The sequence below is a fragment of the Heteronotia binoei genome, chromosome 6 (assembly GCF_032191835.1).
Source record: "Heteronotia binoei isolate CCM8104 ecotype False Entrance Well chromosome 6, APGP_CSIRO_Hbin_v1, whole genome shotgun sequence".
NCBI classification, from domain to species: domain Eukaryota; kingdom Metazoa; phylum Chordata; class Lepidosauria; order Squamata; family Gekkonidae; genus Heteronotia; species Heteronotia binoei.
In genome coordinates this window covers 78,705,341-78,777,429 of record NC_083228.1, presented here as the reverse complement: position 1 = coordinate 78,777,429, position 72,089 = coordinate 78,705,341, and the positions used below count along the sequence as shown (strand labels likewise).

Below are 72,089 nucleotides of genomic sequence, written 5' to 3'. Positions count from 1 at the left end.
AGTTGTTATTTTTATTACTTCTGCTGGCACTATCCATAGCAGCTTTCTTTCATCACCATATTTCTTATAATTTATCCATGTATTTAGTAAGTTATTTCTGATATAGTGGTGAGAAAAAAGACCATCCATCTTATTTTTCCCATAGTACATATAAGCATGCCAGCCGAATTTGTTCCCATGAGCTTCTAACAATAAAAGTTTTTTATTTAACAGCATCATCCAATCCTTTATCCATGTCAAACAAACTGTATCATGGTACAGTCTTAAATCTGGAAGTTGAAAACCTCCCCTCTCCTTAGCATCTGTTAAAATTTTCATCTTAATCCTCGGTTTCTTCCCAGCCCATACAAATTCAGAAATCTTCCTTTGCCATTTGTTAAATTGTTTGCTATCTTTCACAATCGGAATAGTTTGGAACAAATACATTATTCTTGGCAGAATATTCATCTTAATTGCAGCAATCCTACCCAACAAGGACAAATTGAGTCTATTCCATTTCATCATATCTTTATCCATCTTACACCATAACTTTTCATAATTGTTTTTATACAAATCGATATTCTTCATAGTTATTTCTAGGCCTAAATATTTAACTTTAGAAGTAACTTCGCATCCCGTCAAACTGCAATTCTGTCTATTTAGTTGCATATTTTTACATAAAAATTTCGACTTCTCTTTATTTATATATAGTCCTGCCATTTCTCCATATTCTTTTATCTTAGCTATCAACAAAGGTACCATTTGTATCAGATTCTCAGTTATGAACACAATATCGTCTGCAAATGCTTTATATTTATAAGAAAATCCTCTCGTTTTCAATCCTTCTATCTCTTTGTCGTCTTGTATTTGCATTAACAGAATTTCAAGAATCATTATAAACAGCAATGGTGAAAGCGGACATCCTTGTCTTGTACTTTTGCTCACCTTCATTTCTTTTGTAAGGTCTGCATTTATACACAATTTTGCGTATTGATCCGTATATATTGCTTTCGTCATTCTTATAAAATATTCTCCCAAATTTATTTTTTTCATTACTGCAAACATAAAGTCCCAGTTCAAATTGTCAAAGGCTTTTTCTGCATCTACAAAAAATAACGCCACCTCTTTTTCTGGATGCTTCTCATAATATTCTACAATATTTACAACAGTTCTTACATTATCTCTTATTTGCCTTTTTAGGGAGAAATCCTGCTTGATCTTTCTTTATAAAATTGATCAAATATTGCTTAAGTTGTTCTGCCAAGATTCTTGTATATATCTTATAATCATTGTTTAATAATGAAATTGGTCTATGGTTCTTTACATTTGTGACATCTCTATCTTCCTTGGGAATCAACGAAATTACAGTATTTGGAATTTCCCCTTTTATTCTTATCGTATTCATCATTTTTTGCAATTTTGGTACTATCTCATATTTAAGAATTTTATAAAATTTAGTTGTATATCCATCCGACTCAGGAGCCTTACCTACTTTCATTACATTTATTGCTGCTTCAATTTCAATTTTTTCTATTGGGTCATTCAAAATCTTTTTCATATACTCAGTCAGGGGTGCTAGTTTAATATTTCGTAAATACTCTTCCATTTTTTCTTTTTTGATTTTCACACCTTTAAATAAATTTGCATAATATTTAAAAATCCTCTTTTAATTCCTTTTTGATCCACTATCTCTTTTCCGTTTGCCACAATTTTGTTGATAATTTTGTTTTCTTTCTTTTTCTTCAGTTGCCAAGCTAAATACTTCCCAGGTTTATTTGCACCTTCAAACAATTTCTGTTGCAAACTTTTTAAGTTCCATTCTAGTTCTTTATTCAACAAATGTCTTACTTGGGATTGTAATATTGTAATTTCCCTTATTAATTCCTTTTTCCCTGGTCTTTTTCTTAGTTCCTCTTCTTTTTTCTTTATTTCATTTTGTATGTCTAACATCTGCTTTTCTTTAGCCCTCTTATCTTTATTATTCAATGTAATTAATAGCCCTCTCATTACTGCTTTATAAGTATCCCAAACCATCTGGAATTCTATATCATCAGTGTCATTTATTTGAAAGAACCTGTAGTTTCCTTTTCTAGAAAAGTCACAATATCTTTATCTTGTAGCAAGTCCTCATTTATTCTCCATCTTCTTGTTTTCTTTTGCAATTTTGTAATCCAACATATTGGGTTGTGATCTGCACAAACCTTTGGTAGAATCTCCACTTTTCTAGTTATGAGGCCCAAGCTTTTAGAGCCCCATAACATATCTATTCTGGAAAAAGTATTATGTCTTGCTTAAAAGAAAGTATAGTCTCTTACTTCAGGATTAAATTTTCTCCAAATATCTTCCAAGCTTTCTTGTTTAACCAACTCAAAAAATGATTTGGGCAGTCTTCCTTCTTTATTATTCCTCTTTTGGCCAGATCTATCTATATTATTTTGTATTGTTCCATTAAAATCACCCATCATCAGCATCTGGTCATAGGACACTTCATCCAATTGTCGATTAATGTCTTAAAAAAAACATCTTTTGCTCCATTGGGCGCATATAAGCCTAATAACAACGTTTTCTTTGCATCCATCATCACTTCCACTGCTATATATCTTCCATCTTTATCTTTAAATATCAGTTTTGGTTCTAATTGTTTTTTGATGTAAAAGACCACACCCCTTTTCTTTTGATCCGCCAATGAAAAAAATCCCAATCCCAATTGTTTATTTCACAAAAATTTGTACTCCTTTTGTTGTATATGAACTTCCTGTAAAATTATATTACATTTTTGCTTTTTAATCCAATGAAATGTTGCTTTTTGTTTTTGTGGTGAATTTAGTCCATTTATATTCCAAGATAATAACTTGTACTCCATTATGATGCAGAATCTTTATTCTCTTCAAAAAAACTGTACATCTCTTGCTCATTCCTTATTGTAATCCTTCTTCCACATTGTTCAAAGCCCAAACTCTCGGGTAGTATCCATCTGTATCTCGTTCCTTCTGCACGCAGCTTCTCTGTTAATCTCTTGTATTTCTTCCTGTCGTTTATCACTTGTCTTGGCAGCTCTTTCATTATTTTGATTCTACTCCCTTCCACTGTCAGAGCTTTTTGGAAACTTTTATTTAGAATTTTCCCTGCCACATCCTTTGTACTTAGTCTTATAACTATATCTCTTGGTAGGCCCTTGTCTTTTGCATATGATGAATTAACTCTATAGACACTGTCCAACATGTTTCTGAATTTTTCAGGATCTTCCTCTAAATAGTCAGCAATTGTTTTCACCATATAATCCATTAAGTCAATTCCCTCCCCTTCAGGTGTTCCTCTCAGATGCACTTGAGTTTCCATTAATCTGCAGTCATGAATTGTTACCTTCTCTTGAAGTTTTAATAAGGTGGAAGCATGTACATCAACTTTCTCTTCAACCTCCTTGACCCTGTTTTTAACCATACCCAGTTCATCTTTAAAATCTTCAACTTCTTTTTTAAGGTCTCCAATATCCTTCTTAAGCTCTTTTTTGCTAGCTGTTATCATCTTCTCCACACCCTTCATAATCCTGGCTTCCATGGTATCAAACTGGCTTTGCATTTTGTCCAAAGAATGAGATCTTGCACGAGTTAATCTTCCTTCTGACATAACCCCCCCCCCCCCAAAAAAACCTCAAAAGGCTCCAATTCTAAATCCAGCACCAAGTCCAGTAGCTTAGAACTTGCTGTTTAAAATAAGACTAATTTCGTCCTTCTCCTACCTTTCTGGGCTGAGATATTGATTTTTAACAGTTTTGGGTAATTTTCCGTCTTTCAAAATGGCGATCGTAATTTCTCTATGGTTAAAAATCCCTAGCAAAGACCTTCTTCTTGCTCCTCTCACCTTCAGCTTTTACTTCCTGTTTCACTAAGCCCAGATCACGTTCTCCAACTATCGCGGTCTTTACTTGTTATGTTGATTGCCAGTACACCTTCAGCTTTTACTTCCTGGTTCACTGAGCCCAGCTCTTATTCTCCAAATATCGCAGTCTTTAAATACTTGTTATGTTGATTGCAAGTACAGAGCCTTAACACAGAAGCTTATGTCATTGACCACAGGTATTCAAAACAATTTTCTTCTTTCCCAAATTCTATCAATTCCTTTAATTTAACAGAGTCCAAGTTTCAAAATTTCTTCTCCTCCCCTCGCTTTCGTTCTTATTCGAGCTTTCCCACATTCCACTGTTATTTAGATTAGCTTAGAAACGTCCCGGAGTGAAAGTTAATGATCAAAGTACCTTAGCGGCTATGCTTTTTAAACTTCGGTCTTCTTAGTCTTTCAGATGTTTATCAGTCCCAAAAGAGAGTGAGATCCAGACAGGCTTAAGCCAATTGAATGGCTCTTAATCCTTTGTAGATGCTGAACGACGCTCCTTTTCCACGCCGGATCTTCAAAGCTTCAAAAAAATCCCCTTCAGAATCAATCATCAGCTGAGATCAACGGCTCAAAGTATTTGCACGTAATCCTGGGCAAATCTCTAACTGAGAAATGCAGGCAGGGAGTCCATTAAGGCTCCATACTACCCTGAACAAAGGATTAAGTTTTCCCCTTATTCAGGAGATGACAGCTCTGTTAGAAACTCACACCGGAAGTCATATTGGAAGGGGTGTTGAAAGACCTGAGTCAGATTGAGGTGACAAGAGAGGACGTCTATAACAGTGCACCTCACGGTCTCACTGCATCGCTTCTATATGCGGCTTATGCCTACCCCAGCCCCTCTTCAGCCTCAGTTCTTCCTTTAAAATTTTACCTCATGACTATAGAACTCAAGGGGTGGGTGTACTATGGATTTCTCACTACCAGTCTCTTCGGGGGTTTTGTTTTGCTTTCAGATGGATATAAACTCAGTTTGTAGGTAGGGGACCACAGTAGCTTTGATAGCTTTCCCAATATAGTGGCATCAGAGAACTTTATTAAGGGAAAAAAATTGTAGTTTTATTCAACAGTAAACATGAACATAAACAAATCAACATAACATAACAATAAACATAACAAGAAATTCATACATTCCAACAAATCCAACACAACATTACAAAAAGCAACACAAAATTACAAAGGCTAATCCCATTCACACCAAGGAATGGAGAGGATCAAATAAAGTTCTGTTACTCCATATCAAATCCTTTACTTTTCACCCAGCTATAAACGGGGTCCCAGTCCTCCTGACATTTTTGTACATTTCCATCTCTCAATCTTGTGGATAATAAATCTGATTCGGCAGCCTCTAACAATTTGGCTACAAATTCCTCTCTATTAGGTATCTTGTCAATCTTCCAATATTTGGCGTACGATATTCTAGCTACTGTAACTATATGCAACAATAATTTCAATTTTGTTTTAGGAATGTTTTGTCTGCAAATATTTAAGAGGTATAACTCAGGTGTATGACAAATTTTTATTTTCAAGATTTTTTGTGACCATATATTAACTTGGACCCAGAATTTTCTAGCATGTTTACACTGCCACCAAATATGGAACATAGATCCTTTTGCTTCTCGGCATTTCCAGCACTTATTCGAATATTTGGGGTAAATTCTGGCCAATCTGTCTGGAGTGAGATACCATCTGTATACCATTTTGTAAAGGTTCTCTTTAAGGTCTGCGGATCTTGTTAATTTCAAATTCTGTTTCCATAGTTTTTCCCACTCCGCCAAGTCTATGTTAAAGTCGAAATCTTTTAGCCAACGAATCCAACATTCTTTAACAGTTTCATCTTACATCTTAGTTTGAAGGAGCCATTCGTAAGCCTTAGAAATAAGCTTCTGCTTAATCAGCATAAGTAGATCTAAGTCATTGGGTTTATTCGAAAATCCTTTTTCTTTGTCCTTTTGAAATCTTGATTTTAACTGACATTGTACCCACCAATCCAATTTGGTGAGCTCTTCTTCGATCAGGGCATTTTGGTTATCTAATAAACTTCCATAATTCTGTTGATTTTCCCAAAGATACAAATTGGGATGAGTCAAGGCCTCTATCGGGGATAACCACATTGGTATGTGGGGGTAATATACTTTAATTTCCAGCCAAATTCTGTATAGAGATCTCCTTATTTCGTGTCTAAGAAACTGGCTGGATTTGGTAGGGGTGCGGTACCACATGTAGCTATGCCAACCTTCCCCCATACCCGCGCCTTCCAAAACCAACAATGCACAGCAGCCAAGAAGGTCTGAGTGCCTGCTCCAGCTGCAACACCACTGAGGATGTTCTCCGCAGCTGAGAACGAAACGTCTGGAAGGAAAACTTTCTCCAGTAGAACACGGCACTTGATCCCGAAAGATTCTACAAACCCTAATGATATAAACTCAGTTTGTAGGTAGGGGACCACAGCAGCTTTGATAGCTTTCCCAATATACTGGCACCAGAGAACTTTAAAGTAAACCACAGAAATTTATTAACGTACACACACCGTCTCCAACTGGGGAATGGGAAATATATACATGGGCTATATTGTATCTCAAGCAGTTAACAGTTTCTTCGTAGCTCAGGCTTTATAGTATCAAGTTCACTTAGGTCTCTCAGGTTTCACAGATCATATAGATTTCACTCTCCAACACTATTCTAGGTTGGCCTCTTCAGTGTAATGTGGCAAGTCCCTTAAGTCGACTGGTGTCTCTTCTCCCAGCCCTTCAGACTTCTAGACCCACATCTTTCCCTCAACCACCTCTTTAGCTCTTAAGAGAATTGTCTCTGTGTCTGTGACCTATCAGGTCTTTTACTGTGACTCTCCTTTAGTCACACACAGCCCCATGGCTGTCTAAATAGAATGAACAGTGAGCTTTGCTTCTCTCGAAGACTCTCCTCAGCCCCTGTCTCAGCTCCTTCTCAGACCAACTGCTCTCTTCAGCAGTCTCCCTCAGACTCTGTCTGTCCCTAACTGCCCCCAGCCGTTAGCTGTCAATCACCTCTGAGAGTTCCGAGCACTCTGGCCCCCACCCTCAGGTCACCTGGCGCAGGCTCTATGCGTCCTTAGTTTTCTTGTTAACCCGTTCATTACCGTCACATGTCCCTTCCCTTCTGAATCATTACCCAAGGCAAAAGGTCTCAGCCTTTTGCTGAGCAATGGGTACATGGGCACACTTACTTGGGTTACACTCTGTTATTTCACACCTTATGTTATAACCTCAAATTCTGAATTATATACATTCTTCTTCATGTATACGTACTAATATCTTCAATAAAGTTACAATACAAACAAACTCTTCAAAATTTACATTCGTCTCGACAGTGCATCCACAATTACATTTTGCTTTCCAGGGATATGCTGTATGTCAAAATTGTAATCCTGGAGCTGTAAACTCCATCTTATTAGTTTACTGTTTGTATCCTTCACCTGGTTTAACCATTTTAGGGGAGAATGATCTGTACACAGTGTAAACTTTCTTCCCCATAGGTATGGTTTTAACTTTCCTATTGCCCATACAATTGCTAAACATTCCTTTTCAATCACTGAAAGGTGTTGCTCTCGGTCTAACAATTTTCTACTTAAATAAAGAATTGGATGGTATTGTCCTTCCTCTCCCTGTTGACTTAATGTTGCACCTATCCCAACATTAGATGAGTCAGTAAAGAGGGTAAACTCCTTGGAAAAATCTGGAGTTCTTAACACTGGTTCAGTGGTCAGAACCACTTTCAGTTGTTTATAAGCTTGTTGACACTCTGCATTCCAGTTTACTGGATCAGGGTTCTTCTTCTTTGTGCACTCACATAGCAGTGCTGCTATCGCGCTATACTCAGGTATAAATCTTCTGTAGTATCCTACTACGCCCAAAAATGCTCTAATTTGTTTCTTTGTTTGGGGTTTGGGCCACTCGTGTATGGCTTGCATCTTTCCCCAATCTGCTTTTATCTTACCTCCTCCTAGCACATGCCCTAAATACTTAACCTTGGCCATGGCTAGCTGACACTTAGATGCTTTGATGGTGAGACCCGCATCTTGTACTCGTTGTAACTCAATGGCCACATGCTGCAAATTTTCTTTCCATGTAGCACTGTAAACAGCAATGTCATCAATATATGCTAGAGCAAATTCCTTAAGTACCACTAACATTTTATCGATCAATCTTTGGAACGTGGAGGGAGCGTTCCTTAACCCAAATGGTAATACTGTAAACTCAAAGAGTCCTTCTTTGGTTACAAAAGCTGTTTTCTGCTGATCTTTAGGATCCATAGCTACCTGCCAATAACCTTTTGTTAAGTCTAAGGCGGTAATAAAATTGGCAGCTCCAATTGTCTCGACCAACTCATCTATGCGAGGCATTGGATATACATCAGGTACTGTAATCTTATTTAATCTTCTGTAGTCCACGCAAAACCTTATGGTTTTGTCCGGTTTGGGTACTAGGACTACAGGTGAGGCCCACGGACTTTCCGATGGTACAATCAAACCCAATTTCAGCATTTCTTCTACCTTCTGCTGTACACATACTTGGCATTCGGGCCGGTCACTCTATACGGTTGGAGTGCTACAGGCCGCGAATCCCCTGTGTCAATCTTGTGACATGTAAGGTTTGTTTTACCTGGTACATTAGAAAAAATCGTTTGGTACCTTCCCAATATGGCTTGTAATTGGCCTCTCTGTTCTCCAGTAAGAGAAGGGGCGAACTGAACCTCACTGATAGTAACTTCTTGGGATATTTTCCCCCAACCCAACAATTCAGTTCCCACACACATTCCCTTTTTAGCTATTAAAACCAAATTACCTCTATCAAAATAAGGCTTTAACATGTTTACATGGAATACTTTGCATTGTTCACCATTCTTACTTAGATTTACTACATAGTTCACGTTGGAGACCTTATGGGCGATGGCATAAGGTCCCTCCCAGGTCACATCTAACTTGTTCTTCTTCCTGGGTTTCAAAACCAGTACTCTGTCTCCTGGCTTGAACTCTCTGTCTCTGGACTTGGAGTCGTACCACTGTTTCTGCCGTCGTTGCGATCTTCTCATGTTGTCTGCAGCAGCCGTCCTCACCTCCTGCAGATGCTGTTGTAGTTCATATAGGTAAGAGATGACATCTGCCTCCTGGATGTCCTCGTTCCCGGACCACGCCTCTTTCAGAACATCAAGGGGTCCTCTGGCTTGTCTTCCATACAATAGTTCAAATGGGCTAAACCCGGAACTTTCTTGGGGTACCTCCCTGTAGCTGAAAAGCAGGTATTGCAACCGCTGGTCCCAATCGTTGGGATGCTTGTATGCATAGGTTTTCAGCATATGGTTTAGGGTGCCATTAAACCTTTCATTTAGTCCATTTGCTTGTGGATGGTATGCCGTTGTGGTCACATGCCGGATCCCACAAGCTCTCAACAATTCTTGCATCACATTTGACATGAATGTGGTGCCTAAATCAGTCACCATCTCTTTCGGAAAACCCAATCTTGCAAACACATTCAGCAGGGCTTCCGCTACGGTTTTAGCCTCAATATCCTTAAGTGGAACCGCTTCTGGAAACTTAGTGGCATAGTCTACGATGGTAAGGATGTACTTGTTTCCCCTTCTGGTCACTCTGGAGATAGGACCAACGATATCTACTCCTATCTTCCCAAAGGCTTCCGTGACTATAGGGACTGGCTGTAATAGACCTTTGGTTTTATCTAGGGCTTTCCCCACCAATTGGCAGGCCTGACACGATTTACAAAAAGCCCTTATGTCCTTGCCCATAATTGGCCAAAAGAACCGTTTTTGCACTCGGTCCCTTGTCTTATTGATGCCAAGGTGAGAGGCCATGGATGATGCATGAGCCAAATCCAACACTTGCATCCTATACTTTCTTGGCAGGACTAATTGCTTCTTTCTTTCCCATACTACACTATGTTTTCTTTTTAATGCTACTCGGTATAGCTTTTGGTCTATCACTTTAAATTGGCACGGATGTTCAATTGTGATCTCAGTATCACTCACCCCAGCTCTCTGCCATAGTTCTTTCAGGCTGTCATCCTGTTGCTGTTCTCTGAGGAATTCTGCAGCAGGGATGGTCTGCAACACTGTTCCCTCTTCTTCTGGTTGCTGTACCAACACATCAGCTGCTGGTTCTGGCTTGCTTCTCATAACAATGTTTACTGGATTAGTTTGCTGTCTCTTTAATTCAGAAGCTAAATCATTGCCTACTAAAAGCGAGGTTCCTATATCATTTAGGACTCCTACTATCCAATCGCCTTGGAACTCTTTGTACTTGATTGGAACTGCTGCTAGGGCCACTTCAAATGCAGGTCCTCTAATGCCTTTTATGGTGTATGATTCCCCTGGTAAATACTGATGACTTTGTACTAAGCTTGGCTGTATCAGGGAAACCTGCGCCCCTGTGTCTCTATAAGCCTTGACCTCCTGGTCATTTACTGTCACAGTCTCAGTATACTCTTCACTCAAGCCTTCCTGCACCTTCCATACCTTCAGAAAACTAGTGGGTTTTTCTGGTGGTGTGTTCTCTGGAAGTGAGGGTTTTGTATCTGCCTCTTGCTTTAGGTACTGCACCACTTTAACTGTCTTATTTGGTGGTGTCTTTTTCCCTTTGTCCTTCCTTGGACAGGATCTAGCATAATGCCCTATTTCTCCGCATTGAAAACAAGCAGCCTCCGTCTTTTTATATGGAGGTGGACTGTACCGCCTTGCAGGGTTTTCTGGAGAGTTCCAGACTCGGGGTTTTTTATTTGGAGCAGTCCACATGGATTTCCCTAGATCTGATTCAATCTCATCTAGAATCACAGCTGCTTCTTCTACTGTTTTCAATTTCTTATCTCTCAGAACCCACCTATATTGAGAGGGGACTTGGTTATAAAACTGTTCCAAGCCCACTACGTTTTTCAAGTCTCCTAATGTGGAAACTTTACTCCCTTCTACCCATATGTTCAGGGCTCTGTCTAACCGACAACCTAGTTGAGAGTATGTTTCTCCAGGCTTTCTTCTGATTTCTCTGAATTTTTTCGTACTTTGCTCTGCTGTTAAGCCAAAGCGGACTCTGACTCTTTCCTTGTATAATTGGTAATCAGATGTTTCCTCATCCCTCAGTTCAGAGTATATTTCACTCAACTCTCCACAAATCTGAGGTCTCAAATAAATCATTCTGTCCTCATCAGCTACTTTTAAATCTTTACAGGTCCTTTCAAAATTAAACAAAAAAGCTTCTACATCATCCCCTTTTTGGTACTTGGGGAATTTCTTTTGTTCTACTGTGAGGCGCCTTTCACTTCTAGTGTCACGCTGAAACTCTGGCCTCGCCTGAATCTCCTGGAGTTTCAAACTGTACATTTTTCCCTCATGTTCTTTCTCTTTTTCCCTTTCTCTGTGTTCTCTCTAACTTCTCTTTCTACTTCCAGCCTAGCCATTTGTATTTCTTTTTCTCTCTCTGCTTGAATTTTGGCCATTTGTATTTCTCTCTCTCTTTCTGCTTCCCTTTCTCTATGTTCTCTCTCTCTCTCTCCTCTTTCTACTTGAATTTTGGCCATTTGAATTTCTTTTTCTGATTCTATTCTGGCCAATTATAACTGCATTTTCATAGCCTCCATGCTTTGACTAGGATTCTCCTCAGGAATCTCTTCTTGTGTCTGCCCATCCCCAGTGGCTGTGGTAGTTCTCTTAGGAGGAGCCATTTCTGACAGGAATTTTTCAAAAAACTGTCTTAATTCCTTTACTGCAGTGTCTACTTTCTGTGTGTCCTAGTGACACTTATTTTTGGGGTTTTCTTCGAAATCCCACCTCTGCCACCACTTATAACAGCGCGCCTCACGGTCTCACTGCATCGCTTCTATATGTGGCTTATGGCTACTCCAGCCCCTCTTCAGCCTCCGTTCTTCTTTGAAAATTTTACCTCACGACTATAGAACTCGAGGGGTGGGTGTACTATGGATTTCTTACTACCAGTCTCTTCGGGGTTTTTGTTCTGCTTTCAGATGGATATAAACTCAAAGATTTCAGGTTTTCACAGCTGGTAACATCATTAGGGTTTGTAGAATCTTTCGGGATCAAGTGCCGTGTTCTACTGGAGAAAGTTTTCCTTCCAGACGTTTCGTTCTCAGCTGCGGAGAACATCCTCAGTGGCGTTGCAGCCGGAGCAGGCGCTCAGACCTTCTTGGCTGCTGTGCATTGTCCACTCATGGAGTCTATGGCATTGTACCTGCCCCACATCAAACCTACCCTATCCATGCTCCTTCCCTCAAATCTCCAGGTAGGGTTGCCAAGTCCAATTCAATAAATATCTGGGGACTTTGGGGGTGGAGCCAGAAGCAAGGTTGTGACAAGCATAACTGAACTCCAAAGGAAGTTCTGGTCATCACATTTAAAGGGACAGCACACCTTTTAAATGCCTTTCCTCCATTGGAAATAATGGATAGGGGCACTTTCTTTTGGGGTTCATAAAATTCAACCCCCTGGTGTAATCCTTTTGAAACTTGGAGGGTGTTTTGAGGAGAGGCATCAGATGCTATGCTAAAAATTTGGTGCCTCTCTCTCAAAACCCAGCCTTCTCAGAGCCCAAATACCCGCAGATCAATTCTCCATTATTCCCTATAGGAATTGTTCTCCATAGGGAATAATGGAGTGCTCAGCAGACATCCCCTCCCCGCTGATGACCCTGAAGTGGGGGGAGGGTCTCCAAACCAGGGGATCCCCTGCCCCACCTGGGAATTGCCCAACCTGGAGTTGACAACCCCTAAGCCACACTGGCTGTTATGGGGGGTTGCTGCTTAACAGGAGCAAAAAGCCAGGCCTAGTTAAGTCACATCAGTCAGGTAGCATCAAGTCATCCAGAGGGTGCTGCCAGGCCTAGGATAGCCAATCTCCAGGCTGTCTGTGATGGGGTAGCAGAGGCCGCAATGCCTTTCATGAGGCCGCAGTAGAACAGCAGCCCTTTCTGAGGCTGGTTGACAGAGAGGATAGAGAAGCATTGGAGATGTGACTATCTCTGAGATAAGACTGTTTTGGTGGTTTGTTCAACATTCCAAGAACTGCAGTAGTAGGTGGGGACAGGGGAGTCAGCCAATGGGAAGGCAGAGACGCTGATTGAACCGTGATGGGCCAATGTGTTATGGAGTTCATGGAATGCACCCTTAAACCAATGGGAGAGCTCCATTTGGCCACCACCATTAGGGAATTTTATATATATACACACACACACACACACACAGTATGTCACAGGAGTGAGTACACCCCCTCACATTTTGTAAATATTTAAGTATATCTTTTCATGTAACAACACTGAAGAAATGACACTTGGCTACAATGTAAAGTAGTGAGTCTACTGCTCGTATAACAGTGGAAATGTGCTGTCCCCTGAAAATTACGCAACACACAGCCATTAATGTCTAAACTGCTGGCAAAGTGAGTACACCCCTAAGTGATAATGTCCAAATGGGGCCCAAAGTGTCAATATTTTGTGTGGCCACCATTATTTTCCAGTAATGCCTTAACTCTCTTGGGCATACAGTTCACCAGAGCTTCACAGGTTGCCACTGGAGTCCTCTTCCACTCCTCCATGACGACGTCACGTAGCTGGTGGATGTTAGAGTCCTTGTGCACCTCCACCTTCCGTTTCAGGATGCCCCACAGATGCTCAATAGGGTTTAAGTCTGGAGACAAGCATGGCCAGTCCATCACCTTACCCTCAGCTTCTTTAGCAAGGCAGTGGTCGTTTTGGAGGTGTGTTTGGGGTCGTTATCATGTTAGAATACTGCCCTATGGCCCAGTCGCCGAAGGGAGGGGATCATGCTCTGCTTCAGTATGTCACAGTACATGTTGGCATTCATGGTTCCCTCAATGAACTGTAGCTCCCCAGTGCCGGCAGCACTCATGCAGCCCCAGACCATGACATTGCTACAGAGGTTGAAGGGGTGGGTGGGGGGTCAGCCTTTCAGTGCTCAGACCATACACCGCATGCTGCATCAAATTGGTCAGCAGGGCCGTTGTCCCAGAAGGAAGCCTCTTCTAAAGATGATGCACAAAAAAGCCCACAAACGGTTTGCTGCAGACAAGCAGACTAAGGACATGAATTTCTGGATCCATGTCCTGTGGTCCAATGAGACCAAGATAAACTTATTTGGCTCAGATGGTGTCAAGCGTGTGTGGCGACAACCAGGTGAGGAGTACAAAGACAAGTATGTCTTGCCTACAGTCAAGCATGGTGGTGGGAATGCCAAAGCATTCTTGGATTCCCAACCTGACAGTGTGGGGGTAGAAACCTACAAAATCAGGAACAATCTACCAAGAGGAAAAAAAATGTTAATGCCTATTCTGGGCCTATTTAAACCCTCACAGGCCTGTGCTAAGGTGGACTTCCCTGCAATAATTCCTTCTCAGCCTTCAGAGTTCACGCCCTTCACTGCATATCTAACAATCAACAGGTAGTCAAGAGAGAGGGTTTGGAGGTTTTTTAAACAAAACCCCAATTTTCTCATGGGATTCTTTCACTGCTCTCCAAAACCTGTTTAAGAGCATTTGGATACCCCCTGAATACCACTCCCCACCCCCGTATTCTTCTTAAATGCCTGTTTGGTGCCAGGGGAACATCAAACCAGGAAAAAACTGGTAATGCAGCAAGCAGTCTGACCATGAGTAGGAAAACCAGTACAGTCTTAGTTCCTTAAATAAGCAAAAGGCTTTATCTACTAAAATAGATCCACACACCTTGAGTATAAGCATACAGGTTACAAAGTTGGGTTACAGTCTTTAAGAAAATAAAAAGAAACAAAGATTGATTCCTACTCTAAATTAGCAGTTACCTGACATCAGAATCTCTCTCCCCACCTTGGGCAGGGTTGACACGAGTGTCTGTGTGCACACACATGCATATTGAAGCAGGTTTTTCCGAATGACTCCGTACACAGGAGGAGCAGGCTTTTAACTCTCTCCTTTCCAGTTGTGTCAGAGGTGGCTCCCAATCTTATCCCTGGGGTTTTCCTCTCTTTTGTTTGTCAAAACCCTTCTGGCTAACCACCTTGAGTTCCAGATCAGCATGTTTTAATGTTTCACATCAACAATATGAACATAAATCTATCTGGCCTCTGCTGACATCCCCTAGAGTGGTTGTCTCCAAACATTGGGTGTTTCAAGTAATCTGTCTAAAAAGTCCCCACTTTCTTTCTTTCGCAAAACCTGAGGTGGGCTGGTATATGGCTAGGGTTGCCACTTTGAAGGTGCATTTTTCTAAGGTGAAGTGGGCCTTATGCTTTCATTTGTAACACTTGCCACTTCTCCAAGTCCTTCCAGAGAGAGCAAAGGGGCTGCCAGGTGAAATGAGTGGCAGAGTGAGGAGAACCGGGGTGCAAGAACCCCCTTTTAGATTGAGGCCCTGGGGACAACTAAGCAGGTCTCAAAAAACTGCATGGCCCTGAGCAGAATACCCATGATCTTCAACAAAACACAGGTACCAAAACTAGCTTTCCACTTATCATGTTATCATCTTGGATTTGAGTATAAGGAATATCATGACTTTTGAAACCTATGAGAAACCATGCATCAGTATGACCTCAAATGAGATGGAAATGAAGAATATGTAATGTAACAGTCCATGCAGAGAAGCAGCTGCTGCCGTTGCTATAGGTTTGTGCAGAAGATCTTAAAGAGGGACTAGGCCTTTGGAAAAGAGGATGTGGCAAAGCCCAGAAGGACGACAAATCAGCTGGAGCTATGTTTAGCATTGAGAAAACAGCACTACATGTTCTTCACAACTGTAGCCTTTTGGATGATGCAAGGATGGCTCAGATTTGATGGATTCAACATGCATCAGAAGAACCAAATGCAAAGGAACAGAAGAAAGGAAGATGTGGCTAAGGCAAGACAGACCGAAGAGGTTCAAGCTCACATAACAACATGCGGTAACTGTTGATACAGGACTGGATGGCAATTGATTAAACACAAATAAATAGGGGGGCACTGCATTGTGACATCAACCCAGGAAGCTCTCCAATATTTGAGTTCATTTAACAAACATGTTTAGGACAAAGATAATAACAGAGTTGACAGTTCCAAGACTCTGACCAAAGGACCGTATCCAGATACTACACAATGTCCGAAGGCCTCAACTACTCTAGTGCCCATGCTCCAGACCTTCCCTCTCTCATGGTGGAAATCTCTGTAGGGTACCAGCACCTACAAACAGGGTGGGGTATAATTTAGCCACTACACTGCATCTGTATTTAAGAGTATTTACTTGCCCAAAATAGACAGGGTCTGTTTCAGGGAACAGTTGACAGGGCAAGCATGGACCAAGTCTCACCAGGAGGCTACTGGAAATTGCCAGGAAAAGCAGTATGCGCCCATCCGCTCCATCCCAGAAAACTTCCCACATCACAAGCATGCACTCTGCCCCTTCCCAAAAGGAGACACAAGAGGGCTGTTTCAGGCAGGGAGATGCCTGCAAGCTTGACTGGTTAATAAACACATTGCCTGCCAGCACATTCCAGCTTTGAGAGCCGTCCTGGCCCACCTAGACCTGACCCCAAACAGTAATGAAGTCTGGATGCTTCTACATCATTCCCCATATCAAGTGCCCTTCAATTTGGAAAGGAAGACTCCAGTCTTGCTCTTTGACCAGGTAACAGAACGTGTTGTTGAAGACATCCTTGAAGAGCTTTGCTGGAGGATTATATTGACACCCCACCTTTTTATTGTTTCCCTCCACTCCATTACAGCTCACAAGCCTGTAACCATGTCTTGGTTTAGGGATGTTATGCTGTTTCAGCGTTTGGACTTCAGTCGCGTCTGCTTCCTCACAGAATAATCATGTTGGTGTACCTGGATCTTGATTGCTGTGACAGCCAAAGAACTCCTGGCTCAAGCTCAGAGAGTCAAACTGGCCCCAGAGTGTTGACCCCAAACAGTTGGGAGTGTCTGACCACAGGAATCTCCGGCACAGGAGTATTGACTAGGCAGGTTTACAAGGAAGTGGCCAATCTGCCTGCTGCTGAGGCAGTCGAATGAAGCAGCCTGGAACAGAAAGGAGCTTGTTTGCTAGTCCTCGGGGAGCATTCCTGAGGGGTCAATGCCCGTAAAGTGAAATCCAACCTTTCCTGCCAGCTGCCCAGAGGCCACAGCAAGCATGTTTGTGCCACTGCCCTGTTTCTGGCTGTTCTATGCCTGCTATTCACAGGATGGAAGTGACGTGCTTCTGGGGCTGCTGCCAAAGCATTCTTGCCATGAAGAAGGGAATCCCACCGGCATGCATAACCAGGTAGGAGTTGTTCTGTCAGCACAACCCAGGGCCTGTGTTCTGGCAGGCAGCTTGTGTGGCAGAGGCCTCCTATAAACTTCTCATCACCCCACTGGGTAATGGGTGTTGTTTCTATCTCAACATCCACTCAGCCTTTTATCTGCTTTGCATTTAGCTGCATCAGTACGTTACCAGTGTATATGCAGACATTATCCCTGTGTACCATATGCCAACTTCTAGTAAATATCCAGACTCTGAAGCAGGCCTCAGATTTAGTGGGAGCTCACAGGAGCGCAGTTCCTGAACCTTTCTGAGAGTTCCTCCTCCTTCTCCTGAGAGTTCCACTTCCTTGTCCATTGAATAGTATGTGCAGCTGCATAACAATCCCTAGATGAACTCCACCACCTATTTTTCTACAAACTGACCACTGTTCTGAAGAAACCAAGTTTCAGTCCAGTCCCACTACACTGATGGCAGCTCCTGAGTACCATTCACCATTGCTGAATTCACAGTTCATGGAATGATCTAAGAGCAACTTGCAGGTGGAAAACAGCAAGCATAGTATAGTGACTACAGTGTTGGACTCGGACCTGGAAGACCCAGGTCTGAATCCTCACTCTGCCATGGACACTTTCAGGGTAACCTTGAGATAGGTATGCTCTCTCAGTCTTATCTACCACACAGGGCTGTTATGAGGATAAAATGGAGAAGGACTTTGGATCTCAACTGGGGGGAAAGCAGGGTATAAATGAAGCAAATAAATAAATAAAATCCAGCTACCTCCTTGACACACTGCAATACGTAAAATAAAGATACTTTAATAGCAGAATTCAACAGTGAACACTTAGGTATTATTGCTGGTTTGTTTAAAAAACTGCCACAGCTCAGCACAGTCTCCGAAAACTTCATCTGATGACCATAATGTTGGCAGGCACAGCATCCAGGAAGGCTCTAACACCTGCGTATTTGTAATGCATAACCACTTCAGTGAACAGTGCCAGCCACAGGTCTTTGGGCATGATGTCCACATCGAAACTCATGCTGAAACACTGTGGAGCACTCCAACACCACTATCCACAGGCCTCAGAAACAACTTAGAGGGATCTTTGCTTGAGCCCACACATAACACCTTTTGGTTGTAAGCAAGGACCTTCACTTTGCTGCTTATCCCACAGGACATGACAGAAATTCTCCAGCGTTGTAAGGGCCCAGCTCATTTGGAGCTCCAATTCTGCCTCATTGAGTGTAATCTCTGGTCATGGATCTGCACCTCACAATAGTGTTAGCTCACTCATGGCCTTCCCAAGCATCTTCCCTCTGTTTGGCCTCCAGACGCTTCCGCTCTGTAAGGAGAGAGTGACAGGTGATGGGGTGGTCAATGCAGGCAGTCCAGGCCTTAGAAGAGCCATGAGATCACAAACCTTCTCCATGTCTTTGGTATACATTTGCTCCCTTTCCCATTGCCATACCAGGGTGTGCTGTCAACCCTGTTTCTATGGCAAGCCACACTGCTTTCTTAAACAAATTGTGGTCAGCTGCTTTGCTGGCACTCAGAATGGTGTGCCCAGTGCTGAATTTATCACACCAGCAAAGTCCTATGCCCAGCCCAATCCATCCAACATTCCAATGTGCTGCATTTCACCTTTGCTAGGATCAGAGATCTTGCTCAGTGACCCTAAGGAAAGGCCAGTGAGCTGGGAAGAACAAGGACACCAAGAAGCTGGCAGCTGCAATTAAAGTAAATTAGATGTTCCTGACATGACTTATACTGCCTCCAGCAGCTGGACCAGGCTCCCAGTTCTGTAACCTGGAGCAGAAGTTTGGGTTGGAGTACCATCTAGTGTCCAAAGTTGAACACTGCAGTCTCTGACACTATCTTACTCCACCCGCCCCGCAAGTCGCTTTTCTCCCAGAGTAAACTGGTAAACAGGGCCAGTTATACCCATACCTTCCTTCACTTGACCCTGAATAGTGCTGAGGACTGCTCTTGCCATTCCAAGGACACCTTTTCCCAGGACCCCAAAGGAAAGAGGAATGGAGAACAAGAACCTTTTCTCAAATAGCCATGAGAAGAAAAAGCCTACAAAAACAGGGAACTACCTGAGCGCAGTAAAAAAAGAAATGGTAATCCAAACCATCTGCTCAAACATGAGGCTACAGTGACCTAGGCTTCACATGGATGTAGTATGAAAACTGACAGGAATCATTTCAAAAAGCTCAGTTTGTAGAGCACATACTGTTACTGGCAGCGATAATGGCAGTGGAAGCACCTGCGCTGATGACTAGATTCAGATCCTATTCAGAATGCTACAGCTAAGGCTATGGAGGAAAGCAATCTTTATTAACTTCTAATTATGCTGGGAATGTCACAGAGACCTAGAGTAATCAACACTCCTACTCTGGTATGAAAAGAACTGGCCAGTGGGCTGCAGAAGCTTGGGGAGGAGGGGCTTCCTGAGAATATTCCACAGGAAAGGGAAGGTGTTTGCTGAGCTGAAAAGAATTGTCAGGGGAGAAGAAGTGAGATTGGAAGCAGGAAATCAAATCAATCACATGGAAATTTATCAGCTGAACTGACAAACAACTGTCAACACCTTTCTGAAGTGCAAAAAGCTTGTTTTTAAAGTTAGGCACTTAATACAACTGAAATATTTACATCATTAATTACCTACATCACCACTTCTGATGATAATTTCTGCCTGAAGGGTCTTTGAGAATCTGAAATATTTATGGGGCCACTCCAGGTTAGGAAAATGGAGTGGAGGGAGGAGAGATCTCAATTCAAAGCCCTGCCCCAGCTTCACTACCCTTAACAAAGGGGAAATGCTTGGGATCTCTAGCATAATATTGAGTTTGGCCTTAAGGGACTCTGTCTCCCAGGATCAACACATGCGATAAAAGGCCATCCAGCCTCAGTCATTGATCTCTCTATGGATATTTGATGATTCTCAGAGATTCTGCCACTTTAGGATGATTATTCAGTTCTGTTCCCACCCTCTACAGAGAGGCTTTTCAGTGATGCTGTCCCCATCCCTGAAGCATATTCTGCCTTCCACATTGCAAAACACAATTTCTCTAAAAAGCTCAGAGGTGCTCAACAAACAAAAATGGGCCTGAGATGGGTGCTCTAATTTCTAACTGCTCTACCCAGGCTGAGGTGGTGCAGAGGGTATTCACAAAGTGCTCAGCTGACCCATCTGTACTACTGCGTCAACAAATCTACATTCCAATATACGTGTAGACAGTAGAATGCAGACTCCATTTGGGTAACAGTATCAATCCAGGACAGATACTGAGCCAAAGGAATATATTTACCTCTGGTTTTTGTTGTCTACGATGTTTAGTTTGGCCCTGAGTAATTCAATCCACTTGCTCATTTCATTAAGCTCTTCTTTTTGAGCCAAGTCTGATCAGTGAGGCCAAACCAGCTGTGGCAGTAGGAGATCTGCAAATGAACCTCAAGCTACATTTTTAAACTTTACAAAGTAACCACAAAATGATCTTAATGCGGATTAGGGCTAGTATGTACATACAAGGACATGTATGAGCATGTGTGTTTTTTAGATTAGAAGACTGTCCTCCAGCGCTGCTTTCACTGTCTGATTCATCCTCACCCCAGAGCTATTATTTGCCCTTAGGGCATAAAGGTATTTGTTTTTCCTTTATGGGGCAAATGGGACTGAGCTGGAACTGGACAAGCTGCCAGCAGCATTGGGCGGGGGGGCTGTTTAATCTCCCAAAGTCCCTAATCCAAAACCAGGGGTCAGCACAACTGAAATTTAACACTTAAAAAGATTGATGAATTTCCTGCTGCAATGTCTAATTTCACCTCCAGTTAGATATTTGCTACACCTAGAATAAACAGCTGTGGAGAATCAAAAACCCAGATATGATCCATAAGTACACATCTGTGAATTTGGATCCTGGAAATTCCTAGGCAGATTCTTGTGGAGATGGCAAATGTCAGGACATTGTGCAAATATCCATCAAAAAACACAGGGCCTAGGAGGCTTGGAACTTGTCCCAGAGACACCACCAAGCAACTTCCTCCCTGGGGGGGATGCTGAGGATATGGTCTGGGTGCAAGACAAAGAGTCTCCCTAAGCTTCTATGACCTGCTCTCCATTGACTGGGGATGCAGTTCTCAGCTGACTTACTCAGTGGAGTCCTCTCTCCTGCAGTTGCAACAGAGAAAGATGCAGACAAACTGGGAATCTGCAAAGACCTCACTGAGCTCATTACGGTTTCCAGACAAGTAGGGCAAAGCGGTGCATTCTCCAGCCAGGCCAGCACGCTCCATCACTGTTATCTGGCTGGTGCAGCCGAAGGGCAGGCGGTAAGCCAGCTGCCATCACACCAGAAAGGAACAGAGCCATTAATGGGTACAACAAACAAGGAAAAGCAGAGCTCAAGGAGGAGCCACTTGTCAGTAGGCTTCCCGTACCCCAGTGCATGCTGGGAAGGGAGCACAACTTTTCTCAGCAAAGCCATCTGATTCCACTTTGTTGTGCATTAATTTGGCAGCAGTGAATGGGAGAAGACTGGCTGAGGGCAACGAGGGCACCCCCTTACCCATATGCAATCTGACAACAAGGTGATTCCCTCATATTTTACCCCTATTTCAGCATGGTACACCTTAGTGATCCACAAAACAGAACTAATGGTTGCCCAGGAGTTTCTCTGAGGTATGCAGATAGGCAGGGCCAGATGTGTGACAGCAAGAAGCACTCACAGTTGGTTCAGCTGAGTTGTCATCCCACTCTGAAGCAGAGAGCTAGGCCCAGGAGCTCCAGGAAAGTGGGTAGTAAAATGAGAACAAAGCAGCCTCGAGCTGAGACACTGAGAAATTCCCAAACATCTCTACAGCACTGAAGCTTGGATCCACACACAACCTTATACATGCATTCCTCCGTACAACATTAACTCCTGTCTTCCCCGTGCCAACAATGTAGTACATTTCCTTTGGCTTACCTCGGGCTGCCTGTAACTGCTGGCGTTCAGCTTCACGTTCTGTCTTGCTCTGCTTGCTCCGCACACCAAGGGCACCTGTCACCAGTCTCCTGGCCAGAGCAGCTGAAGTCTCAGGACGTTCTTTGGATGGTTGCAGGAATTCTAGAAGAATTGGCAAGGAAAGCCAAAAGTCTCAGCACTGACTCCCAGCACTATTTTTTATTCTACATGCTGAAGAGGGAAGTCAGGAATGTAAGGGAACCAAAATATTCCTTTCACTGAAGCAGGGGCTGCCTGAAAGGATACATGCCACAAGAGAAGGAACCAAAAAAACCCAAAAACAAAACACAGCCACAGCTTTGAATCTCCTTTGCCCCAGATACACCAGGGTAGCAAGTGGCAGGAAGAGAAACTCAGAAAAGCTTCCCACACCAGATTTACTCTATTAACTGATTTTAGGGTAAAAGTAGGCATTAAAGACATCTTACAGTGGACATGGTATCCAAAAACAACAATGACAGAGGGAATCCAACTTGCTCAATGTAATATGCCTAAGCACTGGCAGGATCACAGATTAGCCTGAATGGGGGTATTTGTTTCACCAAAGGCCACATTGCAAAATGTCTAAAATTTTACCCACTTGCACCAACCCACAGTGCCACTTATAAGCAGTAGGGATGCTCCAAGACCAGCCATAGAAGCTCACTTCCCATTCACCAGCAGTGATCAGGCAGCCAATTTCACATCCTTTTCCTGTGCATTTTCAGGAATAGGCTGCTTGCAGCCATCAGAAGACAATACACAGCTGGTGAGAGATCAGCTTAGAGTTTTCCTGCTAGGAAATTTTGCTGTATGCTGAGCAAAGTTTCACTGTCTTTTGTGTGTGTGTGTGTGTGTGTGTGTGTGTGGGAATCAGAAGCCTACTCCCAGCTGATCCCAGTCAGGTTCTTTTAATCTCCCATCTTGGAAATTTTGCTGCCTCCTAGTTTTGCTGAGATGCAGCAAACTGTGTGGGGGGTAGGGATTTGATCAGAAGCCTAGCTGATTTTGCTTCCCTTTTCCTCACCCCCAAGCGATTTGCATGGGGTGCAGAAAGTAAGACAGAAACAAGCTTTTCTCCTCTCCTGTTGGCAACATGTCCCTTTGGGCCTCACCAGCATAGGATTGGGCCTTGGACTTCGCAGCTCTAGTGGCCTGTGATAGTGGTCGGGTTTTCACCATCAAGTGCTTGGTACTGAGAGCATCTTGAGCTGTAGGAAGAGAAACAGACATTAAATAGGTAATGAGATCAAGTGGATAGGACTTCTTACCTGCTGAACACTATCAAGAGGCAAAGCCCACTATGCCACAAATTCCTTTCCAACCAGCAAGGGTACCCCTTGGTACCAAGCTAATGCTCCTACCTGCAAAGGGGCTGGAGAAGACACCCAGAGCATGCGTATCATCAACCCATTTAATGTCAAAACCTTTCTTCCTAGTGAGGGAGAACAAAAGAGAGAGAAGTTGGAATTGTCAGGTCATTCTTAGTGAGAAAGAAGAAGAAATAAAGAGACTAGAACTCTGTGGGCAACTTCTGACAGGATGGGAGCTAAGGAAGCTGTATCTTCACCTTCTCACCAGAGGGTGGGAAGGTTGTCTGGCACAGTCGGTACAGCACTCCCTCAATGGGAAGCAGTGCTAATCCATAGCTGGGCAGCTTTGGAGTGAGGCAGGTACTACAGGCTTCAAGTCAGAGAACACCTTCACCTGAAGGCTACCATTAAACATATAGAGTGGGGGTATGCGTGAAGACTTCACAGCATCAGGGAATGGAAAGTGAATCCCAGAAGATGAAAGATTTCTCATGCTTATCACCACCTCTGCCCCCAAAACTAGCACAAAAAAAGAAGGTATAATTCTGCAAAACAGGGCATACTGCTCACTGGTAACTGCAGAAAACACGCAGCAAGTCCTCTGTGCGGAATTCTGGTGGGAAGTCATAGATCTCAATGACATGTGGAAACTTGGAGTCACTCAGGTCCAGATTAGCTGGTGAGTAGCTGTAGTAGTCAAAGCGTGGTTCTTGAAATCCTGAAGGGGGTGATGCATGGCCAGACAGCTGGAGGAGAAAGCAGTGGGTGACTGTGAACCAAATGTGCGAAGTGACATATCAGAAGGCCCTCTTACCGCCCCCCCCCCTTCATCTCAAAGCAGCATAGACCACAAATTTGCAAAAAACAAAAACCCAAACACTGGAGTCATATTGAGGGAACTGACCCTTAACCCTGCAAATGACAATCACACACTTTCTCCCACTGTCAAGCACTCTGGCACATCCCAGCCTCTGGGCTTTTTTGGCAGCCCCAAAGCGGGTGCACTGGCTGATTGATGGGGCTAAGGGTTCATGCTCTAGAGAAGGATTGATGGCCCGTGGGAGATTGGGAATTATTGATCAGATGCCTCCTGCTGCTTGCATACTTTCTCCATTTAACATTTCCCTCTGCCATTTCACCAGGCCCAGGGATGTGGTTCCTCTCATTGTTTCCAGAGGAAGAAGCTGGAGTGAACCTTTGCTCTCAGCAAATATATATCTTGCCTGTTCAACACCCCAGAGAAGAGAGATAAGCTGCATCCCAGCCGACTCCAGAAGCAGCTGTATACTGTAACCCAGTTTGCAAGGTGGGTATATCGTTTACACTTGGTAAATGACTGGACTAGAAGAAGTGTGAGACGCACAAGAGATAAGAGGGGCAAGCTCAGACACAGGAGCAAGGAAGTTAGAGCAAGCCTAGGGGCATGTAGATGAGATCTCTATTTCCTATGGCAACTACTATACTCTAACTCAAATGCTGAACCAGAAAATACAATAGTATAGGCAAGGGTAGTCTTCCACCCTAAGGAGCTAGTTTTTCATGGGAGAAAAGCACTGTCTCCTAAGCTCCTCAGAGCAGAAAGGAATACCACAAAATGCTGACAGAGCTCATAAAAACAGTGCTATTGCCCCTGTACCAGCATCCTGATGTCCTAAAGGTACAAACTGTGTTGGTCCCTGCGTGGAAATTACTTCACTTGACCACCCTTCAAAATGGATGGCTAGAGGAAGCCCCATTCTCTGAGGGTATATCATCACTTGCTGCTGGAAGACTAATAGGACTCAGTTGCTGGCAATCCATTAGTGAAACCCTTGTATATAGAGCAGCACACATCCTGTTGGCAGCAGAATTTATAATTCAGGTAGGCTGTTCTCTATTTCCCCAAGCCACCTGCACCAGAACAAGCCATGACTGGACAAGGAGTCTATAAATTTCAGCCACTCCAGTTAATAAATGACAGATAATTATTTGGGAAAAGTGAATTTGGGTGGGGGGGCATGCAAGAATATACTAGTCAAATCAGAGAGGAAGTGGTGAGATGAACAACAGGGACATCAGAAAGTGTGTGCGCCATTGTAGGTTTAACAGAAACCAACCTGTGAACCTAGAATTAGGAAATGAAGTGATGAGATCCCAACAGAAACCCTTGAGGTAGTACATCAACTGCAATACTGAGTGGTATGGCAGACTATCAGAGACCATGGATTGCACTCTGCATGAGAAACCCTGCCCTTCACAAGCCACTGGGTGCAGAAGAGGCGACACGGACGGCTGGGGGCTGCCTGCCAAGCAGCAGGGTGATGAGACAGGGATCAGCATTTTAAAAATTCTCTATAACACCTAATGGAAGAGAGGGTGCTTAACGCTCAGTTTGTACCACTTATCCTTGCACAACTTCTGACCACCATGAGCCTGCTACAAGGCTAATAAGTGCACACATGTTTCAAGCACTGCAGATGATGCATGGCATTTTATTATAACAAATATGTTAGCAAGAAAGCAAGCCCATTAATGCTGGTGTTTCCTGCCTTGGGTCGCTTACAGGAACCATGCGCCCTGGTGCCGCATTAACACAGTCCCAGCCTCCTGTTCTCAGTCTCCTTCCCAGTGATTGCTAATGTTCAAGAGTTGTCCTGTGCTGGGAAAGGTTCTGCCAGCGGATGCACAGGCAGCAGGGAGCAAGAGGACACAGGAAATGAAGACTGTCTGCCACGGCTCAACGCTCTCCAAAGATTTATCCGAGCCACTGAACGTTCCAGCCAAGCAGGGCAGCCTGCCACAGATTCCTGCTCAGCTTTTGAGACAGAGAAAAACAAGAGACATGGGGCTGGGAGGCTTAGATGGAGGTCTCATAACCTATGGGGAATTACAGGCATTTCGGCAGGAGGTAAGAATGTGTCCCTTGAGACACTGTGCAGTTACGGCTCACCCCCTCTACCCAAATGTATTAGCTAGTTACATCATCTCCAAGAACAAACACAGCTTTCCCCCACCCACCCCAAACTGATCTTCTATAGAGATATTTTATTTCCAATGATTGCATATTTTCCACGGGTGACTGAAGGACTACACTGCAGTGCAGTGCACTGCACAACTGGATGGACAGCTTGCTAGAGCAGCCATGTTGCTTGTGGTTACAGGGATCTTAAATAGCTCTGAAAACCACAAGAAAGATTTTTTTCAAAGTTTCAATTACAAATTAAAGGGTTTCCCCCTCCTAATCTGGATATGCACATAGATCATATATACACATACAGTGAGGGGTGAAAGGCAAACAGTTTCCTCACTGGGTCTAAAGAAAAGGGGTTGGGCTGGATGGCCTTTAGAGGATCTGGTTTTGATTTTATTTGTTTACTGCCTTTTTCATTCCAATTTTATAAAATGAAGACAAGAAAATCCATCTACATCTTCAGGGTGACAAAGACCAGGCACCGCTGTCTGAGACCCGAGCCTTCCAAGTTTAATGAAATCCGGAAGCTGCCAAAATGGAGAAGATGCTTGTTGCTCCCCTTGGCCTCCTCACCAGACCATCAGGACCCTAGCAACAATCAGCAATCATGAGAACTAGGCAGACAGGAAACACTACAGTGCTGTCCCCATAAAAGGCAAGTCCCAAAATAGACCTAGTCCCCTAATACCAACCCCAAGCATGGGTGTGCATATGGATATTCTCAATCAGAAACAGTGGTCAAAATTCCCTGTTTAGTTTCAGATCAGGTATTTCTGATTGGAAGCTAAGGGAACTTCATGCACTGAAAATATCTGGAAATATCTGAATGCACATACCTAATCCCAACTATAAAACCTACAATGTTGGTTCTCTATTTCCATCACACACATACACCCAATGATCAATACCTGCTCCCATCTGCCTTGTGTGTAAAACATTCAGCCCAACACTGATGTTCAACCCATGATGTTATGCAAAGAACCTCCCTTGTTGCCTGCAAAGATCTGATCGCTCTCTTCCGAAATTCCACTTTCACAGTCCCCAAGCTCAGTGCACCGGTTCCTATGTAGCACAATGAGTTATACTGACCTTGGCATAAGGAATTAGAGTTAAGTTTCTCACCAGGGCAGGCAATAGCACAGACATAGCTTTATTTAGACACATTGTTTTCTCAGGGTTTTTGTCTATTTTTATCTCACCTTATTTTTCTTTTTTAAACACAAGCAGGAAGATATGGATAAGTGTATGTCTGCATCAACACAGCCACAGGGCTAGAACTACAGAAGAAAAGCCAAATGCTGCTTTTTGCAGGAATTCTGCCCATGAATTTTCAGTACTTTTTTCCTGCATCTCTTTCTCCCTCTCTAATACAAACTTTAGTAGAATTTTGCACTGGCAGTTGAAGGAGAAGCATTTTAAACTGACACAGGAAGTTCCAGCGGTTGTTTAGTATACCTCTGTGAGTAATTTACTACAAGATACATGCAAATTGCCCAAGAAGGGGCATGTCCTGCAGTGGATACTGCAGTAAGTTCAAGAGTAATTGCTAGGGCAAATACACCCAAGCAAAGTTATTTCTCAGCAGCTTTTCTGTATGTTCTGCTGCTTATATTTGTGCAAAGACAGAGAACCACCTATACCACATATCAGGATTTGTCACTTGTGTGGCACCTGGTTTTCATTCCTGGCAACTGAAATGATTGTTTTTTAAAAAAAACAAAACAGCTAATCAAATACAATAGATTTATGCTTTTGTATAATTGGTCTAAACAGAAGTCTTCCACAGTCCCTATCCCTGACTATTGTTCTATCCTTTCTAGGGATAGGCAGGAACTGCATTTTTGCAGTTTGGTTTGTGGTTGAACCAGGACTTTGGTTCACAAACCAAACCTGTTCCTATCAGCTTGTGACCCCTGCTTTTTGCCACTTCTGCGCCTGCCGCTTTTTGAGCACCAGGGAACAGAAAGCAGGGGGTTTAAATGATTCTGAGCTTTTTAAACCCCTGCTTTCTGCTCTTTATGAATCTGTCATGAACTGCCTTAAAATCTGTGGTGGCTCTTCAGTTCACGAACATTGCTTTGCGAACCAACCAAAATTTATAATGAACTTTCATTTGTGAGCCGGTTCATGCTCATCCCTAATTATTTCACCTGTCATGGAAGCATTTTCTTGTTTTCTCCCCTTCCCCCCACAAATTGACTTTCTGCCATCATACCCATTTGTGAAGACATCCTGTTAACTTTGCTAATTTCTTGTAGCAGATGGTAAACCTCATTACTTCATCACCCCATAAGTCCCAACTTGTTCACAAGCTTGTCTCAAGGTTCTCTCCCTTAAGATGGATGGGAGATTTCAAACAAAATGTAGGGCTAAGGGGAAAGTATGCATTGGTATACTGATGCAGTTGCAATGACACAAGCTCAATGTTTCTTAAGGAAAAATAATAAGAAATCTAAATAACAATTCTAGGAGGAAAAATATACAAACAATGGAAATACATAAAGACTTATACCAAGACAATGATTGATAATGCTGAAGGGAAACATAGTGCTGGATTGAATATACCCTAAACTGTTCTTTGCAGTACTTTCCCACAGTGTGATATTCCTGACCACAATATTTTCATTAATGTCTTTCATCTGAGATTAAACTAAGCACATCTTATCATTTGCTCATCTGGCAACTGTAATTTCTGAGTTCTCTGATTGTAGTTTGTGAGTTCTCTGATTGTAGCACTGTTTAAAAGAAGCAGTTACTAAAATGCTGAAGGAAATCTGTAAATTACAAAATATTCACCAGCCCTGCATGATCCCAAATAATCTGGATTTCCCCATAGCTTGTCTGAAACTCAGCTTGCACCTCTTGCCCAGTTTTTCTTGGGAAATACCTTCAACTCATCCTCTTTCTTTTTGCATATTATATACTCCCCTGAGTGGTTATACATTCCCCTCAATTTCTAGAATTTGTGTTTCTGAATGCAAGGATTTTCCAATGTACTTGCACCAATTCTCACATAAAAAACCAGGCACAGTTTTAAGAAACACAATTATTTTATAAGAGAGAATACTGCCAGTAGGTCATGTCCACAAGAGGCCAAATCCATGTCTGAGGTTTATGAGATCTGAGGATGAAGCACTGAAATGTGCATTTGCAACAGGACCATTCCATGCCTCATCATTCCTGTTTACACCCAGGCATTCTGTTGCACTGCTTTTGCTCCCCTTGTGACACCAGCACAGTCTGACTGTTACAGAAAATAAAGATAAAGACACAGTCCTGCCAGATAATCTAAATTGTTTTTCCTTTCCTTGTGATTTCTGGCATGCAAGAATTTCTCCTGTCTGCTTCTCAGACCAAAATGTTATCCTTTGTCCTCTTTGCTCCATTGGAACTTGAATCATTGAGAGGCTCAACTTCCACTCTTAAATTGAGCTCCTAGCTATCACAGCTCTGGTAGTTAGTATGTATAAACATTCATCTGTACAGTGAAGGGAGAGGTTAGCTTTTTGTTCCCATGATCGCCTGGGAATTGGTGCATAACAGTGGGTGCCTGAATAGATGGAACTGGTAGCACACAGAGGAAGAAGGAATTCTACATAGAAAGCACACTGGTTTAGGGACAATTCCATTCCTGCTGCCCCTTCTTGTAGCTACACAAGGATATCCACTTGATGTGCTGGCATTTCAGATAAAGGCACTGAAATAACATGTAGTCCCTTGTGCAAGAAGTGCCAAGCTCAGGGCCTAGGCTGGATTTGGATTGCTAGGCTACCTGTCTAGAAAGGGAGATTTAATTTCTATGCTATTACTGATTGGAATAAGCAGCAGCGAACCCAGAGCTACTTCCTGTAAAAGCTGCCCCCATGGAGTTTTAACAGCTTCCGTTGCCAAGGGTTTAGGATGGTTTATGAGCTAACCCTTAGTAATGAGGCTGCTTAGTTAATTTCAATGGTTCACAGGAGCTATTAGCAAACAGAATCTATTCAGTTCAACCCTGACTCTTAAGCAGGCTTGGATGCACTTTGAAGCAATATTAGGATACTTTGTTACTTTAGGTACCTTTGTGTCACTCTAAAAAGTAGTGGGTTTATGGTATTGATTTAAGCTTTAATAAGGGGCTTTCAGCCATCCAGCCGACACTGAGCTTTTCTTGTAAACCAAAGGCAAGGCTGCACATTCCCTGTGCTGAACACCTCATTGTAATACATTCAGCACTACCATTACAGGGCAATATGCTAACAAGCCCAGCACCAATTAAAAACCTGCCATTTCCGTGAAACTTCACGGTACATCTCTCCATGCCTCTTGGTCAGCACGATAGTTCTGCTCCACAGCAATGCAGACGCCACGCACAGCACTTCTACTTGCTTTACTGCATGCATTTTATATACTGTCAACAGAGGACTGTATTTCTCTTCGTGACACAGAGGCATAGCCATGCTGAGTCTAGCAGGCAGTCAGGAGCTTTGCCTACTGCAGACATCGCCTGCCTTAGTTAATTGCAGTACTTCTTTGTTTACTGACTCCTTGGCCATCACTTGGCTTGAACAGTTCTCCAGGAGAGTGTGACCAGGAGGTTGCTGGCTCTGACTTCCCAGCTGGGAAGTGAAAGAGGGGAGAGGGCCACTCGGTGACAGACTCAGGGAGCCTTCCTCAGGCTAGGTTGGGTGAGGAGGACAGCCAGACAAAGTCTGGCTCAGGACCCACACAGTCAACCGGGGGAGGCTGGATGTTGTGGCCAATATTGGAGGAGACATTACTACCAGGAAAGTGAAGGGCCAGAGAGAAGGGGGAAGCTCTGTATGTTAGGAAGGGCTTTAAAATCATAGTCAATTGAAGCCTGGGGTGATAGATAGAGCAGGAGGGTGAGAAGCTGGTGTGGGTAGGATGAGGACCTCCCTTTGGGAAAGGCCAAAGAGGCACAAGATCTTTAACCCAAAGGTGAATAAATCTAGGCATCCATGAAGTCTTTATAAGGGAAAAGTATGGAATCCCACTACCTCTCAGTCTGCTGCATGCCTTGCACATGGTACAGGGCTCTACAACTCTGTCTGCAGCTAGCCATACAGGACATTAATTAATCCTGACTTTTGTGTGAGCACTCATACTCATCCTGACTTTGTTGTACATGGGCCACTCACCTTACAGCTAGCAAAGGGAATGTAAATCTACAGAGAATACATCACGTTGGCATGTCATAATATGGAGGTGGCTTCTTCAAAATTCCAAAATTCTCATTAAATATTTAAATAAATTACTAGTCTTCATGGATATAGAAAAATGTTGCAAAGTATTTGGGAATTCTGTGTATTTACTTTGGTCTAAAATTTGTGAGTTTTTGAAAGTTCTAAACACAATGTTTATTAAATACATTTCAGGGGGGGCATTCCTAATCTATAAACAGCAAAGAGATACAGTTAATCAAGAAGATTTCAGATGAAAGAAGCATTGGCCTGACTTTGAACTAGCACATTCCCACATCCACATAGTTCCTAAGTGAATGTCTCACGATCTTCAGTTCTGGAAGAGGACCACAGAGAATACTCACCCCCTCCAGCAACCGTGGGTCCAGGCAATCACCATCATCATTGAAGAGAGAATCCCAGCTCTCATTTGCCATGTTGCCATCCTCACTGAGTGTAGCAGGACCAACACTGGTTCCAGCGGGCTCCTCCCAGATGGATGGCACACTTGGTTCAGCTTCTCCTTCTGCCCTGTCTCCAGACAGATGCTGTAACCTGATGCCCATATCTTTCTGGGCTGGATCTTCCATTGAGGTCCTACCCAAGGGTGCTTCTGCTTGGTCCAGTGTGCTCTTGGGATCCCCCACAACTGACAATTGTATCTCCTTAGAGGTACATTCTGGTAAGCAGCTGGTAGCCCCCTTGGCAGAATATCTTGCCTCAGGATTGTGCTTGCCATTTGAATTTTGATCTTCTAAAACAAATGGGGCATCTCCTACTGTCACTGAAGCCTCAGACTCATAAGGCTTGCATTGGCAGATGTGGTGAGAGAAGTCATCCCTCTTCTCATTGCCACACTCCTGTCCCAGTTCACCCTCCTTGAACATGCAACTGGGCAGAACATCCAGCCTCCCACAGTGCCCATCTAAGCAGTTATAGCCTGCAGTTAGCCCTGAGGAACCTGAGAGTTGTTTGACTGCCTTAACTGCTATGCTGCTTGTCAACATGCTCTCATCCACACAGCTAGATACATTATTAATGTTCTGATCAGACATGTATTCAATTGCATGTCCGTTTGCGCCATTCTTGCTCTCTTCATGCTTTAGGGTGCTATACTTACTCACTTCCTCTTGAGCCAGGACATTCCTGCCAGCAACCTCAGTCACACTAACTTCCTTCAGGCCTGTCTCATTTGGAACTCTCTTGGGAGTATATTCCAATGTGCTACTGTCATTTATCTCTGTCTGATTGCAGTTGCTTATGTATTTACATGTGCTATGTGTATTGCTAATGTGCCTCAAAATGCAATTATTGCTGTCTGCTTCATCTGATATTCTCTCACCTGAACACTTTGATGAGCAATCCTTACGTACCTCTCTGCTACCTGTGGCCTCTCTGCCTGAGTTTTCAAACATAGCATCCCCACTTACCCTAGATGATCTCAAATCACATCTACTCAGATGCTTAACCTTGCTGGCCAGTGTACTATCTTCACTCATCTCTGTCTGATCAGAGAGCCTCTCCTTAGCACACTGAAGCACATTCTCCTCACTCAGCCCTACCTGGTCTGGGAGGAATGCTCCTGTCTGTTGGCTCATCTCAATGCTGCAAGTCCCTTGCCCTGCAGATGGAAATATATGCTTTTGTTCCCCAGTGCAGTCGGCACTAGTGACACCTGGTAGGATTTGAAGACTGGCCATCCTCTCCAGTAAGCTGGTGGAGAGCACAGTGCCGCATTCAAGAGGTTCCTCTACTTCAGTGTTTGGCAGTAATGCTGGTGTCTGGCTTAGGAATCCAGGAGAAGGTAAGAACAAGTATGGTTTGGGCTTACGTAGGGACTGTGGCCTCTCCTTGTACTGCATGTTTGAATTTGAGCTGATCTGGTGGAATGCATCTCTACAGTCTCTGGATGGCCTTGCTTCATGTTCTTTAATGACCTCCTTCCCTGATGGACAATGATTCACCTCTCTCTTGGTTGCCAATAAGGTGCTGGTTTTTGATGCTGCAATTTCGCGCCGTGCTCTGGGAACATACAGGGCCATGTCTGGTTTCTTGGGCCGTATCCGGGCCCTCTCTGCACCTGGTTGCATAGTGGTTTCAACACCTGTAACAGTGGAAAGTAATCAGCTCAATGCCCACACCCAACAGTGATGATCCATATAATGGGGAGACATGAAACAGCAGATATGAGAAGTTTGCTTAGCTTGGAATGGAAAAAGGCCCCAATTGTCATTTCTTACGAAACAAAAGTGCATGGAAAAAGAGAAGGCAAATAGTAGAATTAGCTGAGATAGCAGCTTCCTCTGGGCAAAAGAAATGTCTGTTTGTACATACATGTCTGCAGATATGCTATTATAACTACAACATAACAATGGCTACATGTATTCTTCAACAGCAAAACCCAAATTTTGAGCTCAAAACACAAGAATGTCTGCATATAGTAGATTTACTTATTTACTTTCAGTTCCAAGATTCACGGTTTCAGTGAATGCAGCCAGATTGATTCAGCAGTGAAGTGGAATAAAGAAAACAAAGCAGACATTAAAAGACTAGCTGAATATACATTAGAGCAAAGGGTAAGAGAACTGCCAATCACAGACCAGGAAGCACCAGCAGCATGGAACACCCAGTACTATCCACTGGCCTTCAAGAGCTGGGGATTCCAATCTCTAGGTGGCATCTGGCGATCTCCTGTCATTACAATTGATCTCCAGATGACCAAGGTCCATTCCCCTGGATAATGGCTGCTTAAGAGGGTGCATTATACCCTGCCAAGGTCCCTCTCTTTCCCAACTCCTCCCTCTCCAGGCCCCATCCCTCAAATCTCCAGAACTGGCAACCCTCTTAATAGGGGCACCTTACTTTTACTCATATTTCCAGATTGGTGTTTTCAAACATGAGGGCTAGAATGCACTTTTAATGTAGCAGGCCCCTTAATTGTGTCAGTGCTGGATCTTTCAAAGATAAGACAATTATGGTTATATAGTTATAGCTATTTGAATGTCTTCTGTTTATATTTAATCGACCTTTGCATCAAATATTTTTCTGAAGATTGATTCTGCATCCCAAACACCTCCGCATTCAGATTATCTTTTCATTTAAATTATATACCCACCTTCTCCCCCATCAACAGAGGGCCCATGGAAGTCATGTAAATCATACAAAAAGAATAAAAAATGAAATATTTTCCCATCAGATTATGAAAACCAGCTCATAAGTGGCTATCACTAAAAACACAACATTTGCTACCATCACCTTTAACAAAAAAGCTTTCCCTAAAGGCTGGCACCAAAGACAAGCTCCTGAGCCCTAACATTCCATATCACTGATGCTATGGCTAAAAAGACCCATTAATAAGTCACAAGAGTTTTACAATCATTAAAGATAGTGCAGAAAAAATATGATGTGAGGCAGACATATGTGACATACAAGAAGAGACACTCCGTAAGTTATTTTTTGATCAACAGACTGTGTAAGTACATATAACTTGCATCAGAAATACGTTAGGCAGACAGCTGGCACATATGTAGCCCATATAAGGAGACACACACCCTTAGTTACTTACAATAGGTTGTGTGAGTACATGCATCAGGTTTTGATAGCATCGGTCTCCTTTGTGCCTATCTATTTCTGTCCTTAAATGCATTTCAGACTGAGCTTCCCAGAAAGCAAGGCAGTCACATCCAATTAAGCCACAGTAGCTCTGCAATAGGTGCAAGACAGGAAAAGAGGCATTGTTACAGACTTCTTTTAGATCCTGGATAGAAAGTTGTCCTTGCTTTTTCCCAAAGACTGACATGAATAAGCTTGCTCTCTCCACAGCATCAGCACCCTGACACCAGTGGCTTCAAGACCTGTTGCAATGTGAAGGTCCCTTTCTTCAAACCTTCACATCTCTAGCCCTAAGTAAATTTTTCCTCTTCAGGGAATCACAGAAATGACTGCCATAAGCTTAACATTCTTCGAAGCACATGTGGGGGGGGGGGTGTTACTGACAGAACATCAGACATTCCTTCCCTAACTATTCCATCTTTGTGTCCCACCTGATAACTACACAACTTTTCACATCCAATCACAGTAGGTCAAAAACATTTGAAGATAAACAAGCTGAACAGAATTAGCTACAACAGATTAAAATGCAAGCTTAGTCCACTATTAATTCCTAGCCAAGAGATTTATCAAAATTCTGTTTCTGGAGAACAAGTACCCAGAAAGAAGAGTCCAGGTTACTTCATGCTTGTGTACTTTGAACACAGAGAAATCAGGGTGAGTTGCAAAAAGTCACAGATGATCTGAATAAGGAACCATCCAGGAACTACATCCCAAGAAAAAAATAGCACTAAGCTCCAATAAACTCTGCCTTGTTATCTCCATAGGAATTCATTAAGATAATTAATAAAGCCTTCAAAGCTTAGAAAAATAAAGTAAGCCTCTCCATAACCCTCTCTTCAACACCAAATGCCCAAACTCAATGCTATAGCAGAAACTTCATGAAATGGCTGGAAGAAACAGGCTATGCTGTACCTTCTATTCTTTGCAATCATGTTCCCATGGACATGGATACGCAATAAATGCAGTATATAAATTCTAAACTGACAAGGCACAGATTTAAGCTCCCACCAACCAAGAAGTAAAAGATTCACAATATATGCTAATCATACTATATCTCTTCTTAGCTATACTTCTGAAAATATATAATCCTCCAAAAAGCATTACGTTAAGGTTCAAATGCCCATAAAGCTTGAACAGAAGAAACTGCACTAGGCATTCCACATGTGCTATCACCAGCACCTTCCCACAAGCACTTTCCAATCCAATGGGCTTCAAACCAGGATGCCTGATATGACTAGATGTTCCATCATGCCTTGTGAAAATGACCTTTGCATAGATCCAAAACCAAGAGAGATTCATGTCTGTACTGAGAGAGGCCCATCGTACAGAATGATGCTCACAGGAGGACATGTGTGACAGAATAAATTTACGCCTCTTCCATACACGTGGTATGCTTAATACAGTACCTTTTGATCCTGTTTCACTACTATGTGACTTTTTCCAGTTCCCAGAAAAAGAGTTAGTCAGAGGAGATAATACTGAACTAGTATGAATAAGTGAGTGATGGGCAAATGAATTACTCAAGCTTATTCTCAGGAACAGCAGATTATGCCAGAGGTCCTGCCTTCAAGAAGAACACCTCACAAGCTTAATAGACTAGAAATGTAAGGGAAAACAATGAGGAAAACAAACAAAAACCAAGGGTTGACTCCTATAAGGACAACCTGCTCTTCTGGTAGATGACTTAGCTGCACTGTACAAACAGTGTGAGCAACTGCTATGCATCCAGCTTGTACCCATTCTTTGGAAATCAGTGCTCAGCCTCATACCACCTAAGTCAAGAAGCCCTCTTGATCAGCACTGGAAATATCTAACAATATAAGGCCAAATGTACACAGTGCAGCAAATCAGAAACAAGGTTGAGCTAATAACTAGGAAGTATTGCATCCTAGCGCTTGCATTATAATTCATTAAACTTCTGCTGATGTAGAGCAAGAATCAACAATGAGGAGCCCAGGCTCCACCCCCTAAACCTCACTACCTTCAAGGGATGGAAGGGTCACCTGAGAATTCTGCTTTGCTGTACTAATCGCCAGAAACCAGTACCTTCTCAATGGAAGGAACAGAATTCAGGAATCCTGGCTCTCAGGCCTCTTACAAATACTTGGACACATTTGCTTCCTCTTATTCAAACCCCGTTGACCCTTTCCTCCAAACCCCAAACCGCAGGACCTTTGACTATAACTGGCACCCTGAGGCCCCATGTATTTGCAGCCCCCTTGTGCCAAAGAGATTTATTCTTCATAAGCTTTGGCACAAACAGAGAAGCTGCTATCTGCCAGGCACCAGGCCCCCATAAATATGCATCAGGCCATGTTTATGGAGACAGATGGCTTGGGGGTCTGTCCTGCGGTTGGGGGGGAAGGAAGAGTTGGGGAAGGGTGTGGCCACAAGATTAATCACTGCCCGCTCTGTTTAGGGGTATTCATCATGGCCCCACTGTCAGGTAAATCACTGGAAAAACACCTCTCTGGTAATTAATGGGAAGTGACGGATGGACAGCCTCTGGGCCCATTAATCTGGACCATCAGCAGCAGACCAAGATTATGAATGTCAGGATGCATAAACTGTACACCAATCAATAGGGCCAGGAATTCATCCAAGGTTCTCATTTCCGAGGCACCTCCGGTGCATTAGGCTCTGTTTGCCTTCCCCTCCCTGCTCTGCTCTCCTTTCCCCTCCCCTTAACTGAAAACAGATCCCTCCTTACTAAGTGCAATGCAGACAGCATAGAATCCGGAGGACAGGTATACCTACACAGAAGCGTTGCACATGATACAGTACAAACACTCAACCCCAAAGACAGGAGAAGCAACAACTAGATGTTTAGCATTTCTATCAATCTAATTTTTATCACAAAGGTGAATATACCTAGGAAGCAGGAATCGTAGTTCAGAAAGGAGGTAGGGAGATCCATCAATAACTTGTGCCAGAGAATACTTGCCTACTGCCTAAATTCAGTCTAAATTCTGCTCAGTACCATAGCTGCAATGCCTTGCATTTTGGGAAACTGCCTAGAGAATACATCAAGGGATCAGGGATGCCTGTTGATTCAATATTTAGGCCAAAGGAAGTTTGGGGTAAGCCTTACTTCATCTGCCCCCACATCCCTCATTGAACTATGCTGGGACTGACATACCAAATACAATCCAAGATACCTGTTCTACCCCAAAAAGTGCTCTAGGCTTTCACTAGAGAAGTAGTGGTCTGCTAGCCTCAGTAATGAGGATGGTGGATACAATCCTTCTCCATGCCCTCCTGAGAAGTATAGGAGCTTTTCTCTAAGGCCCGGATCACTTTTTGGAAAACTAAACTAGAATAGTGCTGAAAGCTTTCTGGACAATTCACAACATGCTCTTTTCAAAGCACAAGACAGTATGGGTATCAAGACAACATCCCCTGGGGTAAGGGGCAAACTTTAACAGATTTCTTTTTAAAGGCCAGAAAACAGTCCAATCTATTTCCTAACCAAGGTGCGGACAGAGCTGTTGGATCTTTTCCATTCTCCAATAAGCTAATTTCACCAGCAGAATAGTCCCCTTCATCTTTATTGACTCTGCGAGAAGAGAACGTATCATTAAGACAGCTCCAGCTCGGAGGAGTCATTTTTCAGAACAAAGTACAATCTATTTCTTTCCAAGCAACCACACCCACTGTGAATGAGAAACTGTGCTTGGCTAGCTGGGCGCTCTGAGAATCTCTCATGCCAACAAACTCCACTGCAGCTCTGAAGGGCAACAGTACACAGAAAAACACTGCTGTTTGTTACCTTTTGGGACCAGCTGAGTGATACACATAGAACTGAGCAGCATACTTAATATCTATACTTGCAGGAGACTGAAGTTAGTATTATGGAAACCGTTACCCAGATGTTTGAATATCTAAATTATTCTGCCTCCCTGAAAGGTTAGGAATCACCTGCAAGATGTCCTCCTGCCTCAGAGGGAGGGGGTGAGGGGGTTGCAAATGCCATCAACTGAGGATCCACCAAGTAGTTTTCTACATGCCCAGCAGAATGGAAAGGCTAACCCTCAGAAGCTGGGACACCCCCCCATACAAAGCCTGTACCAACACTGCAGCAAGTGGGATGCTTACTGAATATCACCTTCAATATAATTACCTAACTTAAAGGTCCACAGAGGTTGTTGGGTGGCTGGGGGGGCAGGCCACGGAGTTCCAGTTCTTTCACCTAACTTACATACCACAATCAGTTCCCTGCCATCCCTTTAGCTGCTTTCACCCCTCACAGCACAAGTGTACCATGCCACAATCCACTCTGGCTTTCCTTGCCTCTAATACAGCTATGCCCTAAACTGGATGGCACCGACTAGTGCAATCTCACCAGATCTCAGAAGCTAAGCAGAGTCAGCCCTGATTAGTATTTGGATGGGAGACAAGCAAGGAAGTCCAGGGTTGCTACGTAAAGGCAAGCAACAGCAAACCATCTCTTAATGTCTCTTGTCTTAAAAATCCTATGGGGTCACCATAAGTTGGCTGAAATTTGACATTTTCCTCCACCACCAACACAGTTGTGTTCATAAAATCATAAAACCATAAAATACCTCAAGGACACACCCTTGCAATAGAAGATTTCTTTGCCTTAAGCCACCCCTACTAGATGCAAAGAAAGGAGAGTATCCTTTTTCTGTTGCAATTTTTCTTATAGCTAGGGAGCACTTTCTTGCATTCAGACCATACAGCCAGGTCAGGTGGCCAATGCAACAAATAATGGGAAACAGCCTCTCAAAAAGGGCAGAAAAAAGCCCAGGAATCTGCTTGGGCTCCTAAAAATTTGATGCAGACTTCAAAGGATTTAAATGTTTTCTCAGCTTTATATGAACTACTTCCTAAAAATTTTACAACAGCTCTCAGAAACTGAAAGTTTATCAGACCTGCTCTCAAGCTAGCCACAATTCAGCGGCATAATAGTAACAGTGAATTTGGGAACATTTATTATCTTAGTCTGCTGACACTTGCCAATTTCAATGCTGCTTTTACAGTCACAGATATTGAAACAAAGGGGGTCTCAGGTTCTGTTCAATGCTTTTTAGTCTTGATGATCACAGAGATAAAGAAAATACGTGACTGCAGTGCATGAGAGAGCTCAAGACTCAATACCAAAAAGCCCAGATATACAGTCCCCAATGAACACAACACATTTTAAGGACAGAAGCTCTGATTCAAGTTTTTTGATCACTGGCAACTTTCCGATCACTTACACTGGAGCCTGGAGGTAGCCAACTGAAGCATAGATCTGATTCCCAAAGCAACTTATCAGGCCCCTAGTCACCCCCTGCTTACCTTAATCAAGGTATGGTAAAAATTCAATTTCACTCATAAAGAAAAAGAAGCAACGAGTCTGCAGTGTATTTCCCTGGCAATCTGTCACTTTAGGGGATCTTTCAGAAAGCACATTTGCTCCTCAGGCCCCCTCTCCCATCAGCAATCTCATATCACTAACTGCATATCCTCCATACCTAAGAAGCCCTTTCTGCCAGAGGACGCCAACCTAATTATAGAATGTGACCAGCCATGAGGTTGTTCCAATCCTGGATTACTGTATGGAGAATACAATAGTTAGAAGAATACTGGTCAGCTTTCTCTGACCTAGATACCACTTAAGCCAGGGATCAGTAACCTTTTATCACTAAAGAGCTAAAATACACTGAAAGTCAGAGCAAAAGATCAGCATAAGGGTCAGCATAAGAAAATGTATTTGCATAATAACAATACTAATAAGTGACAGGTTGATTAATAATCCATAAAGTTTCTGCAGCCCAAACATTGGGTTTTGCAAGTCTTTTATTAAGAAGTAGCACACAAGAAGTTTCACAAAAAAATTGTTTAAAATACCCAGGAACATCCAGAACAACTGTTTCAATGCACTGGCATAAACAGGCACACTTGAATTCTTGGCACTTGTTCACATCTATCATTTCTCAATCTGTAAAGCACTTTAGTCCCATAAAAATCATTGCTGGCCATTCCCTTCACATATTGGCTATTCTAGCACCTCCACCTACCCCTCCAATGTAATGTACCTTAACTTGAATATTTCATTTTCTTTTGTAAAGAGCTATTTTTGGTTTCATGTGAGTCAAATTTGGCTCTGGAGCCACAGGTCACAGACCTCTGACTTAAGCAATTATTCCTGTACCGAGCCGAAATCTTCTTGTTTAACCCAGTCTTCTTGAATGTTTCTTCTTCTGCAGCCACTACTGTCAGACTGCCTTAGTCTTTCATAAAGCTGGCACCATGTCATGGTCAGAAGAACCACAGCTATGTATATTTCCTATGGAGGCCTTTTTCCTGTCAAAATCTGCAGCCTGTTCAACATCCTCCAGCATCCATGTCCCATCATCTACAGGGAAGTTCCACTCCTTGCAAACAAACATGACTGTTTTATATGAACACCACACACCTGTATAAATATATCTGGGAGTCCTAGTCCAATCAGGGTTCTCCACTCTACACAAAAGAATATTCGAAGAATACATTACATGAGTGTGTAATGCCCATACCTTATATAGAAACACACCATGAAGTGTGTTTGTTGTGTAAAGCATAGGGCTATGCTAATCCAAAGTGTCAGAATTAATTCTGTTGACAGTAATGGCAAAACTGTACAGCTCTGGTCACCCACATCAAAGAAGAAATCATACAGCTGGAAGAGTTGCAGAAGAGGGGCACCAAAATGGTTAAAAGTAGGAGCATCTTCCCTACAAGAAACAGCTAAACCATTTGGGGCTTTTAGCAGGGTGGGGGGAGAGACAATTAAGGGAAGACATGACACAGATGGATAGAATTAAAATAGGGTATAGATAATGAAGAAAAATGTGGAATGCCCAAAAGCATTTAACTGGGCACTGCTGGAAAACAAATGCTGGACCAGACAGACCCTTGCTGTGATCCAACAGAACTCTACTCCTGTACTTATCTCAAGAGGCCTTGATCATGATGCTCAAGATAACTAGACAATGGCTACTGCGGCAAAGTCTGCAGAGGTTTCTTTTTTGTTTTTTTTTGGGGGGGGGGAGGAACTGCAGCCCACAAATTTTATTTTCCAGGTTTTGTTATCTCCCTTGCATCTGCAGTCTATTACACACTCCATCAGATGCCCCCCGCCACGCCTCGGCACCAACCCATTTCATGCTCAGAGGATTGAATCAGTGTCCCTTGGCGTGTCTCCTTTTCACACTACACTGAGCAACGTAACTTCCAACTTGCTGTCCTAAGTTCTACACTGAATCCCATAATCCACACTGCAGGATACGGAAGCTGAAAACCACACAAGTAACAAAAATGCTTGCTATAACTACCTTTTTAAAGGCAGTTCTGGAGACAAGGCAGTTCTCAGACTGAGCAGGGCTACAAAGCCCAAAGCAAAAGCTGAACACTGATGGTTCTCAAGCAGGCATCTTTCAGAGCAGAGATACATAACTCATAATTACTTTTAGGGCCACTACTACCAACTCACGAACAATGTATATGTCAAGTAAAGAAAAAGCAATTTTCATTGTGTTTTTTAAAAATAAATTATTTTCCAACTCCCAGTTTATGTATCTCACAGCAAACTTTTCCTCCTCTCTGTGTATCACAGAGCAGCCTAAATCCCTTTTGTATAGATTTCTCTCCTTTGTATTTGTACCTTTCTCAGTTGTATGCCCCCTTCTGTTTCTCCAGTCACAGGTGTTTCTGCAACTTTGTTTTCTATGGCCGCAGAAGGTCAGACCAGAACCAATGGGTTGAAATTAAATCAAAAGCTTTTGACTAAATATTAGGAAGAATTTTCTGACAGAGCGATTCCTCAGTGGAACAGGATTCCTCGGAAGGCGGTGGGGACTCCTCATTTGGAGGTTTTTAAACAGAGCCTAGATGGCCATCTGACAGCAATGCTGATTCTGTGAACTTAAGCAGATCACGACAAGGAGGGTTGCATCAGTGCTTAGTTCTCAGGGCCTTTCTTACATGCCCAGGAAATGCTATTCACCACTTTGGGGACAGGCAGCAATTTTTCTCTAGGCCAGTTTTGCCAGGGTTTCTTCCTTTCTTCCTGGTGGAGCAGGTGTCACTGGGGGCGTGGGGGGGAGGTATTTGTGAGCTTCCTGCACTATACAGAGTGCTGGACTAAATGGCCCTGCAGGTCCCTTCCAAATCTATGGTTCTATGATTCCCTGGACCCCACTCATCTTTTTCTGAAGTCCACAGACCTCTCTCCGCAGACCCCACATTACCCCTTTTTTCTTTGTTGCATAGCATTCCCTTCTCTGCACCCACCATTACCCCACCTTTGTCTATTTCCACAACTCACAGACTTGTCTGCCAGCTCACAGCCTCCCCATTGCCTCCCATCATGCAAAAGTGCAATTTAAATCCTGCAGGTTTGCAAAGCCTTCAATCTCCAGATTTGCTGAAACATCCAAATGGAGGAGTCTAGGCATATTGGAGATAGTTTTCTGAATACAAACTAGAATTCTAAACCATGATTTAATCCTGGTTTAGAATTCTGGTTTGTGGGAAGGAAACAAACCCCAACGTATCCAGACCCCTGCCCTGCATGTTGAAATTGTACCAAGTCCTCTGAGGAAAGGGTGAAGGAGCTGGATATGTTTAGCCTGGAGAGGAGATGACTGAGAGGTGATATAATCACCATCTACAAGTACTTGAAGGATGGTGCAGAATTGTTTTCTGTTGCTCCAGAAGGTCAGACCAGAACCAACTGGTTGAGGTCAGAGAATTAGATTCCCTTCTAGAAATGCTTTGGGTTGAACTAGAGGGCCCAAAAGGAAATTTAACTATGGGAGTTTGTTATCGCCCACCAAATCAAAAGATAAAGGACGATTATAATATAATGGAAGAATTAAGGATAGCGGCTAAACGTAAAAACTATGTTGTAATAGGTGATTTTAACAACCCACAGATTGATTGGGTCAATATATGTTCTGGTCGAGAGAAAGAGATTGAGTTTCTTGATGCTCTCAATGACTGTGCTATGGAGCAGATGGTCTCAGAACCTACCAGGGGTGGGGCGATCCTGGATTTGGTCCTAAGTAATGCCCAAGACTTGGTGAGAGATGTAAAAGTGATCCCACCGCTTGGGAGCAGTAACCATAACGTTATTGATTTCACCATTTGTATAAATAGAAAGTTGCCCCAAAAGACTGGCACAACCACGTTTAACTTTAAAAGGGGTAAATTCTCTGAGATGAGATGGCATGTAAAGAGGAAATTGAAAGGAAAGGTAAATACAGTCAAACTTGGGGAAGCTTGGAGGCTATTGAAAACTACAATCCTAGAAGCTCAGATAAAATATATACCAAAAGTTAGGAAAGGCACAAACAGGTATAAGAAAAGGCCTGCATGGTTAACAAACAAAGTAATGGAAGCTGTAAAAGGAAAGAAGGACTCCTTTAAGCGGTGGAAAGCTAGTCCAAGTGAGATTAATAAAAGGGAACACAGGCTGTGGCAAATCAAATGCAAGACTGTGATCAGGCAGGAGCATATTGCAAAAAACATAAAGACCAACAATAAAAATTTCTTCAAATATATTAGAAGCAGGAAACCAGCCAGGGAAGCAGTGGGGCCCTTGGATGACCAAGGGGTAAAAGGATTACTGAAGGAGGATAGGGAAATGGCTGAGAAGCTGAATGCATTTTTTGCCTCCATCTTCACTGTGGAAGATGAGAAGTGTTTGCCCGCTCCAGAACCACTAATTTTGGAAGGGGTGTTGAAAGACATGAGTCAGATTGAGGTGACAAGAGAGGAGGTCCTACAATTAATAGACAAATTAAAAACTAATGTCACCAGGTTTGGATGGCATACATCCAAGAGTTCTGAAAGAACTAAAAGTTGAACTTGTGGATCTTCGGACAAAAATCTGTAATCTTTCACTGAAATCTGCCTCCGTTCCTGAGGACTGGAAGGTAGCAGATGTCACCCCCATCTTTAAAAAGGGTTCCAGAGGAGATCCCGGAAATTACAGGTCAGTCTGACTTCAATACCAGGAAAGTTGGTAGAAACCATTATCAAGGACAGAATGAGTAGGCACATTGATGAACACGGGTTATTGAGGAAGACTCAGCTTGGGTTCTGTAAGGGAAGATCTTGCCTCACTAACCTGTTGCATTTCTTTGAGGGGGTGAACAAACATATGGACAAAGGAGACCCAATAGATGTTGTTTACCTTGACTTCCAGAAAGCTTTTGATAAAGTTCCTCATCAAAGGCTCCTTAGAAAGCTCGAGAGTCATGGAGTAAAAGGACAGGTCCTCTTGTGGATAGGAAGCAAAGAGTATAAATGGGCAGTCTTCTCAGTGGAGGACGGTAAGCAGTGGGGTTCCGCAGGACTCAGTACTGGGTCCCGTGCTCTTTAACTTGTTCATAAATGATTTGGAGTTGGGAGTGAGCAGTGAAGTGGCCAAGTTTGCAGATGACACTAAATTGTTCAGGGTGGTGAGAACCAGAGAGGATTGTGAGGCACTCCAAAGGGATCTGTTGAGGCTGGGTGAGTGGGCGTCAACGTGGCAGATGAGGTTCAATGTGGCCAAGTGCAAAGTAATGCACATTGGGGCCAAGAATCCCAGCTACAAATACAAGTTGATGGGATGTGAACTGGCAGAGACTAAGAGAGAGATCTTGGGGTCATGGTAAATAATTCACTGAAAATGTCAAGACAGTGTGCAATTGCAAAAAAAAAAGGCCAACATCATGCTGGGAATTATTAGGAAGGGAATTGAAAACAAATCAGCCGGTATCATAATGCCCCTGTATAAATCAATGGTGCGGTCTCATTTGGAATACTGTGTGCAATTCTGGTCACCGCACCTCAAAAAGAATATTATAGCATTGGAAAAAGTGCAGAAAAGGGCAGCTAGAATGATTAAAGGTTTGGAACACTTCCCCTATGAAGAAAGGTTAAAACGCTTGGGGGTCTTTAGCTTGGAGAAACGTCAACTGCGGGGTGACATGATAGAGGTTTACAAGATAATGCATGGGATGGAGAAAGTAGAGAAAGAAGTACTTTTCTCCCTTTCTCACAATATAAGAACTTGTGGGCATTCAATGAAATTGTAAGCAGTCAGGTTAAAACGGATAAAAGGAAGTACTTCTTCACCCAAAGGGTGATTAACATGTGGAATTCACTGCCACAAGAGGTGGTGGTGGCTACAAGCATAGACAGCTTCAAGAGGGGGTTAGATAAAAATATGGAGCAGAGGTCCATCAGTGGCTATTAGCCACAGTGTGTGTGTGTGTGTGTATAATTTATTTTTATTTTTTTTGCCACTGTGTGACAGAGAGTTGGACTGGATGGGCCACTGGCCTAATCCAACATGGTTTCTCTTATGTTCTGTGGACTTCCGGGGGAGGAAAATGTCGAGCTGAGCTGCTTTTCATAACGGGAACAGGCTGGAACTTCTGTTCGGGGTAGTGGAAGGCAATTTAATGCCTACTGCCTACTTTTCTCAGTCAGAGATTAGTCCAAGATATGCACAGGAAACTTTGAGGTTTACCTTGGCTAAAAAGGAGTCCCGAGGGGGGGCTCCTTTGAGGCTTTGAGGGTTCTCCGGATCCTAACCTTCTTGGACACTGCTAAACATCTAAAGCTTTGCAAGACTGGTGAGAACTTGGATAATTGGAAGAGAAGGTACAAATTACTATCTTTCATTCTGGAACTATTTACAGCTTAATGGAATAAATTTAAAAGGTGGGAAAGGAAAATCTAGAAAGTCTGGAAGAAGAGGGGAGGAAGAGGTGAAATTTGGACTTTATAAATATAAAAGACAGTGTTAAAAAAGTGCTAAAAAGTGGAAAGGAATTTATTGTTTAGTCTACTTGCGGTTTTGAAAAAAGAGCACCATCGTTACAGACCTGCAGCACATTCAAGCAAGACAGGAAGTACGTCAAGTATTGTGAGATTTCCTTACCAGTGTGAATGAGACTTTGTGGCAACAAAAGCAGGAAGTAGAGGAAGGAAAACCTACTTTAGGAATTTACTACCCTTGAGAAACATCGGCGGCCATTGCTGGGAGGTCAAAATAAAAACAATGTTTTTAAAGAATTCGGGACATTAAAAATTATTGGAGTTAACTGAGAAGAGGGTAAGAAGTTAAATACTATTGTTCATATTATTTGTGTGGACCTCGAATGTTTTTAAAAGGGGAGAAAAATTGTAAGGAGCAGTAAAAAATCGCGACTGCCATTTTGGAAGATTTAAAAACTTTAAAAATAAATATCTTGAGTTTGGGAGCTCAGAGGATGGCGAAGTTGGGCTTGTTATAAAGAGCAAGTCCTACTCTTTTGAATCTGATAGTCGAATTGGAGATTGGTGAGGTCCAAATTTTCGTTGTTTTTTAAATGTCTGAACACAAGCAGCCCTGTACAAGGGCTACTTCATTGGAAAAAATGCAGGACCAATTGGAGGCAATGGAGGCCAGAATGATGAAAGGGGTAAGAGAGATAATAAATGAATCGGAAAAAAATTATTGCAGAGATTTAAAAAGATATGGAAGATCTCAAAAAGGAAACTGAGGAAACATCTAAGAAAGTGCAGGAGGTAGAAGGCAGAATGAATGTATATGATTCCACCTTGTTGACCCTTTAGACCCTGAAGAGTCTAAAAACATGTATGACTATATGTATCGAGTGAACATATATATATATATATGTATATGTATAGAGGATTAAAATGAAAATTTTGACCGATGCAAAAGAAAGAGGTGGGTTTCAACTGCCGAACTTAAAATTATATCAGGAAGCAGTTTGTTTAGTGTAGATGAAAGAATGGATAACGTTGTTAAACAAAAAACTTTTAGTGTTGAAAGGTCACGGAAATAAATTTGGCTGGCACACATATTTGTATTATGGAAAAAAGAAGATGGATGGTTTTTTCTCTCAACATTATATAAGAAATAATTTGCTAAATACATGGATTAAATACAAGAAATATGGAGATGAGAGAAGACCGTTATGGATAGTGCCAGCTGAAGTAATAAAAATAACAGCTGAGATAGGCGAAGAAAAGTGGTTGTCATATAATCAATTATTAAAAATACAAAGTAGCAAAATAGAACTGAAAACTGCTGAAGAGTTGAATCATAAATATGATTGGTTTCAAATGCAACAAATAACGAGCTTGGTGGAGAATATTAAAACTGAAGGAATAAGGAAAGAGCAAATAGAATTGGAAAAAGTTCTGCTTGGAGACAATGATAAATTAATTTCAAAAGTATATAAATCACTTTTACAATGGTCTGCAGAAGATGAAGTAGTAAAATTGCAAATGATTTAATGTAAATAAATACAGATGGAAACTTGGGAATATTTGTGGAAGAACTCTATGAAACTTTCAACATGTCAAAGTATTAAAGAAAACTGTTTTAAGATGATGTATAGATGGTATATAACTCCTAAAAAATTGGCAAAGATGAATAATAAGATACCAGACAGATGTTGGAAATGTAAAAAGCATGAAGGTTCTTTCTACCATATGTGGTGGACTTGTGAAAGAGCTAAAATGTTTTGACAGATGATACAGAAAGGGATTTCTAAGATCTTGGGATATGAGTTTAACAAAGTTGCAGAAACTTTTCTATTGGGACTACAAATGGAAAAATTTCCAAAAGATAGAACTTTAATCTGGTACTTGCTCTCAGCCGCTAGGACATTGTATGCGCAGTTGTGGAAGCAAGAAAAAATACCAGAGAAATGGGATTGGATTATAAAAGTTATGACATGGAGTGAAATGGATAAATTAACAAGCATATTAAGAGACTATGATTTAGAAGTTTTTAAGACGGAATGGAAAAAGTTTAGAAGATATGTAGAAAAAGAATGGAAAATAAAAGGACATTGGACCATCTTTGGTAATGATTAAGTTTTAAAAAGAAGAATATAAATTTTTGTTTTAACAGTTAAGGGTACCTTTAAATATTTGCATTTTAAGTAAATAACACCGGCGGGGGTCAAGTAACGGGGGAAGGGGTGGGTAGAAATATGGGGTAGATAAAAGAAGGTTTTTTTAAAGATGTAAGATGTAGACTTATTACCATATACCAATAAAATTGTTTTAAACTCTTATGTTCTTACTTTCTTAAATTATATCAAAAGAGTATCTGGCTGAACATTAGTAAGAACTTCCTAACAGAGTGGTTCCTCAGTAGAACAGGCTTCCTCGGGAGGTGGTGGGTTCTCCTTCCTTGGAGGATTTTAAGCAGAGGCTAGATGGCCATCTGACAGTAATGCTGAGTTGGTGAATTAGGCAGATCATGAAAGGCAGAGCAGGAAGGGTTGCATCAGTGCCTAGTTCTTGTTACCCTTTCCTACATGCCCAGGGAATGCTGTTCATCACTTTGGGATCAGTCAGCAGTTTTTCTCCAGACGAGTTTTGCTAGGGATCCTGGAGGTTTTTGTCATCTTCTGGGCATGGAGTAGGGGTCACTGGGGATGTTATGTTTGGGGAGGGGGCGTATTTGTGAATTTCCTGCATTGTGCAGGGGGTTGGACTAGATGACCCTGGAAGTACCTTCCAACTTCATGATTCAACTGTGTTATTTGCCTCAATCTAGGAAGAAATGGAGAAATGCAGACACACTGGGATTTTTAATTTTTGGATTATATATTTGGATTTTACAGTACTGATTTTATGTTGTAAACTGTCTCTGAAGGCTTGACAGCACAAAAATAGGATATAAATGTTTTAATAGTTAAATATTTAGAACTCATGCAGGAGCTGCCAACATTCACAGAGGGAACCCATGTGCCTTATTTTGCTGTTGCAGTTCTACTCTAAAGGTAGAGTAGAAAGTGGAGGGAAAAAAGAACTTGAGCTAACTAAGAAACATAAGTACAAAGTGACTTAGTGGGATATGCTGGCAACAGGTAGGCAAAAGTAATCCAGCAGCACTTCCAGAGAAAGTCCAAATCAAACAAACTACATACAAAATAGTCCTATCCTGTTCCACTACCTTTGCAATCCATCCCTAGAACATAATCTTGCCAAGGAGCCAGTCTCGGCAGTAGCAAATGGGATTCCAGAAACTGCTGGGTACAACAGAGAGCAGTAGCCACTGCTAGGGGAACACCATTCATGGGGGGATAGATTGGGAAAACCCACTAAGGATGGAAAGAGATTAATCCTTGAGAACAGAGCCCTCTACCACATGAGCAGTCAGTCAGTTGTAAGGGCTGAAGTGGCACCCCATGAGCTCTCAGCAGCTTGGATTGTTTCCTGGCAGCAAACTGTATTTTTAGCCTTTGAGGTTTCCGATTCCACTCAATCCATAATTCCATCAATAGAATATTTAACCTTAAAGCCTTGATCACAGGAGAAAAACAGCAGTCCCTTGGGCTGGGCAGTGAAAGGAAGACAATGCCAAATATTCTTTGCCCCCACAGCACTGAGAAAGCAGAATTTACACCAGTCCTGCTGTTGGCCCTTGGGAATTTGCTGCCACCCTCCTCAGGCTCAGCACTGACCACAAAACATCTGCCTACACATCCCGTTATCCACTTGCTTTTGCTATGTAGGAGCTGTTCTGGATTGGTGCTTGGGGAGCAGTGAAGTGCCCTTGTGGGACAGCACCAGGTGTCATTCAGCACTCATATACGCACAATGTCACTCTTTATCGCCTGCTGCATAACGGGCATTTCTTACAAAATAATAACGCTCATAAAAAAGAGAGAAGTGCAAGGAGACTCCAAACAACCCAAATTAGAAAGCCCCTTGGAAAGCTCTACTCATTTAGTCTTCAGGCACATGGTTAGAGTGACTCCCCCTCAGCGGGAGCACCTTGGTGAAAGAAATATGAAGCCTCACAGCATTCACTCCAGGTCTCTTATTATGTGCTGGAGAGCTACAACGTAACTTGCATATTCTCATGAAAACCCTAACTACCCCCAGCAAGATATATAGTCCCCCATGGCCCCAAATACTTAACACCTGAGTTCCCCTATGCACCCCCTACAACACACACAAAACCCCTCATTTGTTACAAACCAGAGGGATTCCCAATGATAATTAACCTCTAACAGTTGGGCCAATGGATTATTCATTAACATAACTGCTTTTCCTGAGACTGGCACAGCATTACAGGAGAAAAGGAATTTTGATTAAGTATTGCAGCCGCTGCCTAGACTTTGCTTGCAACCGGCACCCAGCTGTCCTGGTGAATGCCATCACTAACCACATGCAAAGCTATGCAGCCAGTCTAGGACCACTGCTATGCCACTCCATTCTCTAGCACCAAGCACACAAACCAAGACATAACCCATCAGCTGGGTTCCAGCACAAGCCACAGTGGCAAGCCCCATCCCTTTGATCTCTATTGCACAGTAAAGGCTGGCCTGGGCTCAACCTCTCCTAATGCAATGACAGGCACTATGATTGTTATAAAATCCCTCACACACAGCGATCTAAGATGAGCCTATCGAGATCATATGTTAAGTACTTTCAGTAACAAAAGCCTGAGAACCAGCAAACTAGAAGCATTTCCTTCAGAACTCTGCCACACTAACTTGCATTTTTGGGATCCCCATGCACCTTAGGTCAGTGAATAGCCTTGAATCCAGACAGCTGAATGGCAGACCAGTCCCATAGACTAAACAATAAATATCTTCCCCTAGCCCAGGAATTCAGCACCATATGAGTTCGTATCTATTTTGGCTCTGTTCATCAACTGATGCTATATAATCCTGCACCCCTTTCTAAAAACTATCATGCACTCCACACTTCTTTCCTCAGAACACAAAAAAGAGGGAATCAATCACATTTTCAAGACTCCCAAGTATCCAAACGCAACACCCTTTTATGAAGTCACAAGAGGAAATAATTCACTCATTTTCTCCACATTTTAGGTCTGGTGAAACAGTTCAGCAGATCTACAGCTCCTCAGTAAAATTGGGTTTCGAATCAATGGCATTTTTAGAAAGCTGCATGGAAGGGACAACGCAACAAAGGAGAATGAATTAATGTCTGACGGAAAGGACTAAAGAAATTAGGCAGGATTTTACAGATATATCAAGGGCAGTGGCCCTGCTAGAGAACACATCAATAAATAAAGAGAGAAGGAATTAACAAGGAATCCAGCAGGAATAAAATTATTTAAATCCACCTTGAACCAGAAAAATAAGGAGAGAAGAATGACCTTGTGAGGGAAAAAAAGCTGTTATGCTCTTACATATAAGTCTAGTACCTCACAGTGACACACATCCAGTAGAAACAGGTTTGGCCAGCTGAATTACAGCAACCTGGTTAGCTGTTGGTAAAAAGAATGGAATTCTGTTTAGGGGGGTCTAAGAAACAGTTTGGAATGCTAGCTCCTCTTCCAGATCCCCCACATAGACACTTCTGTCTGGATTTTCAGTAGAAGATAGCTGTGCAATTGAGAAAGTCTGCTGCCAAGCTTCACATCAATATAAAGTATAAAAAAGAGACGAGAACAAAAAAAAATGAACACATCTAGACAGTGATGGGATCATGGGTGATCTGGGCAACCAGGATTAAAAGAGCACAAGATTGACTCTATCAGAATTGCCATCAAAAAGATACTGAGTGGAGAAACAGCATTAAAATTCAATGTGACTGAACTTCAGGGAAAGATTCCCAAAATTTTATTTCCAAATGCCTGACAATTACATTTGCAGATGACACTAAAGGGGAATTTGCAGCAAAGAGCTGAGAGAGCAAGGAAATAATTCAAAGGAAGTAAGCGAGGCTAGAAATAAAACACGATTCAGCCGGGCAAGGCGCAGCTTGCAGAGATGGGGAAACGCAGACATTCAGCAGGGACAGAAACCTGGAAAGAGACACAGGGTGAGAGCAAATTGGAGATGAGCTGACAATGATGAAAGACCTGCTGCTATTTCAGGCAGCAGAAACATCACACCCCAGAGGAAGGGGGGATGACAGACAGGATGCACTCATGATCACTAAGATCAGCTTTGCCCATTGCAAACTGGATGGAATTGGTGGGGCACATGAGGAGGATCAAAGAGGTAGAGGCAAAAGGAAGTGACATCCCTTGTGATGAATTGACAACTCATATGACCCCTCACATGTACAACATCCCCTATATGAATCACTAGGCAAGCTCCTCCCTTCCCCTTCACTTCAGTCAAGTTCTCAGACAGTGGTATTTGGCAATCATTAGGTCTCTCTACAGTACGAAGTAGCTCCTGTAGCGAGGAGGGTCCATATAAACTCACCAAGAATATGTTTTTAAAAAGGGACTCTGAAAGGACTCAATTAAGAGCAATTGGCTAGCTGCATCACCTGCTGTACTCCTCTTTCTTAGCACAACCACAATGCTAAAAGATGTCCACTTGACTCTCCCAATCCTCCCTTCATAAATCCAATTAAAAATATGAGTTGCACCATCAAAGTTTTCACTCATCAGAAAACTGAGTTCACCAATCCCCTTTCAGAATTCTGGCTATTTTTGCAAAGTAACTTTTGAGCCAGATGCTGAAAAAATATTGAAAAGATGAATGTAAACAAGACTCTATACTTGCTGTCCCACTGATGGACTCCCTTTAGCTATTATGTTTTTCCCAAAACTTCATTATTCCAATACATTCTTGTGTATTCCCTCTTGCTGTATTGCTCATGTGCATTTCCAACAAGCCAGAAGTGATACATTTTAAAAAGAGATGCACATATTTGAATTGCATTTAAAGAATATAGTGGAAATTTGGTTTATGGAAATACAATGTACAATGTGACTTGGTCCATGGGGTTGCAAAGAGTTGGACTTGACTGAACAACAACAACAAAATGTACATATACAGTTTTAATGTTCCAAACAGTCATATTAGTCTGTTGCAGCAAAAGCAATTATCATGGCATTGTAAAGACTAACATATTATCGCAGAAGTTCCCATGGATTAGAATCCACTGAATCAGATATGTAAAACATTATCCTTAGATGATAGCTTGCAAACACCCTGAGCCTGCCCTGAGCCTGCTTCGGCGGGGAGGGAGGGATACAAATAAAATGTGATGATGATGATGATGATGATGATGATGATGATGATGATGATGATGATGATGATGATGATGATGATGAAACACGCAAACTGGTGACAACCTAGCCCAAATCTCCAGATACTGTCACCCAGTGCTTCATGTAGATGTTAAATAACATAGGGGACAAGATGGAACTTTACAGGACCCCACTGACAGAAGTCCAAGGAGCTGAACAGCAGTCACCCTGCACCACTTTCTAAAATCTACTGTTCAGGAAGGACCAGAACTACTGCAAAACACTGCCTCCCAATCCCAGCCCAGAAAAGTGGTCCAGAAGGATTCCATGACTGATGGTACTGAAACCTGCTGAAGGTTCCAGAAGAATCACCAGAGTCACACTCCCTCTAGTCTTTCTCTCAGCACAGGTCATCTACCAGAGTGACCAAGGATGATCAGTCCCATAACCAAGCCTAAAAACAGACTGGAAAAGATTTCAACACTTCACTGCCTTCAGCAAAGCTTGAAGCTCTCTAGCCACCACCCGTTCCATCACCTTGTTCAAGACTGGTTGTTAATTCTTGACATCTCATGGGTCCACGGTAGGTTTCTTTAGTACTGGATGAACCACAGCCTGTTTCAAGGCTGCGATGATCACTCCCTCTCTTGGTCCCAGTCAGCCAGCTTCTCCCCAGAAGATTTAAATAGCTCTGAAGAGCAAGCGTCATACAAGATAAGAATTGGTTTTTATACACCACTTTTCTCTACCATAAAGAATCTCAAAGTGGCTTACAATCACCTTCCCTTCCTTTCCCCACAGCAGTAAACTTGTGAAGTAAGTGGTGCTAAGAAAAGTTCTGAGAGAACTGTGACTAGCCCAAGGTCACCCAGCAGGCTTCATGTGGAGGAATGGGGAAATCAAAGTCAGTTCTCCAGATTACAGTATGCTGCTTTTAACCACTACACCATGCCAGCTCACAGGCAGATTGTAGGCCTCAAACTTCCAAAGATTCTGTCCAAATCATGAGACTAATAAACTGAAAAATATTCCAAACAACTGGACAAGTCAGCACCCTGGCACTATCTGACCCTGTCACTGCTAATGCAGAAGCCATGTTGGAACAGATGGAAGAGGTTTTATCTGCAAAGTGCTGAGCAAAACTGTCACAGTAGGCAATGGAGGTGTCCACCTCCTTCCCTGACCACCCAGAACAGCTCTGCATAGTTTTTTTTCCTGAATAAGGAAGAATGCTGTGAAGCTCAAAAGCTTGCTCACACCACGAAATGTTGTTGCAAATGCTTCAAAGTCCCAGACCCTGGGATCAGTCCCTATATCTCTTGTCCTCTAAATCCCAATAGAATACAAATACAACTATTGTAGAAAGTGGCCCATCACAGCTGGTCACCAGCAGCAGCAGATGTGAACAACACAAAAAAGCTGAAGCACGACCCGTGAAGAATGGCAGTTATGGTGTGCAGTGGCAGGAGACAATGAAAAACGCAGCCTGGTGGCCAGGAATGAAGGGTATATGTTTTACGAGGCATCGAATGCCTGGGAGTGCATGCACATCGGGAAAGGAGGGAGGTGCAGCGCAGTAATGAGGGATACCATATAACTTCCATCCTGCAGGGGCTCTGACAAACAGAATCTCTTTGTAATTCAATAAAGTCCCAGCAGTTTCCATGGATCATCCATCTTGCCCAAAGAAGTGCAGCTACTACTCGCATAAATTGTTCCATGCCGATGTGTACAGGGAAAGGGGTGGGGAGTAAAAAGATTGGGTGACATTGATATGCCTCCCCAAATGCAGCATCAGATGCCAATCAGGAGTACAAAATCCTGTTTGAGCTCACACTAGGGCAGGGGTGGGGAACAGTGGCTCTCCAGATGTTTTTGCCTACAACTCCCATCAGCCTCAGCCAGCATAGCCAATAGCTGGGGCTGATGGGAGTTGTAGGCAAAAAACATCTGGAGAGCCACTGTTCCCCACCCCTGCACTAAGGGAAACCACATAAGGAGCATTCAAAAACTGTTTAAAAGAAGATGGGTCTTTGGAACAAGATAGAGTCTAATAAACAGGAATGAAGGACCATCTGATCCTTTAAAAAATTCATCCACTATCCACATGTAGCATTCACTTTTAAGAGAACAGTTGTATGGGTTTGCCCTTTTATACATTTGGAAAGGGTCTTCCTAGAGAGGTAGGGATTTAGCAACTAAATGGGATACCAGCTCCGTATACTATATAATTCAAGTTGTGGCTGTTATTCATCTGTTAAAAAGAAAAGGAGATTTTCAGATTACTCCTGGTGGGAAGAGTGTCTAGTGCCATCTGATTTATATAGTGACCCCTCAGTGTTTTAAAGCAAGAGACAGAGGTGGTTTGCCATTGCCTGCCTCTGTGTTTGTGACCCTTCCTTGGTGGTCTCCCATCCAAATATGAACCAGGGCCAACTACATGCATCGCTTCCGATATGATGAGATAGGGTTAACCTGGCCCATCCAGGTCAGGGCTTCAGATTATTAGTCTTCCAAACCACTTCCAAGTGGCAGAGGAGTCAGGATGTACAGTAGGTTGAGTGAATGAGAAAGGCATGCAGAATGGCACAGGGAGTTTCAATGCCTGTCCATTATACATATCCATTACTTATTAAAGTGGACATGCTTTCACATCTCACACAAAAGGGCATTAATAACCACAGAAAGTTCAAATAAATTCTCTTGCTATGGAGAGAAAAAACTAAGTTTTTAAATCCGACATGTAATGTAAGCTTACTCAATAGACTTAAATGTAAAGAATTTTTAAAGGAACAGAGTGGTCATAACACTCAAAGAAAAAATATGTAGGGCTAGCCTGTTCGAATACATTCTGTGGTGGTTCTGTTGAGAGTTGTTCAGCAAATTTAGGTGCCTGAATGAAGTGAGTTTTTTTTAAGTAACAGTAATGCATTACAAGCATATTTTACCAGTTTTATGGTATCTAGATTAGCTTCATATTGTCTTCCAGGCACCAATTAAGATACTGGTTACAAACCACGAAGTTCTGGGATTACTTATTCCCCCTATACCTCATTGCAAACTAAGAGCTTCCTCTTAATTTACCAGCTGTACACCAAAACAGAACAAATGACAGATGCAGATTCACTCTTGACACCCACATCGCAACTGTGGAATGCTTTTCCTCTTGAGGCATGATACTGATGGAAAGGCTTTTTCAGTACTTGGGGGGTGTTATATAATATATAGAAGCATTGCTCCATTGTTAACAGAGTTATCATTGGAAAAATATTATTCTGAACTATTGTGCCTTAATAAAGGAAGGAAATATGTTTATTTCCCTTAAGATTTGTCAGAACCAGAGCATTGTTTGTAGCAATCTTTTGCTTTGGGAGGGTTGTGAATGTCACAGCTGTAGTTTCAGTCTCCTTTTAGTTAGTAGTGCAGACCAGGCGTTAACATACTCAGGGCCAAACTACATGGTATTACTTTTAACAACTTGCTTTCCTTACAGTCACACAACATACTTTTAAAAGTCTCTGAGGACCCAACTTGACTTGGGCCCATGGAAGGAGAGGAAAATGTGCATGCTATTCCAAAATGCAGCAGAAAACTTTTCCTCCCCAGCTATTTAGGTTTCCAAGAAAATAGAAAAGGGGGGGCAGGAGCCCTCCACCCTGCCTTGGAGACTTTTAAAGCAACATTCTTCACCACTGCTGTGTGGGTGTAGGGAAAGCAACTCTTAAAAACATGCTGCATAGTCTGACCATCAGACCAACAAGTATACAGTACCACACTATGCACCCCCTCCCCCTAATGGAAAGGGAGATGTGCCCGCAATATCACTATCACTGCCCCACCACTTCCTTTTTTTTTTTGTCAGCTTTAAAAAGAACTCTTTCACAACAGGGGAAATGTAAGAGAGTGAAGCACAGTGCTGCTCACTGGCAGTTATGTCACAGGCACTATCCAGCAAGGGTCTGCAACACCGGCACAGAAGTATTCCACAGGGTACAGGTCTGCATTAATTGTTTTAAAGGGGAAGGGAGACAACCACATTTCGGCAGTAACAAAATACTGTGAAGGAAGGAAGTACTACGAAAATACAACAGTCACATATCACAGCCACTTAAAAGGAGACGCCTGGACAGCCCGACGCTTAATGCAAAATAGTCAACTGCAAAAAACACTGAAAACAGAACGCATCCCCCTTAACGGCAAACAAGCCCACAACGCTACACGCGAACTACAGCTCAGGTCTTTTTAGTCGGAATGTGGGGCTCCCAAGAATATATGCATTGTAGTCCCAGCACCTTCTTAAAAAAAAAAAGTCACCGCTACCCACTTGTTGCTGGCATATGAAGTACCTGACCACCTAGCCAGAGGCGGGCACAGAACGGTTGGTGGGAAGCAACGACCAGACACGGAGGGGGAGGGAGGGTTAGAGTGAACATTCCAGGGAGACACATCAGAGTAGTCAGGTCTAAAGAAACAGAGAAAGGAAGAGAAACAAGAAGCCAAATCCAGACCCTTCACAGTAAAGCGGGGGAGTGGGGTGGGGGGTGCCAGTTACCAGGCGTTGGGCCGGCTCGCGCTGCCTCAGCCGATTCCGTCTTCCCCTCTTCCTCCCGCTCCCGATCTGTCTACGCCCCTTTTGCCGCACGGGCCGCTGGGAATTGTAGTCTCTTCGTCTCTAGAAAAAAACGGAGGAAGCCCCTGAAGACTTCAAGGGGGAGATAGAGCTGATAGCCCTCTGTCAGCCTATTTTCCCCACTTCTGATTCACTTTCTCCAGTCGTATCTATGCTGCTCCCACCACTCTCCAGGCCGGTCATCCAGGTTCACGCAGTCTCACGCATGCATCCAGGGAAATAAAATGCTGGGACCCTTCGTCCTGACTAATCGTGCCCTGTGACTTACTGGAGCCTAGAAAGCTTTCCTTTCTTGAATCTCACACAATGTCCGGACTGCTTTGTAGTTTGCTGTAGCAATGATTTAAGGTTGCCAGTTCCTCACTAGTAGGGAACGGGTGGGGTGGGCGTGGTGGGCAACAGATCCAGGTTGGGAAACTCCTGAAGATTTAGGAACTGAGCCTGGGGAGAACAGGGACCTTAGTAGGGTGGGTGCAATGCCATAGAGTCCACCCTCCAAAGCATCCATTTTCTGAGGAACTGATTTCTGCAGTCTGAGATGAGATGCAGTTCTTGAGAATCTCCAGGTCCCACGCGGAGGCTGGTATCTCTAGGCTGGAAAGATCCTATATATGCTCAAATAATGTCCTTTTTGAAAAACGTAGGGTTGCCAGCCTCCAGGTGAGACTTGGAGATCTCCTGAAATTACAACATATCTGTTCCCTTGGAGAAAATGACTGTTGTGGAGGGTGGACTCTGTGGCCTTATATCCAGCTGATACTTGCCCAACCCCACACTCAGCAGACTCTCTCTCTCGGAATTTCCCATACTGGAGCTGGCAACCCTATTGCAGACTTAGAAGTAGGAGGGCAGCATCCAGATCAAAACAGTCTTATATAGTGCTTGGGTTTCAAAGCAGGCAGGCACCCTACTTTTGTGATGGGGACAGGCACCCTATCCTTTTCCTACAGTTTTACCAGGGTCAAGGAATCACAATCTGCTTCCCTTACCTACGGTATCCCAGCTTCCACCAGGGGCTTCCCACCATCTCTGCAGCTATGTGCTTGGTTCAGGTGAGCATGCCTTCCACTTATTATCCAGCTGTCTATCTTTAGCCTGCAGGTTCCTTACCTGCCCCTCTCCTTGGTTGGGTTAGATATGCTGGATGGGCGATGTCCAGTGTACAAAGGAGAAGAGAAGAACTGACAAGATAATCTTTCTTGTCATTCAAAGTATTTTGTGATACCCCAAGAGTCACATCTTTTTCACTGTACCCAGAACATAACACTGGCTGAGGGAGTTTTCCAACCAAGTGGAAAGTGCACGGACTGCTTTTAAACATCCTCTCTATCTGAGGCAATGGCAGGATCCAAAAGAACCCAGCTCCAAGGTGAGTAATGCACACAGGAAGAAGCAGGAGAAAGTCAGATGACATTTAACTCAAATGGTTCCCACCAGATCTGGATTCTGTGTGGGCTGGGCAGAATTTCTGCACTAGCTGGCCTCGTTGCTTTATGAAGAACCAAAGAGGGGGGAAAGGAAGTAATAGATAAGTGTTTGAAAACTCCCTTTTGGAATTCAGGGGGTGCTTGGAGAGCAGGATTCAGCCCAGGACAGGATGAGGCACCTGTGGATATCAATTTGCCACAGAGTGGAGAGGAACAGACTGGTGCAGAAATTTCACTGCTAAAGAGATTTTGATTAATGAAAAAGAATAATCTGTCAGGTACCACTACTGCCACACTATAGCTCTATTGCCACCCTTCCCAGGGGCAATTGCTGTTGGGTGAGCTCAGTATTGGTAGGTATTTCCATTGCTCAATCCCCCATTTTGCAACCATAGCAAGAACAGAGGGGAAGAGAGTTTGAGATATCGCTGCAGGTTTTGTGTTTTGCTGTTTGGATTTAGACCAATTCTCTCATTGTAGATAAGCAGCAGGAGGAGATTATTAGTTTTGGAAGTTTGTAGCATGAGCTGAAAAGGGCATAAGAATCCCAAGAACTTTCCTGATTGTTGTGCATCTAGTCTCATAAACCTGGCTCCCTGTGAGATACCCTTTAATTGTGTTCCCATTATGCAAAACTTCTAGTTTCTTATTCATAGGATATTTGCTAGGAAAGCATATATTTGCATGGGGACATGAGACAAAAAAAATTATGGGCTGGGCACAATAGGGGACATAATTTATTTCTTTTCTTAGATATTTATATGCCACTTTTCTCCCCAATGGGGACCCAAAGCAGCTTACAACATTGTTCTCCCCTCCTCCATTCTGTCCTCACAACAACAACTTTATAATAATAATAATAATAATAATAAATTTTATTTGTACCCCGCCCTCCCCCGCCGAAGCAGGCTCAGGGCGGCTAACAATACGGTGACCAATGGTGCACCAACAATAAAACAGTTACACTAGGAACATTAAATTAACATTAAACTAACCTTAAAAGCCTGAATTAAAACAATTAACTAAAACATTTTATGACGCTATCCTTGACACTCTTCTAGTTGATGCTGATGGCGGATTTTCAGTTATTCATAAGCTAATTTAAAAAGGGTGGTCTTGCAGGCCCTGCGGAACTGATCAAGGTTCCGCAGGGCCCGCACCTCCTCTGGGAGTTGGTTCCAGAGATGTGGGGCTGCGGCCGAGAAGGCCCGAGAGCGAGTATTCTGTAGTTTAATTTGTCTTGGCCCAGGGGTAGTCAGTCTGTTCTTTCTCTTCTGCACACAGGGCTCAGGGCAGTGAACAACATCTCAATTAAAGCATTTCAATAAAAAACCTACAGTCAGATTAATAGTAAAACAGCAGCAATTTCTATCCTGATTCAGATGGCATTTATAGCTTTAACCCCATGGTGAGAGCAAAACGGAAGAGGCCAGGCTTGATGGAAGAACCATTGCTGTCCTCAACCATAGGCCCGGCAGAACATCTCTGTCTTACAGGCGCTGTGGAACTGTACTAGGTCGCACAGGACACAGATGTCATTTGGCAGAGAGTTACACCAGGGCTGAAAAGGCCCTGATTCTGGTTGAGGACAGGCGGATATCTTTTGGACCAGAGACCACCAGAAGATTTTTCTCCCCAGAGTATATGCTCTTCTGGGGGTATACCGGGAGAGGTGATCTTGTAGATACATTGGTCCCAAACCATTTACAGCCTTAAAGATTAATACCAGAACCTTGAATCTGATCTGGTGTTCAATCTGGAGCTAGTCAGTGCCGGATTAAACCCTGTGGAGGCCCTTAGACATGGGAGCCCATAGGCCGGTGCCTACTTGGCCTAATTGTTAATCCGGCCCTGAAGCTAGTGCATCTGGCAAAGCACTGGTTGTTAATGTGCCATCAGTGGTGTTCCAGTCAGAACCCGAGCTGCTGCATTCTGGACCAGTTGTAACTTCTGGGTCAGTCTCAAGGGTAGCCTTGCATAGATTGAGTTACAGTAGTCTAACCTGGAGGTGACCTTTTCATGGATTGGTGTGGCTAGGTCAGCATGGGACAGGAGAGGGGCCTGTTGCCTGATTGGCACAGTTGGCGAAATACTAATCTGGCAACATTTGTCATCTGGGCCACCATCATTAAGGAGGCATTCAGAAACACACCTAGGCTCTTTATGGTCAGCACTGGGATTAGAGGAGCACCATCAAGTTGGTATCCCAGTCATGAATTCCCCTGTCCTAACCACAGAACCTCCATTTTTGATGGATTCAGTCTCAACCAGCTGTTTCAACTATTTAACCACAGCCTCTAACCCTTCAGCCAAAACTTTTAGGGCAAAGTCCAGCCAGCTGCCCATCAGCAGATACAGCTGAGTGTCATGGCAACCCAACCCAAAACTCCACACCAGCTGGGCAAGGGGGCAAATGTTTAAAAACACAGATGTTTTAAAACATAGAATTGTCCCTTGAGGAACCTCGCACATCTAGGAGTATTGGGGTGACATTCTTTCTCCTAGCATGACCCACTGTCCCTGACCCTGGAAGAATGAGGTAAGCCACTTCAAGGCCATCCCGTGAACTCCAGTGTTGGTGAGGCAGTGGATCAACAGATCATGATTGACTGTGTCAAACACTGCTGTCAGATCAAACAGTAATAGCAGCACCAATCTGCCTTGATCCAGTTGTCTGTGGATATCATCTGTGAGGGCAAACAGTGGCATCACCATCCCATGGCTAGAAGAAGAAGAAGATATTGGATTTATATCCCGCCCTCCACTCCGAAGAGTCTCAGAGCGGCTCACAATCTCCTTTACCTTCCTCCCCCACAACAGACACCCTGTGAGGTGGGCGGGGCTGGAGAGGGCTCTCACAGCAGCTGCCCTTTCAAGGACAACCTCTGCCAGAGCTATGGCTGACCAAAGGCCATGCTAGCAGGTGCAAGTGGAGGAGTGGGGAATCAAACCCGGTTCTCCCAGATAAGAGTCCGCACACTTAACCACTACACCAAACTGGCTAGGACAGAAGCCGGATTGGAATGGTCTAGGGTCAATGTGTCCTCCCGAACACTCAGAAGCTGCTCTGCTATCAGTTTCTCAGTTATCTTACCCAGAAACTAAAGATTCAAAACTGGGTGGTAATTGGCAGGATCCATAGGATTCAAAGTTGATTTCTTTAGGAGCAGTCTTTTAATCCCCTCGAATAGACCCCTAAACTAAGGGACAGATTGATAATGTCTACCAGGGGCCTCCGTATTCTCTCACCACTGGCTTTCACCAGCTATGATGACATAGGTCTAAGAGGCAAGTGATCAGTCTAACTGCACCCAGAATCCTGTCGATGTCGGCTTTGTGGAATACTTTAGGCTGAGAAGAAGAAGAACTAGTTCTTATATCTTGCTTTTCACTACCTGAAGGAGTCTCAAAGCAGCTTACAATCACTTTCCCTTCCTCTCCCCACAACAGATACCCTATGAGGTAGGCGTGGCTGAGAGAGTTCTGAGAGAACTGTGACTAGCCCAAGGTGGCTTCATATGGAAAAGCAGGGAATCAAACCTGGTTCTCCAGATTAGAGTCTGATGCTCTTAACCACTACACCACACTGAAAGAGGGAATGGCCCAAATTCACACAGCAGGATATCATGGCCAAGTGGGGATTTGAACCTGGGTCTCCCTAGTGTGACACTCTAACCACTACACCACACTTGATCATGGGAATGTATGATGATAAATAAGCCAAGGCTTATTCAGAGGTACAAAACACTCAGTTCCTTATTCAAGGGCATAATTGCAAGGAAAGTATCTCATTAGTATAGTGACCATGTGTTCGAGAGACTTGTGCAAAAACAAAATGTGTGGCAAGAGAAGATGTTAGAGAGCAGTCTCCAAATCAAGGTAATGTATGATTTGTTCTGACCCAAGGCTTGGGAGTTCAGATGCCTCAGTTCCTTATTCATAGGGATAATTACAAAGAAAGTATATAATTGTGATGGTGACATCTTACTTGACAGTGACTTGTACAGAACCCCCCACAAAAAAACTGCATTCCAGAAACAATGCAAGGGCATTTCATAGGGTGTGGTGTCCCCATTGTTAACATGTGTTGTTTCCAAGCTAAACCTGTGTTGCAAGAGAGATATCTGGAATCTTATGCTGGGAATAACAATTCTAGGTAAAGAAAGAACTTGGATACAAGGTTATACATCTTCATTGGATTTTATTAGTACTTAAGTTCTACCAAGAATTTTTGCACGTTAAGAATTTACAGAACATATCCCAATATAGAAAAATACTGAGAACATATAGCTTAGCTCAACCTAAATTAATCCTATCAAGAATGAAGCAGTAGCTTTGCATGAAGCAGCATATAGCATAAAGCACCATAGTGCAATGCCAGGAAGGAAGTCTCACCAATCCTCCAGGACAGGGTTGTGAAGGTAGGAAAAGGCCTTACCTCTGAGGAGTCTTCCATCAGATGGGCACCTGAAAGACAGGAAATCAGGGAGAGAGGCTTCTATCCATCTATCTATTCATCCATCCATTCATCCATCTATCCATCCATCCATCTTCCCTCCCTCCCTCCCTGTTGGGCACCCCACAATTTTTATACTTTATTCGGCTCATCTGCTCACTCTTCTAACGCAATCAGATTCTTACAATTACTCTTGGATCTTCACCAACTTGATGACAGACTACTTTGGCAAAAATCATCATATGGTCATTAAAAACATGTATGACCTGTCTGGGTTTTCCCCTAGCCAAGAACACTTCAGCACTCAGGTCATCTTATTCTGGAACTGTTCCTAAACCCACTTCTACTTTGACCCAGCATTGCTGACATGTTTTATCTCCTGACGGTATCCGTTTTAGAATTAAATCTTCTGTGACAGTCACCCTTCTTCACATCCATAGTTTCCTCAAAAACCATCCCTTCAGGAGTTTCTGGTCACAGCAATAATAGATACAATAGTAAATAGTGTATGCATAGCATAGGCAGGTAGCGTATACAAGTGTGTATACATGTCTAATATTAATTTATGTGACATAGCATAGTTTCATGATTGCATAGGTTCATAAGCGTAGAATTTAAAATGCATTGCAAGAAAATTTCAGACAGAGGAGAGGCCTGTGTGTGTTTGTTCATTCTGCTTTGGGCAATGTTCAGATATGTCCCAAACCTTGCTTCCACTTTCCTACTCAAACTTCAACTTCAGCTGTCTGGTCATGAAGACTTTTATATGACTGTAATCCATCATTTTCTTCTGAAAAGGAAATTTTATTCTATTTTTTTCCATTTTGGAGAAAACAGGGTTTTCCTGTGAAACTCTTTAAAATTTGAAATCTAAGCTGGCAAAGTTCTCCTCACTTGCCCTGGTTCCTGCAGCTCAGGTAAGTTGATATTTGTGAGTCTCACAAATTGTTAACCTGTTCTTACCCCCCAAGGAATCTGACTTCTGAGGTCAGGAAAAACCCCAAGTAATTAAGCTATTATGATGGCTGAGAAGAGATTCTTCTTCCCCTTTTCTTATCCATCTACCCAGGGTGCTTATTAAAATCTTAAGGTGCATTAGATATATAGATATAGGTAAAACTATCATCCTCATTATTTCAACTTCAAACTCTCACATATTACTGTCTTTGCCAGTGATTAAATTCTGTTTGCATAGCTCAGAACAGTTTATTTGCAAAAGCCATGGACTTCAGTCATCTGCGGTCTCTTCATTCTGGGAGATCAGTCAGTATCTATATTATTTCTTGCCAGTGAATTTTCATCATAAGAATGGGAAAATTCACTTATTTGGGCCTACTTCTAGAGAAAATGGCTACTGGACTCCTACTTTGTTCTATTGCTTCAGACCAACACGGCTGCCCACCCGGATCTGGCATTTTTTTGATTCAAGTCCCCCTAGTCTAACACTGTGGAAGAAATGCATGAACTTGACTGAGCTGGATTTTACCTAGAGGTGCAAAACCCTTATTCTTTAATGCTATGCAAAATCAAAGCTCTGGACCATCTTGAAGGGGATAGTCTCACTCATGGAGACTGTGGCTTCCATGGTCCAGGACTTACTGAGAGTCACAGAGGGGTGTGACCTTTACTTCCTTAATAAGGCTATCGAGGCGACTCTGTTGATTAAAGACTGATTTCTAAAATTGGCTTTACCAAGTATATGATTTTCAGGCTCCATCTCTGCAACTGATGGTGTTATATTAGTAACTTGGGGACTAACTGCTTGTCATGTTTGGTGTCAGGAGGATGTTCTCCCCTCCTCACAAGGTCAAATTGACACTGTTCTGGGAAAGGGGGTAGACTTTCTCTGCAATGGTAGGCTTAGCTCATTTTCTTGATAATTGAAAGCAAATTTCCTGAGTACATCTACATCCATTCTTTTTTTATTGTCTGAATTTTATAGGCTGATATACTGAATGCCCAGTTTTGTGCAGGGGGTGGGACTTATGTCACATCATAGCTTTATGATGCTTTAGGTGACAGGGCTAAAATTATGCATGTATTGTGTAAAGCACAGGATGATGGAAATGTGATTGTAAATCAGCCTTCTTGCATGGCTGTCCATTGAGTCAGAAACCTGAGACAAGTTCATTTCAAGCTGCCTTTCTGTTTTTCACACTTGCACAGCAACAGCAGAGGGTCAAAAATCCTTTTCAGTGGTACATGTGAATTCTGCCTATAGGACTTTAAGAGTATTATGTTTGGGTTATCAAATCCCTGAGTATTCATCTAAAAGGAGGCTACATTTCGGTCATGGACTTCTTTTCTGACTACATGCTTTTGTTTGACGCTGCTTATCTGATTGTCGTGAGTGTGCATGTTCATATGTAGCTGAAGAATGGCAATGCCACATTGCAATGTCAAAAAAGCACCAACCAGCAGGATCTCTTGAGAACTGCCAAAGCTAGAAAGCTGATACTGATAAAAAGACTGACAAAATTGAAAATGCACATTTTAAAGTAAAGATGAAGGCAATGGGAAGGGCAGCTGTGGAAATACACAAAGATCAATGGGACTGTTAGGATCTAGTTCTCTAACCTGGTTAAGACTTTGAGTAGGATTGTTCTCCATGCTTATCTTCTTGGGATTCTACCAAGTTATTCACTCAGCAGCTCTGAGAATTAATAGGGTTGCCAGCCTTCAGGTGAGGCCAGGAGATCTCCCGCTTTTACAACTGATCTCCAGCTGGCAGAGGTCAGCTCTCCTGGAGAAAATGGCTGCTTTGAAGGGTGGACTCTGTGGCATTGTACCATACCATGCTGAGGTCCCTCCCCTCCCCAAACCCCATCCTCTCCTGGCTCCACCACCAAAGTCTCCAGGTATTTTCCAACATAGACCTGGCAGCCCTAAGAGTTATAAATATCAGGTTGCTGTACCCATGTTCTAGATAGTCTAGGCATGCAATGGTCACATGATTATATGCTCTGGGCAGATAGCAAATTATCACCTGCCCGCAGCTTATTGGTCTATCTGTGAAACTACAGTTCTTGGAACTCCAAAGGGACAGAAAGTCCATAGCACCTTTCCATAAACTTTGTTTAACTAAGCCTGGATCCTCTCTAGTATCCTACACTGCAGTGCTAGGCCCAAATGGCTATTTTTAAAAAGATGCCTTGTCCATTCTTTATCTTAAACCATCAAGGCACATATCAAGTCCAGGGAAAATCACACATAAGTTGGACTCAGCATCTCCTTCCTTTTGGAACAATTTTTTGCAGTTTTGAGCAGCAAATCAGGCAAATCCTCTAACAAAGGCCTTGGTGTAGCCGCTGTGGCACTACAACATGCAGAGTGGTTGTGTCCAGTGATCCTGAACCTAAGAGCAGGATAGAGGAGATGTGAAAGGTATAGTATTTTCCATCTGTTTTTTAGAAAGCTAATTAGTAATCCCCGAATGGCTACTAGGCAGAGTTGCCAATCTCCAGTTGGGGGCAGGGGATCCCCCAATTTGGAGGCCCTCACCCCTCTTCAGGTTTATCAGAAAGTGGGGAGGGGTGAGGGAAATGGCTGCTGGGCAATCTATTATTCCCTATGGAGACCAGTTCCCCTAGGCAGGGTATAATGGAAAATCAATCTGTGGATATCTGGAGCTCTGGGAGCAGTGGGGAACTGGGTCTAAAAATATTGGTTGCCAGGAGACATAGGGGGCCCACCCACAACTATAAGGCTATCATTTAATTTTTGAAAGAAGTAAATAAAATTTTCAAAAAATACATAAGTGGAAAAAAGGTACAATTAAAACTTCTGCAAATATATATATATATATATATATATATATATATATATATATATATATATATATATATATATATATATATATATACAGACACACACAGTGTACATACAGTGTACATATCACTGGCAGTATACAGTAGATACTAAATGTAAATACAGATTGCATTTTCTCCAGGGAAGCTGATCTCTGCCAGCTGGGGATCAGTTGTAAAAGTGGGAGATCCCCAGGCCCCACGTGGAGGCTGGCAACCCTAAATACAATGTAAATTTTAGTTGCATTACAGTAAAAATACTGGAACTTCTATTATATTTTCAAGCTACTAAAAGGTCATTAACATTTTTAACATATTGCCTAATGTTTAAGGGGGCCCCACTTCATCAGGGGCCCACAGGGCCCACTTGCCATTGGACAAGCTGACACCCTGGCCAGTCCGCCACTGTCTGGGAGGGTTGTTTTTTGAGACAGAAGCCCCAGATTTTCAGCATAGCATTTGGTGCCTCTCCTCAAAACACTCCCCCTGCAAGTTTCAAAAAGATTGGACCAGAGGGTGCCAAGTGCCAAGAATACAGAGCATCACTGCCCCAGACAGAAAGTTCCATCTATATCCTGTGGCTAATAGCCACCTGATGGACCTATGCGCCATATATTTATCTCCCCTTGAAGCCATCTATGCTTGTAGCTGCCACCACCTCCTGTGACAGTGAATTCCATCTGTCAATCACCTTTTGCGTCCTTTTATCTGTTCTAAACCAACTGCCTAGCAATTTCATTGAGTGTCCACGAGTTCTTGTATTGTGAGAAAGGGAGAAAAGTACTTCTTTCTCTACCTTCTCTATCTTTCCAATGTATAATTTTGTAAACCTAATCTGGTAAATAACTTTTCAAAAAAGGGGCAAGATCCTTTATGTTTTGCACCCCATCTGGCCCTTAGTCTGTCCCCTACCCATCCTATGATGCTGATTTATGTTTTCCTCAGTGATAAGAGCGAATGCTTCTAAGGTACAAGATTCCACCCCAGGCATCTCTAATTAAAGTCTGTTGTGGGTAGCAGAATATGAACAAAGTCTTTGCCTGAGACTGTTGATGAGGACTGTGCCAGTTTGGGTGCTGATCTGAAAGCCACATTGTCCTAACAGTATCCTAGCAAGGTCTTGTGTGTCTTATTTCTACTTTGTTCTTGAGGGCTATGTCTGGCTTATGTCTCTAGGAGTGCAGTCACACATGCTAAATAATGTAGTTTCAATCTACTTCAGATACTGTTTGAAAGTGGATTTTGCCATTTCACACAGCAAAATACAGTTGGAAAGTGCGCTGAAAGTGGACTGAAGTGCATTATTTAGTGTGTATAACTGCACACTAGGGAGTGAACCCCAGCCAGCTAGTGTGTCAGAAAGGGAGATGAACTGTCTGACATCTTAATCAGTTAAAATTCATAAGCTCTCTTCCTGGCATGCTGTGATCCAGTTCTGAGTGGCTCCTTGTCATTTATCTGTGGGCAAGTGCCAGTGGGACAATTTCCTACCCAAGGATTCAAAGGTTCCCCACAACCAGAAGAAGCAAAAGAACTTGTAAAGTACTGGGGTTGGCGCAGTAAGAGACCAGAGTCAGAGAGTGATTTCAGCAAGCTTTACTTCAGAAACACCAACACAGACTGAGCTCTATTCAAACCTCCCGCTCCTTTATACAATTCTTGCCCCCTTCTGATTGGACCTTAACTATGTACATGGATTGGCTATTTACAGAGGCCTAAGGGCCTATCAGGGTACAGTATGAGCCTAGATGTTGATTGGCTACTTATGTTTCAATCCTTCCCCTGATTGGGCACGCTTAGGCCTTCTCTGGAACCCTGGTGTGGAGTACAAGCTTGGCTTGTTCAGCTTCCCTCCAAAAGTAACATTTCCCTCCAAAAGTAACAGTTCTCCATTTGAACCTAGGACACAACAGAACTAAACAAAGGAGATAAGGTAGATTCATGTGCCTTTCAAAGACTAGTCCCTTCAATTCCCATCCCCACCCTCAATCAACATTACGGCCTTTCCTGCACCTCTTTCTCGCCAATGTCTTTGATTACCATGATAAACACCAAATCGCCTGAACTGCCCTGAAATATCAGATCACAAGAATTAGAAAAAAGGCCCATTGCCAGCATAGCATACAGTAGCCACCACGGCCCATTCAACATTGGTTCCAGTTAATGATCAGAACTGGAAAAAGAAGAGGTTTGTCTTTTGTCTACTGCCTCATAGCAGCCATATATTTTATTTGTTTAGATGGTTATGCCCTGATTTTCTCCCTAGTGGGAACTCAAAACAGCTTGCAGCATTGTTCTTCTGACCTCTGTTTTATCATCATAACAACAACCCTGTGAGGTAGGTTAAGTTGAAAAAGAGTGACTGGCCCAAGGTCCCTCATTGAGCTTCTGTGATGGAGTGGGAACCTGGGTCTTCCGGATCCTAGTCTGATGCTGTAAATTCTACACCACACTGACTCATAAAGAACAGTCAGTTCTGAATGGCTCACATCAGAGTTCTTTGCACTGAAAACATGGAAGTGCCTTGCCCCCATTCTTTCCTGCTTTCTTTATTATGGCAGCAAAATCTGGTCAATTAAATCTGCATGTACCACACACGTATTATGACATTTTACAACTGGGTAATTACTGTGAATTGGCTCTTGGAGGCCAAACATTTTCCCCTTGCTCATTGCATTGTTAGTTAGTAATCAACACCATGTGCGTGCGAATCCAATTGAGCCTCCCAGCATCAGCAAGGGCTCCCCATAGATTTGTTTTCACTGCACAGTCTGCCTGTTTGAATCTCCCCAGTGTTTAGCCTTAATGAGGAGGTGCTGACAGGATTTGATTGGACTTAGTGTGTGTGGGGGGGGGAAATGAATGAATGTGTGTTATGTGTGAGAAAAGGAGATTATAGTTATATAGCAAAACACATGTACTTTCTGCTGCTGCTTTATGGCAGAGTTCTTTTCTGACCTCCCTTGGTGCTAAAAACCCCCAGGAATCCCTGTGGGCCCTGCTCCCATAAACCTTCACAAGGTTTGCTACCTATCCCATTGCTTGATTTCTAGAGGCTGCAGAGAAGTGTCAAATGGAGGTATTTGTAGATATGGATTTTATTTAAGTTTTTCAGTTTTATTGTTCAAGATCTTGGTCTAAGAACAGGGGATGAAAGAAGAAGTTCCCATAAACTATCACAAGCAAGTTCTACTTATACTTCTCTGGACATCAAAATTCCTGCTTTACCATAGTGCAAAGAGCTACAGAAAGCACCCATGCCTTCGCAGTATCTTTCACAAAGAGCATTTGTTTTACTTACATGGACGTATTAAAATCCATGTACAAACCATGTGTGCCATAATGTGTGAAAACCATGCTGCTGCTGTTATAAATACTTGAAAACTGCAGCAGCTTCCAAATGCATGTGATTGTGTAGCAGAATAGATTGGTTTTCACACATGGCTGTACACATTTTGTACAAAGCCTTTTCCTTTTTCCAGTCTTATCAGGTCTCCAAAGCTAAGCAAGGTTAGTATTTGGATGGGACACCACTAAGGAAGCCCAGGGTTATGATGCAGAGGCAGGCACTGGCAAACCATCTCTGAACATCTCTTGCCCTGAAAACCCCATCTCT

At 42.8% G+C, this 72,089-nt stretch overlaps 1 protein-coding gene across 4 annotated transcripts; it reads right to left on the bottom strand.

The window, feature by feature from the left end:
* Window positions 1-17,929: 17,929 nt before the first annotated feature.
* R3HCC1L (R3H domain and coiled-coil containing 1 like) lies at window positions 17,930-58,811 on the bottom strand. 4 transcript variants are annotated; one of them, XM_060241851.1, is made up of 8 exons: window positions 58,707-58,779; window positions 54,692-54,845; window positions 31,932-33,670; window positions 24,004-24,179; window positions 23,485-23,555; window positions 23,236-23,331; window positions 22,103-22,243; window positions 17,930-18,474 (listed from the first exon to the last, which is right to left on the bottom strand). In XM_060241851.1, the coding sequence occupies exons 2-8, from the start codon at window positions 54,726-54,728 to the stop codon at window positions 18,419-18,421; spliced, it is 2,316 nt and encodes a 771-aa protein (XP_060097834.1). In that variant the 5' UTR covers window positions 54,729-54,845; window positions 58,707-58,779; the 3' UTR covers window positions 17,930-18,418. The 4 variants fall into 4 exon arrangements, with proteins under 4 accessions (XP_060097834.1, XP_060097835.1, XP_060097836.1 ...); XM_060241852.1 differs by lacking the exon at window positions 58,707-58,779 and adding an exon at window positions 58,479-58,688; XM_060241853.1 differs by lacking the exon at window positions 54,692-54,845 and having other exon boundaries at window positions 58,707-58,811.
* Between the last annotated feature and the right edge of the window lie 13,278 nt (window positions 58,812-72,089).

Coding starts and splice junctions, on each gene's coding strand:
- R3HCC1L (XM_060241851.1), bottom strand. CDS start 54,728: ATGAGATGTCAAGAATTAACAACCAGTCTTGAACAAG. Junction 23,556..24,003: donor CGTGTTTTCTGCAGTTACCA/GTGAGCAGTATG, acceptor CTCCCTCACTAG/GAAGAAAGGTTTTGACATTA. Junction 18,475..22,102: donor GCAGTTACAGGCAGCCCGAG/GTAAGCCAAAGG, acceptor CTCTCCTTACAG/AGCGGAAGCGTCTGGAGGCC.